Source organism: Callithrix jacchus, chromosome 14 (assembly GCF_049354715.1).
Source record: "Callithrix jacchus isolate 240 chromosome 14, calJac240_pri, whole genome shotgun sequence".
Lineage (NCBI taxonomy): Eukaryota > Metazoa > Chordata > Mammalia > Primates > Cebidae > Callithrix > Callithrix jacchus.
Genome location: NC_133515.1, coordinates 5,697,395 through 5,766,677, shown reverse-complemented (window position 1 = coordinate 5,766,677; position 69,283 = coordinate 5,697,395). Strand labels below are relative to the sequence as shown.

The 69,283-nt window shown below is 50.5% G+C and overlaps 2 protein-coding genes and 1 pseudogene across 16 annotated transcripts; 1 reads left to right on the top strand and 2 right to left on the bottom strand.

Moving 5' to 3' along the window:
* Positions 1-26,957: 26,957 nt before the first annotated feature.
* Positions 26,958-27,321, bottom strand: LOC144579212 (cystatin-B pseudogene; annotated as a pseudogene).
* Positions 27,322-40,217: 12,896 nt separating this feature from the next.
* On the top strand, positions 40,218-52,427 carry LOC144579210 (glycerol-3-phosphate acyltransferase 2, mitochondrial-like). 15 transcript variants are annotated; one of them, XR_013526276.1, is made up of 23 exons: positions 40,218-40,323; positions 42,631-42,758; positions 42,909-43,022; positions 43,715-43,788; positions 44,202-44,306; positions 44,502-44,630; positions 46,165-46,264; positions 46,719-46,852; positions 47,128-47,266; positions 47,363-47,575; positions 47,996-48,118; positions 48,287-48,369; positions 48,699-48,817; positions 49,466-49,536; positions 49,611-49,869; positions 49,952-50,100; positions 50,289-50,366; positions 50,651-50,709; positions 50,905-51,036; positions 51,119-51,239; positions 51,322-51,387; positions 51,694-51,749; positions 52,118-52,427. XR_013526276.1 is itself a non-coding variant. In XM_078348581.1 (23 exons), the coding sequence occupies exons 3-23, from the start codon at positions 42,705-42,707 to the stop codon at positions 52,232-52,234; spliced, it is 2,436 nt and encodes an 811-aa protein (XP_078204707.1). In that variant the 5' UTR covers positions 40,218-40,323; positions 42,298-42,361; positions 42,636-42,704; the 3' UTR covers positions 52,235-52,427. The 15 variants fall into 15 exon arrangements, 12 of the variants coding, with proteins under 12 accessions (XP_078204707.1, XP_078204706.1, XP_078204705.1 ...); XM_078348581.1 differs by lacking the exon at positions 50,651-50,709 and adding an exon at positions 42,298-42,361 and having other exon boundaries at positions 42,636-42,758; XM_078348580.1 differs by lacking the exon at positions 50,651-50,709 and adding an exon at positions 42,298-42,361.
* A 106-nt stretch (positions 52,428-52,533) lies between these two features.
* LOC144579211 (oxaloacetate tautomerase FAHD2B, mitochondrial-like) lies at positions 52,534-64,282 on the bottom strand. The gene is made up of 8 exons (XM_078348590.1): positions 64,117-64,282; positions 61,193-61,443; positions 58,862-59,078; positions 55,390-55,449; positions 54,949-55,111; positions 53,143-53,251; positions 52,923-53,010; positions 52,534-52,781 (listed from the first exon to the last, which is right to left on the bottom strand). Exons 2-8 carry the CDS (start codon positions 61,435-61,437, stop codon positions 52,719-52,721), a joined length of 945 nt encoding a protein of 314 aa, XP_078204716.1. The 5' UTR covers positions 61,438-61,443; positions 64,117-64,282; the 3' UTR covers positions 52,534-52,718.
* Positions 64,283-69,283: the final 5,001 nt, after the last annotated feature.

Genomic DNA, 69,283 nt, shown 5'->3' with positions numbered 1-69,283 from the left:
AATCCGTCTGGACCTGTGCTTTTTTTGAGTGGTAGGCTCTTAATTGCTGCCTCGACTTCTGACCTTGTTATTGGTCTATTCATAGTTTCAGCTTCCTCCAGGTTTAGGCTTGGGAGGACACAGGAGTCCAGGAATTTATCCATTTCTTCCAGGTTTACTAGTTTATGTGCATAGAGTTGTTTGTAATATTCTCTGATGATGGTTTGAATTTCTGTGGAGTCTGTGGTGATTTCCCCTTTATCATTTTTTATTGCATCTATTTGGTTGTTCTCTCTTTTATTTTTAATCAATCTGGCTAGTGGTCTGTCTATTTTGTTGATCTTTTCAAAAAACCAGCTCTTGGATTTATTGATTTTTTGAAGGGTTTTTTGTGTCTCAATCTCCTTCAGTTCAGCTCTGATCTTAGTAATTTCTTGTCTTCTGCTGGGTTTTGAGTTTTTTTGATCTTGCTCCTCTAGCTCTTTCAATTTTGACGATAGGGTGTCAATTTTGGATCTCTCCATTCTCCTCATATGGGCACTTATTGCTATATACTTTCCTCTAGAGACTGCTTTAAATGTGTCCCAGAGGTTCTGGCATGTTGTGTCTTCGTTCTCATTGGTTTCGAAGAACTTCTTTATTTCTGACTTCATTTCATTGTTTACCCAGTCAACATTCAAGAGCCAGTTGTTCAGTTTCCATGAAGCTGTGCGGTTCTGGGTTGGTTTCTGTATTCTGAGTTCTAACTTGATTGCACTATGGTCTGAGAGGCTGTTTGTTATGATTTCAGTTGTTTTGCATTTGTTGAGCAGTGCTTTACTTCCAATTATGTGGTCAATTTTTGAGTAGGTGTGATGTGGTGCTGAGAAGAATGTATATTCTGTGGATTTGGGGTGGAGAGTTCTGTAAATGTCTATCAGGTTTGCTTGCTCCAGGTCTGAGTTCAAGCCCTGGATATTCTTGTTGATTTTCTGTCTGGTTGATCTGTCTAATATTGACAGTGGAGTGTTAAAGTCTCCCACTATTATTGTGTGGGAGTCTAAGTCTCTTTGTAAGTCATTAAGAACTTGCCTTATGTATCTGGGTGCTCCTGCATTGGGTCCATATATGTTTAGGATCGTTAGCTCTTCTTGTTTTATTGATCCTTTTACCATTATGCAATGGCCTTCTTTGTCTCTTTTGATCTTTGTTGCTTTAAAGTCTATTTTATCAGAGATGAGAATTGCAACTCCTGCTTTTTTTTGCTCTCCATTTGCTTGGTAAATCTTCCTCCATCCCTTTATTTTGAGCCTTTGTGTATCCTTGCATGTGAGATGGGTTTTCTGGATACAGCACACTGATGGGTTTTGGCTTTTTATCCAATTTGCCAGTCTGTGTCTTTTGATTGGTGCATTTAGTCCATTTACATTTAGGGTTAATATTGTTATGTGTGAATTTGATACTGCCATTTTGATGCTAAGTGGCTGTTTTGCCTGTTAGTTGTTGTAGATTCTTCATTATGTTGATGCTCTTTAGCATTTAGCGTGATTTTGGAATGGCTGGTACTGGGTGTTCCTTTCTATGTGTAGTGCCTGTTTTAGGAGCTCTTGTAAAGCAGGCCTGGTGGTGACAAAATCTCTGAGTACTTGCTTGTTCGCAAAGGATTTTATTTTTCCTTCACTTCTGAAGCTCAGTTTGGCCGGATACGAAATTCTGGGTTGAAAGTTCTTTTCTTTAAGAATGTTGAATATTGGCCCCCACTCTCTTCTGGCTTGTAGTGTTTCTGCCGAGAGATCTGCTGTGAGTCTGATGGGCTTCTCTTTGTGGGTAACTCGACCTTTCTCTCTGGCTGCCCTTAGTATTTTCTCCTTTATTTCAACCTTGTTGAATCTGACGATTATGTGCCTTGGGGTTGCTCTTCTTGCAGAATATCTTTGTGGTGTTCTCTGAATTTCCTGCATTTGAGTGTTGGCCTGTCTTGCTAGGTGGGGGAAGTTTTCCTGGATGATGTCCTGAAGAGTATTTTCCAGCTTGGATTCATTCTCTTCGTCCCCTTCTGGTACACCTATCAAACGTAGGTTAGGTCTTTTCACATAGTCCCACATTTCTTGGAGACTTTGCTCATTCCTTTTTGCGCTTTTTTCTCTAATCTTGGTTTCTCATTTAATTTCATTGAGTTGATCTTCGACTTCAGATATTCTTTCTTCTGCTTGGTCAATTCGGCTATTGAAACTTGTGCATGCTTCGCGAAGTTCTCGTATTGTGTTTTTTCAGCTCCTTTAATTCATTCATATTCCTCTCTAAGTTATCCATTCTTGTTATCATTTCCTCATATCTTTTTTTAAGTTCCTTAGTTTCTTTGCATTGATTTAATACATGTTCTTTTAGCTCACAAAAGTTTCTCATTATCCACCTTCTGAAGTCTAATTCTGTCATTTCGTCACAGTCATTCCCCGTCCAGCTTTGTTCCCTTGCTGGTGAGGAGTTTTGGTGCTTTCTAGGAGGCGAGGTGTTCTGGTTTCGGGTGTTTTCCTCCTTTTTTCGCTGGTTTCTTCCCATCTTTGTGGGTTTATCCGCTTATCATCTGCGTAGTTGCTGACTTTTCGATTGGGTCTCTGAGTGGACACCCAGATTGTTGATGATGAAGTATTTCTGTTACTTGGTTTTCCTTCTACCAGCCTAGCCCCTTCACTGTACGACTGCTGAGGTCCACTCCAGGCCCTGCTTGTCTGGGGTGCACCTCTAGCAGCTGTGGCGCAGCGAGGGATGCTACCCGTTTCTTTTTCTGCTATCTTTGTCCCAGGATGATGCCTGCCAAATGTCAGTCTTTTGGATATAGAGGGGTCAGGGAGCTTCTTGAGGAGACAGTCTGTTCTTTTTAGGAGCTCAATTTCTGAGCTGTGAGCTCTGTTGTTCATTCAGGGCTGTTAGGCTGCTATGTTTGATTCTGCTGCAACAGAGGTCATTTAAAAAACCCTTTTTTTCTCAAATGCTCTGTGTTGGGGGGTTCAGGCTTTATTTTTCGATGTCCTTTGAGGTGTCCTGCCCAGCTAGGAGGCAGACTAGCCACTGTTTGCCTGCCGAGTCTCCGCCCTGCTGTTGTGTGATTCGCCCTGTTCCTGCAGGCTCTGCTGTGGTCTCCGCCACGCCCTGCGGCGGAGTCTCTTGGTTGTAGCGTGTTGCCTTGGCAACAGCAGGCTGCGTCAGCAGTGGGCGTGTATCTCAGTAGGGATGGGTTGCCTCGGCAACGGGAGGCTGCGTCAGCAGTGGGCGTGTATCTCAGTAGGGACCGGTTGCCTTGGCAACGGCTGTCTGCGTCAGCAGTGGGCGTGTATCTCAGTTGGGGCAGGTTGCCTCAGTAGTGGTGGACGCCCCTCCCCCACAGAGTGTCTCGGACCGTCTGCTCGGGATAGTTTGAAATTGCGGTTTTGTTCGTCCCACTGGGTATCCCGAACGCTCTGTCCCTGCAATCCCCTGGGCTGGCCTACTGTCCAAGTCTCGTTCAGTCTCAAGTCCAGCCCTCTCAAGTCTCAGGTTGCCGGTTCAACAGGGCACCTGGACAAGCGCGCCCTGTGGGGATTGCTGGGTAGGGCCGAACGCCGCCGCGCCCCGGCTGCCGGCTTCGCCAGGCAGACTTACTGCCTGGCGTCCTGTGTCTTTTTTATACTTGGGAGTTTCCCTGTTCTGTGGGCAACAAAGATCAGTCTGGAAATGCAGCTCGGACTCACCTCTTTGCGGATTCAACGAGAGCTCCAATCCTGGGTTGTTCTCACAGCGCCATCTTGAGTCCTCCTTCATAAAGAACTCTTAAAACTCAACAATAAGAAAATGAATAACCCAATTGAAAAATGGGCAAAAGACCTGACTAGACAACTCATGAATGAGGACATACAGATGGCAAAGAAGCATATGCCATTGGAGAACTGCAAGTTAAAACAACGAGGTACCACTACACACCTATTAAAATGGCACAAATCCAAACACTTACAACCCCGAATACTGCTGATGATGTGGAGCAACAGGAACTTTCATTCATTGTTGGTGGGAGTACCAGATGGCACAGACACTTCAGAAGAAAATGCAAAACTAAGCATGCTCTTACCATATAATCCAGCAACTGCAGTCCATTCTACTTATCCAAATGGGTTGAAAATGTACGTCCACAGAGAAACCTGCACGTGGATGTTTTCAGTAGCTTTATTCATAATTGCTAAAACTTGTAAGTTATCAAGATGTCTTTCAGTAAGTGAATGTGCAAACCGTGGTATAGCCAGACAACGGAATGTTATTCAACACTAAAAAGAAATGAGCTTTTAAGCCATGAAAAGACAAGAAGAAATCTTAAATGCATATTATTCAATGAAAGCAGTCAATCTGAAAAGGCTACGTACTGTATAACTCCAATCGTACAATCTTCTGGAAAAGACAAAACTGTGGAGAGAGTAAAAATTTCAGTGGTTGACAGAGATTAGGAGGGAAGGAGAGAGGAACAGATGGAGCATCGTGAATTTTTAAGGCAGTGAAGCTACTCTGGGTGACACTATAATAGTGGCTACATGTCATTATACTTCTGTCAAAATCCATAGAAAGCACAACACTGAGAGTGAACCTTAATGTTAAATATTGACTTTGGTTGATAATGATATGAACATGACTTAGTTGTAAGAAAAGTGCCACGCTGGTGGGCGATGTTGATAGTAGGGGAGGTTGTGTGTGTGTGGGACAGGAGGTGTAGGGGAACTCTCTGCACTTTCTGATCAATTTTGCTGTGAATGTAAACTGGCTCTAAAAAATAAAATCTATTAATAAAGAAACTAAAAAATGAATAATATCTATTAAAAAATAAACATGTGTAAGCTCTAGATCTGAAAAATATAATCTAAAATGAAGTCTTCACTTAATAGGCTTGACAACAGATTGGACACAACCAGAAGAAAGGGTCGGAAACACAAAGGCAGGTCAAAGTAAGTTCTCCAAGCTGAAGCACAGAAAGAAACCAACAACGACAGAGCGGAGGAAGGGTCAGCAAACTGTGGGCCCATGGACCAAATATAACCTGTTGCCTGCTATTGTAAATAAAGTTTTATGGCAACCCAGACGTACCAGACGTTGTTTATAGAATAGCCGAGTAGTTGTGACAGAGACCATATGGCCTGCAAAGCCTAAAATATTAAGTCTTCCCTTTAGAAAAAAGTTTGCCAACCCTTGTAATAGAGCATCAAAATCTATAAAACAATATATTAAGTGGTATGTTATTGTATAACTGGAGTCCCAGAAGGAGAGGAGAATGAGAATGGGGCTTGACTAAATATTTGAAGAGAGAATGACTAAACACATTTCACAAAACTCATGAAAGACATCAACACACAGACTTAAGAATAAAAATAACCCTAAGATGTATAAATACAAGAAAGGCTACACCTAGATATGTAATCATCAAGTTAGAAAACAAAGTTAAAAAGAAGATCCTAAAATCATCCAGAAAATACAGATTATATTTAGGGGAAACACAATAAGAATTGTAGCTGATATCTCACTAGAAACAAAAGCAGCTAGAAGACAACTGAAGGACCACTTTAAAGGGTCTCAAGAAAAAAATCTGTGAGCTTACAAGTCTATATCCAATAAAAAATGTTATTGAAAACTAAAGGCCAAGTCAAGGTATATTCAGACAAATGAAAGCTTAAGGTGTTCATTGCTACACTATAAATAGTACTAAAGGAATTTCTGAGGCCAAAGGGAGAGAATCTCAGATGGAAGCCCAGACTACCCAAAAGAAATAGAAAGGACAAGGAATTATAAATAAGTGGACAAATATAAGAGATTATTTTCTGTGTTTTACTTTAGAAATACATGGTTGTCCACTTAAAGCAAAACTAGAGGCATGTAGAAGTAAAATGTGTAATAACACTAGTGCAACAGGCAGAGAGGGATCAATACAATTACACCCTTGCAAGCTCCTTTTATGATCTGGAGGCGAGTGATGGTTATGGTGTATGATTTGTGGAAATTTATCAAGCCGTGGCTTAGGATTTGTGTACTTCACTACATGTTAACTATCCTGCACTTTAGTAAAGTACCATTACCGGAGAGAGAGAATGGGCGTGACAGAGCGCTGCAGCCAAGGCAGACTCGCCGATGGAGCAGATATTTACATTTGTCAGGGGAGAGTCAGGGCCCCCTCCTTGGCAGAGGCTGCTGGGAGCTGAAGATGGGGTTGGCTGGGATTCTCCTTTGTGGAGATTGCAACAGGACTTGACCCATGAAGTGGAGAGCCCAGAGGCCTGGCCTTCTTGTCCTGAACCCGTGTCGCTTCTGGGGACCCTCTTCTTTGGTGGAGAAAACCATAATGTCAGCCTGGAAGGGACTTCTGATTTAACCACTTGATGGCTGCCATTTTATAGAGAAGGGCTCCGGGGTTCAGAGTGAATATATTCTAGAAACAGGACTGGAAACCAGGTGTCCTCTTGATACTGTAGCGGCTGTCTTGGGCCCATTCAAGCTTGTCCTTTCTAGGTCCACAAGTATTCCACTCTCTTCTCTTTTCTTTAAAATCCTCATGCCACCAACGCTAAATAACTGATGATAAAACTAATTTATACGAAAATGTGAGTGACTGATGCACAGTTAAAGTCTTCCCAAGAAGGGCATGCATAGTAACCACCTCCAAGAAACCATTCTAATGGTGTGACCCCATTCCGCACGCAGGCTGAGGAGAAATGTTTTGGGATGAAGCAGGCAGAGGTGACAAAAGGGTTGTTAGTCTGGAGGTGGCATGGTGCAGGAGAGAAGCAGGGCTCCGTCTTTGGCGAAGCTCACGGGATCATCTTGGACACATTCTCTGACCTCCGCGGGTCTGTTTCTTCTGCTGTTAAGTGAAGGCTGGACACTCAGATAGCCCCGGGCCCTTAAGCTCTGGTGTCCCGGCCCTGTTCACTTACAGCTTTCTGGAGCTTTTGCTTTACAATAAGCAGTCCTCTGGATCATCAGCGTCTCTCACGATGTTCTTAGAAGCAGATTAGAGACTTGGGTGTGTGGGTCTCCTTGTCACAGGTGAGGGAATGGGGCAGAGTGGTCGGGTCAGTGGCCCAGGGCCACTGTGTGGGATGACGCTGCCTTCCTCCCCCTCCCCCAGGCTGCCTCATGGTGGGGCTAAAGGAGCCTTCCCTTCCAGACAGAACCAGCTGCTTCTCTGGTCAGCCCAGCACAGTGGAGCCCTCCCTGGGCAGGGGTGGGAGTGCAGAGCCAGCCACGCTCAAGTCCCCAGGGGCAAGTATGGGGCCCCTGCCAGAGGGGCCCTTCCCTCTCATACTTCCCCAGGGGAAGCCACCCCCAATGCCTTCACCAGCTCCCAAATGCCTCCCACCTCTGCACCTCAAAGCCTTTGCCGAGGCATCCCCTCTGCCTGGATGCCCTTCTCTTCTTTTCTGCTGAGCACACTCCCAGCAAAGCAGCTCCCCAAGGCAGCACACGGCTCCTGCTGTCAGTGGTGGACGCTGTTTCCAGCTTACTTCAGTTTCCCTTGCTGCCTGCAGACTCCTCGCGGGGAAGGAGCATGTCTTGTGTCTCCTGTCCACCCACTTCCTAATGCTCAGACGTGGCATGCAGTGGGGTCAGGACACACGTTCTGAGAACTTTAGCAGGCCGGCATGGCACAGTGTCCCTGAATGCCCTCAGAGTCTGGGTCTGGCCCAAGCACGTTCTTGAGGATGGGAAGCTGGAGAGGTGGAAATATCTGGGCTGAAAGCCCAGCTGGTCACATAGGAGCTGGTGAACTGGGCACTTCACCTAATGCATCTGAGCCTCACCTTAACACAGGAGCCCAGCTCTCCTCTGCAGCCCGTGGTAGTGAGCAGGTGAGGTTGTGTCTGTGAAGACTTAGAGCAGACGTGCCTGGGACATAGGGCATGCTCAGCTTCTTCTTCCTGTGAATCCTCCTCTTATACCCAAGGGACCCTGGCCAGGCCACCAAGCCTCCTCTGTTTTCTCATGGTGAAGGGGAATAAGGGCCCCAGCACTGCCCAGCCCCTAAGGGGTGGTGAGGGGCACAGGTGGTTCACGATGACAGTTGCTGGGAGCTGCAGGAGAAGTGAGGAGGGCTGGTGGGTCCTGCGGCAACTTCCCAAAGCTCACAGGAGTGCTGGAGCTGACCTGGCCACTCTGCTCTGCTGCAGAAACACCAGCTGCTCCCTGGGCTCTGGGCTGCGTCTGCAGGAGTTGCAGACACCAGCGCCACAACCCAGTGGAGCCCCTGCCCTGCGGTTCTGTGTTCTTCAGTGCCGACCCACAGCTGCTGTGCACCTCTCTTGCTTTAGGGATTTAAAACGGTTTTATTTCCAAAACAAAGAGAACAAAGACTCCTTATGGCAATAATTATGCAGTCATAAGAGGGGGCTTAATGGGCCTTCATTAAAAGGTACCCTCAGGGAATGACAGCTCTGACAGCTGCCAGTACTGACTGTCTAGAGTCATGGTGTGGTTCCCTGAGGGAGCATCACCCCTTCCCCTGGGCTGCAGCTTTTCCTCTAGGGAATGGCATGCATGGGAAAAAAGTCTCAAGAGCCGACCTCTGGAGCCACCAGAGCCTGGTCTGGTCTCTGGAGTAGCCTTGGATGGTGTGCGGCTGCATTCGTGGCACTTTCTGCCTTATCAGAGAAGCAATGAACATATGCCAGGCCAGGATGTCAGAGGCGTTGAGGCTGGTCTGACAAATCCTCAGCCACATCTGACAACCTCCGTGCCTGTCATGCTGCGCTTGCTCCAACTGAGCCGAGGCTGCATCGGGATTCTTCAAACGGCCCTCCAGATAGCGAGGCTAGGGTGGCCAGGGAGTGGTGACTGGCTCTAAATTCCCCATCGAGTCCATATCCCCTCATCCCTGGGCGAGGTCACCCTGGGACCCAGAAAGGGTGTGACCTGAGGAACAGCCACTGCTGGATCCCGGCGTCCTCACACCCCTGGCATGTTTGGGTGTTTCCACAGCTCACTTGTCCCCAGGGAGAAAGCAGTGACTCAGGCCTGGCTGAGGGACCTGGACAGACACTCAGCATCTTCCTCCTGAGCCCTGTTTCCCGTTGCTCAGGAGAGGTGTTTGGATTGGTCCTTCATTCCTCCAAAAGTCCATGGAATCCCATGCAAGTGCCAGCTGGAGCTCCAGGCTCAGGAAAGCCAGAGCATCAGAGGCCCCTTTACTCCAGTCCCAGCTGTGTCTCTCCTGCGTGATCTGTGTCTCGAAAGCATAAGGATTCACCCACTTTAGTCCCATGGAGGGAAGCTGTCCCCTCTGCACAGAGTTGCCCAAGGGCAGGAGTTTGGACACCTCTAGGAATATGGCACAGCTCACATGTGGGTTAAGGTGTATGTGTGTTTCTGAGTGGGTGAGTGGCTGGGAGCTGCAGGATTTGGCTGAGCCAAAGACTGGGTGGGTTTGTCCATCTTAGTGTTGTTGGCCTGGAGCTCAACTGCTCTGTGATGGAGGAAGGTGACTCTGGAGCTGTCAGAAGCACAGAGAGGGGCAGAGGGACAGAGAGACGACAGGGACATGGGAAAGACAACACACCACTCCTTCCACGAGGCTTGCTGGATCTTCAACTCCGGGAGATGCCCTCTGAGCCTGGGAAGCAGGATCGGTCAGGAGAAGCCCCTAAGGAAGGGCTTTGGAACCTACCTGTGGCCACACTGTCCTCCAAGACAAGAAGAGACAGACAGGAGGGACTCTGGGCAGACAGTGGCACCGAGCTCTCAGGGTCAAGGGCTGAGTCCACATCGGGCTACACTTTCATTCCATAATGGCAACATAACAGAGTACAGAGTGCTGGCTAAACACTGGGTAGCTTCCCTGGTTCAAGGCCAACCTCGGGGCTGCCACTTTTTTTTAGTTGAGCAGTGGCCAACCGGCACAACAGGCCCCTTACCACATGCCAACACTGGGTAAAGCCTGTGCTGTAGGGGTCTTGGGAAACTGAATCTTGAATGTACCCTAATGTTCTTTCTCTCACTGGGTACTCCTCACTGGGCTGTCTTGGTTTGTGCCTTGTTCACTGGGCCAACTCCACGCTATATCCCCAGCCCAGCCTTGGCACTGCATCTGGCGCACAGATGGGGGATGGTAGTAGCCTTCAGGAAACTGCTCAGTGACAGGACTGCACATCGTGCAGGGGATGACTCATGTTATAATCTGTTGTTTAGACAAAATGCTTCTAAAAGCTTCCAGAGAAAAGGTGCATAGAGGAAAGGACGTCTGCAAATGTCATTAATGCATCCCCATGTTTAGCCGATAGAGCGTCTGGCGAATTCAGCGAGGTGCTGAGCTGCAGATATTGTCTCCAGCGGGGCTGGCGGGTTGACCCCTTTGGCTTCCAGTTGCTAGGCAGCTCCCCTGACTTTGTGGATACTGCCCTCCCTGCACCACCTCCGCTGCAACACCTCGTCACACAGAAACTCCAGCAATCCAACCCCACCTCCTCGAAAAACAAAAAATCAGTTGGGCGTGTGGTGGATGCCTGTAATCCCAGCTACTTGGGAGGCTAAGTCAGCAGAGTTGCCTGAACCCCGGAGGTGGAGGTTGCAGTGAGGCAAGATAGTGCCACTGCACTCCAGCCTGGGCAGCACCGTCTAAAAAAAAAAAACCACAGTAACCCTCAGAAACAAACGAGACAAGGAGCCAAAGACAGGCTAACAAAGGGTGGCTTTGATGACCAGGAAAGCACATGGCGCTCTCATTCCAGCAGTGTCTTTTAAGTAGTGGTGCCTCCTTGGGAAAAAAAGCAAAAGAAAAAAAAAAAAAAAAGAAACTCCTAGTAATAAAAGAAGCCCAGCCCTGCTCCTGCCAAGCTCAGCTCTGGCAGCAGCTGCTCCTGTTTGGAAGACCTATATCCCAGGAATATTAAATTTTTTATTGTGATTTTTTTAATTTATTGATGCACAGGGTGTTTATTTTATCTTTCGAACCAGTAGCAGCGGGTAAGGGAGAAACGGGGGAGCTGAAACTACCTAAGGGTGTTCTCCCTCCTCTGCTGGGGGTGGGAGATGGCACCTGAGCCCCCTTCGCTGGGCTACCGGGCCACACAGGCTCCTGTCTCTGCCGTGGTGTGGGAACTTGTGATATTGGGAGGAAAAGAAGTAAAAAGGATGGGAGCACAGGAGCAAAGGTACGTGGCCAGCGGGTGGCACAGAGGAAACTCAGTTGCTGCTCCCACATTCAGGGTCCTGGTCATCTGCTAGGACAGGCGCAGTGGAGGAAGCAGAGGCCAAGTCCGTGCAGAGGCTGCCCAGGACCGCTGAGAGGCCACCTCAGGGGCAGACACCTTATGTGCACCCAGGACTGAGAGTCTGCACCTTCTCCTGTGCTGCCTGGAAGCAAACAGGTAAGACCACAGGTGTCCACCCCCACGAAAATGGTGAAGAAAGTGCGGGGCCCTGGCAGGGAGAAGCGGGAGCATCACGGGAACCCAGGAGGTGGGGGTGGGGGATGCAGAGGAGGGCCTATTGTTACTCTTATTAAGTATCCATTCATCTTTATGAGACAACAACAAATATCTGGTGCCTGAACATGAGCATGAATTTTAAAAGATCCGGAGGAGTACCTGAGAAATTGTAATGATTATTGGGGAAAGGGAAACATTTTATCTTAGACATTTGGTGTCGATTAAGGTGTATGTTTTGGAGGGCGATATATTATTTTATTAAGCAGTACTGGCTGAAGTGGTTACCTCTAGAAACAGAAATTTGTTTTGTGGGACGGTTAGGGGGTTAAGAGACATATTAGCACTGTCTGTAACACTTCAGTGTTTTTCTAACAAAAAGAGATGATCTCGGACAATTTTGAAAATCTTTAAACTCTAATAAATAAACAAAAACAAAACAACTCCTGTCTGCAGCCTCTGGCCTTCCTTCTCCTGCACACCCTGCCTAGGAGCTCAGGTTCTAGGAAGACAAGCCCCTGCCTGCAGCTCACCTTCCTAAAAGGCCCCACCAACTTCCAAGAGAGGCTGTGTGCTGTGGCCAGGGCAGCTCAGCACCTGCCCAGCTCCATGGGGCTCCAGGAAGGCTCAGAGGGCACAGCAGTTAATCAATCCTGCTGTGGGCTGTCAGAGGGGCAGGTTGGGAGCCCAGGAGCCTGGCCCAGCTCCCCAGGGTGAGCTCTGACTCAGTTCTCTTGCTCCTTCCCCTCACCCGTGGCCTCTGGTTCCTGAGGGTGAAAAACAAGGGCTCGAGGGGAGAGGGTGCTTGGGGAGGCATCCCAGGCCCATTCCCTGTGCCAACCTCTCCTCCCCCTCCCGGCACTCCCCCCATACTCTCTTCTCCTCAGTGGCTGGCAGGTGGCATTGTTCGGCACCTGACAGCTCCCTCCACTCCCACAGCTCCTGCCTCCTGCACCATTGTGTCAATTTGGACAGCTGTCATGCCAGCTCTGAAACACACCCAGTGTTCCCTACCCAATTCTGGAGGACCCGCTCTGCTCCAAGAAGCCTGGTGACCTTGGGTGTCCTTTTTTCTGTCTGGGCCAGGGATCCACCTGGGTCAAAGAGACCAGGGGCAGTGTGGTGCAGCAGGAGTCTATTCCCATATTGTGTGCTCGCTGAGAGCTCGCTTCCCCTGGGGCATGAGAGATATACCACCTTCCTGCCCAGCTGGGCAAAAACATTAGGAGAGCTGAGGGTTGCAGGAAGCCTGGAGAAAGCAGTGTTTTCCGTAATGCAATATGCAGCATTCACCAGCACCTGAAGCATACAGGTGCAATGCTAGGACATAACAGATCACGGAGAAAGGGCTCCAGCACTGAAGAGCCCACAGCGCAGTGGAGTGGCCAGCTGACAAGTGCATGGAGGATGATGTGAGAAATTCCACAGTGAAGACATTTCAAGGCAGGAAGATAGGGCTTTGAATTCTGCCTAGGGGAACTCAGAAGCCTTTGCAGAAATGGGGGCATTTGAGTTGGGCTTTGAAGGATGGCTAGAAGTTCACCAGTTTCAGAAGACTAGAAGGACCTTGTAGTTAGCAGCCAAAGAGAAAGCAACATATGTTTCACACAGAGAGGCATCAGAAGGGCAGTGGTGGAAAACGAGACTGGAAAGACTCCGCAGATAGTGTTGAGCCTTTGCATCTGTTAGGGTGCTTTTGGCTGTCAGTAAACAAATTGTCCAATAAAGTATATAACCACACATCATGTCTTACTATGTGATATAGTTTGGATGGTCCCTCCAAATCTCAGGTTCAGATGTAATCCCCATGACTGTCAGAGCCTTGAATGCCAAGACATTTAGGCCACAGTGGAAGGGAGAACTATTAGGGCTCAGAGCCCAGGGCATCTGGTTGAGGAGGCATTGATGTCCCTGGTTGCTCCCAGCACCTCCCCTTGGAATCCTCACTCTGCTTCTAGGAAGCAGCGGCAGAATTCTTCAGAGCTGCAGCCGCTAAGGTTCAGGCTGAGGATGGATCAGTGATGTGGGCAGCAGGGCCAGAGCAACAGCCTCATGGTTCTGGCATTTCCCGAGTCCCCAGGGAGAGGCCCTGCACTGGCAGCCCTTTGCAGCAGCCTGGAGGAGCAGAGCTGTCCTTGTGATCTGTGGGGCACCACATGCAGGCCCTGAGCAGGCCCTGCACAGACGACCTCATCAAATCCTCAAAGTGACCACCTCCTAGAGCGAACACGATCACTACACCCGCTTCACAGATGAGGCGACTGAGGCCCAGGGAGGCTCCACACACAGCTGAAAAGTGCAAGCAGAGGGAGGAAAGGTAGGACTTCTGCACATGCCTGTCCCCACTCTATGCTGCCTGGGAGGCTGAGGCTGCAGGGTGGAGCCCCCTCCACCTCTGAGACCCTTTGTAGGACATAGCCAGTAAGTGCTCTGATCTTCCCACAGACAGGAGAGAGAAATCAACTTCCATGGTATTCAGGTGCCGTTACTCATAGCAGAAATGGATCCCAACAGACCTGAGCCCCTTACCCTTTGGAGTCCTGTAGTTATGGCCAAGTCTGTCACCACACTATCTCCCACAGGACCTGCCAACACCCACGGGATTCCCTGGCATCCTCACTGAGCATGTAAGAGGACCGAGGCTGGGCAGTGTTCAGGTGGCCTGTCCAGAGCCAGATGCCATGGGGTGGCTTCAGCCACGGGCCCTCTGCCCCTCATTCAGCCTGTGTCCTTAAATGCTTGAGTTGCAGCATTTGTGAACTGCTTATTTATGAGACCTCTGCAGATATGTTGAACCAGAATCTCCAGGGACAGGCCCAATTACATGCATTTTCTGCAGTCCTGAGTGAGGCTGAAGAGCAGAGCTTGCCTGAGTCAGAGAGAAGTGAACCGCCCAAGTCCACATAGCCAGCCAGGGGCAGAGCTGATGTCAGAGCATAGATAGGCCTGGATCCCAGGTCATGTCAGCTGGGGATGAAGTGGGCATTGGCTCCTGGGGCCCCCAGAGCTGGAGGGGGAGGGGCATAAAGGCCTAGGGGCGGTGGCTGTTCATCCTTCCCTGGGGCTGGGATTGCAAGCCAGCAGAGCACTTGCTGCTCCTCTGGGCAGCTGGGACAGCTTTGCCACCCAGCACACACTCTTCCTCCTGCTGGGAATATCTAAACCCAGCTCAGGAAGGTGCCTGTTCCTCGGAGGCCCCCAGTCTCAGCTCCTGACTCTGGCCACTGGCTCCCCCTGGGCTCTAGGCTGCTGCTGCTTCCAGGGACTGCCAGCACAGGAGGCTCTGAGTAGTTAGTGGGGAAAACACTAATCTGGGAGAAGAAACCCTGGGCTGGACACCTGGCCCTGCTCTTACATTGCCAGGCGACCTTGGTCTAGTGCGCCCCTTCCCTGGACTTGGGACTCTACCTCTGGATGCGCTGGGACTCGGCCTGGATCATTCAGAGTTGAAGATGAGGGTTGATGGGCTCTACTCCCCCTCTCCAGGTGAAGATTCTATTCATTCTTTCATTCATGTGACATTCAACAAATATGTATTGAACACTGATTTTGTGCCAACTTCTAGGCTTTAAGATATAACAGAGAACAAACCCAGGAGTAATCCTTTAGAGCTTTTTCAGATTAATCCTTTAGTAATCCATTTAGAGCTGTTGTTTTAGGAGACACAAGGGCACAGGGTGACATCATTAAGCATTCTGAGATTAGATGGATGGACACGTCAATAGATGAACAGATAAATGGATAGATGAACGAATGGGTGGGTGAATGGATACATGGATGGATGGATGGATGGATGGATGGATGGTTAGATGGGTGGATGGATGGATAGACGGACAGATGAATGGGTGAATGGATGGATGCTAGATGGATAGATGGATGGACAGATGAATGGATAGGTGTGTGGATGCATAGATGGGTAGATGGACAGATGAATGGATGGGAGGTAGATGCATAGATGGATGGACAGATGAAGGAATAGATAGATAAGTGCATGGATGCATAGATGAATAGACATATGAATGGATGGATGGATGGATGGTGGATGGATGGATAAATGGATGGATAGATGGACAGACAGATCAGTGAATGAATAGAACAATGGAGGGATGGATAGATGAGATGAATGAATGGACAGATGAATAAATGAATGGAGGAATGGAAGATAGATAAGTGGACGAATGCATAGATGGATAGACACATGAATGGATGATGGATAGATAGATGGATATATGGACAGAAAGAAGAGTGAATGGATGGATGATAGATGGATAGACAGAGGGACAGATGAACAGATGAATGGATGGATGGATGGATGGATGGATGGATGGAATGATAGATGGACAGGCAGATGAACCAATGGATGGGTGAATGAGGAGGGGAAGGAACCTGAGCCCCTGCTCTCCTCCCTGTGTCTGCATTTCTATCTCAGGACAAAACTGACTGGCTGGGTCCCCCAGATGGAAGTGAAGGGGACAGTGGCCTGGCTGAGGCAGGGCTGGGGATGACAGTAGTTGGACTCTGGGAAGACTCTGGTGATGGATGGGCTGGATGTCAGGGAAGGTGGCCTGAGAGGAGTCAGTAGGGGATGGGCTGAGTGTTATGGGGACACAATGCAAACATGTGAGCCTCCCTGTCTTCTGCCTGCGTCCAGGTGGGAGACTCTCTTTGGGTGTGAAGACCCCCAGTCTGAGATGTGTTTTTTCCCATGTGTCCTGCCAGGGCACAGTGTATAGCATTCTGGGGACACCAGGTGTTGGTGAGAATGAATCAGGGAGCCATAGTCAGGGGGCCAGTGCAGGGAAGGGGTGAAAGGAGCACTGGAAGCAAGCAGGCTCAGGAGTAGGGCATGTATTTGCTATTTGTGGGGGCCATCTCACAGGGGGTGCCCAGCGGGCTGTGGTGACGTGCCACAGTGCTTTAGTCTTCTCAGCAAGTCTGCAGCAAGAAGCTGCTGGAAGCTGTGACATTCAGAGCTGCAGGATAGGCAATCAGCTCTATGAGTCAGGCTCTGCTCCCATCTACAGGCCTACATGTGAAGTCAAAGGGGCAGTCAGCCCACAGGTCTGCGCAGCTGGGCGGCACTGGGTGAGGATGGAATTCACTCCCATGCAGCCACTAGAGGCCTGGCCTCTGCTGGGAAGCAAGCTGAGGGCAAAGACTGCCCCACCAGGGCAAGAGCAGGAACCACAGCAGGAGGTCACCCCCCAGGCACCCAGGACACAGAGCTGGGTGCAGACAACCGTGACTTCGAGGAATGAGCTCCCTCCACACGCACCCCTCCCCAGCTGTCCCTGAGTCACCGGCACCCTTCCTTTCCACTGTCAGGGAGGCTCTGGAGCTGCTTCCTATCCCCCACTGTCCTGTGAGTCACTGCTCCACCCTCCTCATCCCTCCCACATGGTGCAATCAGCATCTCCCCTCTCTGCCCACAAAAGTGCTTTCAAAAGGCAGAGGCAACAGGCAGTGGGTGGTCAGGTGGGCAATGCTTATCACCTCCCAGTCCATCTCTAGTCTGTCAAGTGGGGCAGCAGCAGGGCTGGGAAGACCAAGTTCAAAAATTCCTGGAAGGCCTTGGGTTGTCAAGGTCTCCAGGCAGCATTTGAGGCTTTGAGGGGTGTCCCTGCCTTGCACCTGGGCAGGCTCCTTCCCTGCTCTGGGCTTCCCATCTTGAGCAGACTCTGGAACCCACCTTTCCACCATTAGAGTGACAGATGGGCTGGATATCAGGAAAGGTGGAGTGTGTTCCTCCAGTCCATAGCCCTGGGCATCTATGAAAACCCCTTTGAGATGAATTGACCCAGGTGGAGAGTCTGTGGGGTGGGGGGCCCATCTTCAGTGCTCTGGCATGGCTTCAATTTTCAGCCTGCTCCTGTAGCCACCTCCAGCTGAGGACCAGGCCCAGATCCACAGTGGCCTGGGAAGTGCGCCCAGCAGAGCAAGCAGAGCTGGACTCCAGTGCTGTCTGCCCCCTGTCCTGCTCCAAGGCCAATCATCTCCCATTTCTGGGCCTTGAATCCCTTTTACAGCGTGGGGTTGGATGGTCTTTGAGCTTCCTCCTGGCTCCCATCCTGGAAACCGACACCTACTTCTGTTTGCAGTTGCGTGACTTGGTCGAATCGTGTAACCTCTTGAACCTCAATTTCATTGTGTGTGAATGAAGCAGATAGTGAAAGCCCTTGAAGATTAGATTTTTGATAGAAGAATTGTAACAGCAGTGACCCCATAACCTTTACCATTTGCAAGGTACTTTCAGACACATCTCACTGGTCCCTCCCAACAATTCCGCCACCAAAGGTGGTGTTACTTTCATCCCCAGCACACAGTTTGAGGAACGATGGCCCAGCTGCAGGGGCAGGTGCAGAGGTGGGCCTGGCTCCCAGGTCTCAGCCTCTGGATGAAGGGCAAGATCTCTGCAGCTAAGGACCAGGGAGTGGTGGCACAGAATGTCAGGCCTGCTGGCCTTTCTTGCCCAGCTTGGGGCATCTCTGTGAAGGCCGATGAGTGGCGGCCCCTCCCCAGGTGCTGGGGCGAGACAGCGGGGAGCTGCTTCTGACAGCTGTGCAGATAATTGTCACTCTCCATCACTGCTAATAGCATGTTTAGCTTGCCGACTCCTGTTTGCCTGGTGCCTCCCACGGGCCCAGAGCTTGGAGTCTCTTCCTTGGCTGGGGTGGGACAGTGTGGCAGAGGGGCATCTCTGACACCCTGGCCCTGGCTGTAGCCAGTGGCTCCACCCAGGGCCCTGCACCTGGGAAGTGGCCTGCAGTGCCATGCCTTGGCTCCCACACTCCAGGGAAGTCTGTCTGGGCTCTGGGACAGCAGAAACTGTTTCCGGCAAATCTCCTACCTGACACTGGACTACGTGTGGGAAGGTTCTGGTCCAAGGGGCTTTCTCCAACTCTCTAGACCACAGGGAGCTGGCGGAGCAGAGGCCGGGGCACCTTCTGATTACACCTCTACCCCTGTCTCAGACTCCTTTGCCTCCCAGGCAGCTATACAATGTCTCCTAGTGCAGATCTGCCATGATGAGGGCAGGATGGACCCCAGCCTGTTAGCCCCTCATTTTTGACCCTTCCTGAGCCCCTACTGGTTAGGTTATTAGAAAGCTCAACTCACATTCTTGGGGACTGCTCCTCCCTGAGTCCACCCACAAATCTGTAAGCTTCATGGGCTTCCTAAAAGCAGCGTGACAAATTTCCCTCCTTGGGGAGAAGACCCTGTGGTCTGGCAGGACCCATTGCCCTTGGTTAGGCACCCTGGCTTTGATCTTGGGCCTGGCTCCTGCCTTAGCAGCCTTCGGACCTCTGTGGGGCCACTCCCTGGTGACCCACCCAGCCCTGGCAGGACGGACCCCGCCGTGGGCAACACTCGGTTCTGTTCATCTCCCTGCCTTGGGGAAGTACTTACCTGTGGTTTTGATTCACTTTTGATCCTGTATCTCACTTCTGGAATGTTCCCTCCATGAGGGCAGGGACTTGGTCCTGTTCATGGGGATCTCTCTGGCACCTGGAGCAGCTGCATAGCCCAGACGGGCGCTCAGTCAGCATCTGCTGCCTGCAGAAATATGTGCAAATTTGTCTTCTCACTGCCCTTAACAATATTTATCAGTAATTTTCCAAGTTTACCAGTTTTCTTGGATGTCTAATAAATACCCTCCCTTATTGACCCACAGTTCCCCCTCCCACAACTTGCAAAGTATTTTGGCTGACTTGACTTGTTTACTATTATAAATAATGTTGCTATAAACAGCTGTGCACATATAGCTATTTTTCGCTTTGCAATTATGTTTTTGGGAGAAATTCCAAAAAGAGGGATTAGTGGGTCAAAGAGCATGGCATATTTATGGTCCCGGATGTACTGGGTACTGGGACTGCCTAATTCTCAGCCCCCAGGCCACCCATGTTTTCCCTGAGGTCTAGCTCTGGGTGAACACCCACAAAAGTGTCTTTCCTTTGGTGCCTGAGGCTGGCCCAGCCACCCAGAAATGCTCCCTCTCTGGCTCCTGTGGGTATGGAGCGGACCTCATGGCTTGGGAGCTGGAGGCGGCTGTGGGAGTTTGCGGAGGGGCAGGAGGAGGCAGCTGTGGCAGCCATGGGGATGGCTTCACAGGCCAGGAGCCCTGTTCCAGGAGGGCGGTAGGACCCCCTCTTCTCCCAGAGCCCTTGCCTTCTCTTGCATGGCTCTCCTGTCCTGGAGCCACCCGGCCCCCTGCAGCTAAGCCTCTAGCCCCAGTCTCTGAGAAGGGGCAGTGGCCCCTGTAGTCAGGTGTGTTTGGAAGAAGGAAGGGGACCCAATGCCTCATCCTACTCCCGACTTTCTCCTGTGGCCCTAGGGCAGCACCCCGGGGAGAGTAGCCCGTGGAAGCTAGCTGCAGAGCAAAAGGTCTTCATCACCACAGAAAATGCACCTGAGATCTGCTCACCTTCTGCCGCCATCTCCTTATTTTGTCCCTCCTTACTCAGGTCCTTCAGCCTCTTTTCCCCACCATCAGCCCTAGATCTGCAGGCCTGGATGGTCAAAGGGGAGGGGTCCACATCGACCCCTTGGGGAGTCTTCCAGAACCTGGCTCCTACTGGAGGGCAGGGTATCCAGGGTGGCCCCTCCCTGGGCAAATCTTCCCATCCTGGGGAGACCAATTCTCTGTCTGGGGATGCCTGCATTTTATGTGGACCCGAGGCTTTCCCCTGCCAAGTGTTTGTGCCTGGGAGGTGGGGCCTGCTGTTCCTAAGGATTGGTGATCCCAGCCCAAGCAGGGCTAGGCAGCGCCCTGTGGGTGGTCCTGACTGGCCTGGGCGTGGCCGGTGCTGGTTGGGAGGAATGAGGCCCCTTTTGTCCCTGGGCTGTCTCTGGGAGCAGGATCTCTGTACATCCTGCCCTGTCCCTTCTGGCTTGCAAGCCCCTAGTGGCAGGAAGTTTTGGGAAGCAGTGTAGAAACAGCACAGGATTTGGGCGTTCTTATCCAGTTTCTGCCACCAGTGGGCTGTGGGATCCAGCCCCTACCTTGGTCCTTAGCCGGACACCCGCCTGTGGCCTTGTGCAGCTCCTGTGGCCTCAGCAGGGTGGCTGAGGGTGGCTGAAACCCAGGTTGTTGGGGGATCTGGAAGAGCCTGGCTCCTGCCTCCCCATGTGGATGTCAGCCGTTGGCCTGATGCTAGGAGCCCCTCAGGGTTGGGAAGGTTGCCCCCCTTCCTGCTGCCTCCCAGTCCTCCTCCCATGCCCCCACTCTGCTTTTCTGCTGACTGGTGAAGGAGGCAATGGCTGTGGGGCAGGTGGGTGCAGGTGTGGGGGCCCAAATGGGTTGTGTAATTTTTCTGGACAGCAGGTGTGAGAGGGAGAGGAAATTATTCTGTCTAAAATCTCAGAGATGAGTCCTTGAGAGCTGGCACAGTGACAGCTTCATGTCTGGGTGGGGAGGCAGGAGACAGGATGGGCCGTTTGCAGGAGCAGGAGCAAGGCAGGGCAGGGCTGGTCCTCAGGGAGAATCCCAGGAAGCCCACAGCAGCACAAAGATAAGCCCTCAGATTTCCCACGCATCACCTGGACAAAGAGCTGTGATGCCCGCATAACTGCCAGTCCTCACAAGGATCCAGAGAGCTCACTAGAAGGGCAGACATTATGATAACCCAGTTTACAGATGAGGAAACAGAGCCTCTGGAGGGGTTCACTGACCTGCCTAGGTCACGGAGCCAGCCCATTAGCGACCGAGCCAGGGCTTAAACCCAGGTCTCTGGATCCTGAATCCACATCTTCCTCCTAAATGACCACAGGGAGGTGAGGTCTCTGAAAGCAAAGCCAGGGAGGGCTGCCAAGGCAAACAGGTGCCACAGTTTTGTTCAGGCAGAAAGTGCCAAAGGTCCCACACTCCCACCTCACCCCACCCGGCCATCACCTTCAAAAGTTCATCTTTCATGCTAAGAGGGGGAAGGGTTGAACCGGGAAGACATCTTCCCTGGACCCTGAGGCCCAGAGGCTGGGCTGAGCAGCTCTCTGGGATTCACAGGGAGCCTCCTATGGGACTCCTAGATCTCTGCCATGATAATTTTTATTTATTAATAGCCACAGAAAAGGAGCCAGATAGCAATAGCTAGAAACTGAGCCCTCCATGGAATGTCTTCCTCCTTCCCTGGCAACATTCACTTGCATAGTGGGAATTCCTGCAGCGAAGGGCCAGGTGAAATGGAACAGGCAGGGGCTCTTGGTGAGGTGTCATTATGGTAGTCACTGGGGCTGTTCACAGGTGTTCAAGCCTCCTTTACACCAGGCCCATGGTAGGAGCTGACTTCTCCATCCACCTCAATTCAAGCATGGCCATGTGAGTTGTCCTGACCAGAAAAATGTGGGTGGAAGTGGATGGAACGTCACTTTCAGGCAGAAGCCTTAGGAGCCCATGTTCTCTTTCCCTGTCTCTGAGATCCAGGGCACACCTGTTGAGATGAAGCCTCTGTCACACTGGGTCACCCAGTGACTGTGATGCCCAGAGCCCTCCCGCTGAATATGTCAGAAGGAAACTTCACTGTTTTCAGCCACTGAGATCACGGGCGGCTTGTTACCAATGTAACCCAGCCTGTCAGCCTCGATATAGTCACCACGCTGGCCAGTAAGATCCCTGCCCAGGACTTCAGAAATAGGACCTCCAACTCTCCAGAGGGCTGGGCCCATAAGATGTAAACCTGGCTCTGTGTTTTGCACTGTGGGATCATTTTTCAAGGACAGTGAAGGAAGCAGGCACACGGTAAGGAGAGGTGCACAGCCCTCCTCAGGATTCTCTCTGCTGCCTAAGATCTGGATGCCTAAATCTCCCTGTGTCCTGGAAAACCCTTCCCTTTTCCTGTACAAGCTTGGGTTGGTTTAGGTTGCTTCAAGTATTGTAGGGCAGCCCACAGACAAAATCTCTTGAACAGTGAACTGGGAAGGAAGGGGTGATTTATTCAGCTGGGAGCTGGGGCAGGTGTGAATGCCCCAAATAGCTGAGATCCCCTAACAAAAAGAAAATCCCTGTCCTTTTAAAGGCTTACAACTCTAGAATTTACATGTGAAATGGTCTGGGTCCATGGAGTAGGTTTGGGGTACGTGACTTAGGTGGGGGTTTGATCGTGCTTAAGTAAAAACAATACCTTATGGAAAGATTCCTCCATAGGATGCCTGAGATCTATAGGAGGGTGATTACAGGTGGCACCCTGTCTGCCAGCCTTTACTTCTCCTGTTGAAATGCAATGTAGAAGTCAAGGGAGAGGTGCTCTTAGATGCTTAAGGGTGATTCAAGGTCTCCTTCCTCACAACCATGAGTCCTAACAGAGTCAAAGGGGACATGGGAGAAGTCTCCATCTTACAGATGAGACACTGAGGCTCAGAGTGGCCAAGCGCTTGTCCAGGATCATAGGGCCATTGAGGACTAATGCTCACCTGCTCCCTTTCTGGTGAAATAACCCAAACGGTAAAATCCATTGTGAGTCCTCCCTCTCCCTCTCCTATCCCACTCTCAGAAGTGGCCGCTGGAAGGGTAGCCAAGAGAAAGAATAGACCCAAAGCCAGGCAAGCAAGTTTTACTAACCTGTCCGGCTGCTCCATAACAATCAGAGGAGGCAATCCCAAGCTTACCAAACAGGGGTTTATAAGGGGTGAGAGGGGCATAAGGGAGTTTCAGGACTGAGGTAATCTATCTGCTGGTAACAGGCACAGGGATAGTTTGTCTACTTTTAACAGACAATACATCATCCTGTGACTTTTGTGCTGGCAGTGTTTTAAAAAAAGAGAGAAACCAGGATTTTTTTACAGATATGTGTCAAACAGGAATTTACAAGTATAGATAACCAACATATGTTTTCTTTGTCCTCCCTCAAGCTGCCTGGATGGCTGTGATCAGGTTTTGTTTAAATGTAACACGTCTGGCAGCCTTGATGTGGTGCCCAGCTAGGGGTTCAGGAATGCAGCTGCAGAGCAGTCAGTGGGGGGGAAGGGGTCAGCTTACCAGGAACAGGTTTTCTGAGGCAGCTCGTCCCTAACAGCCACTCTTAAGGGTTTGGTGGGCATTGTATTAGACCTTTTAAAGCATGTGTTTATAAAGATGTATGTATACCACACTCATATAGTTAAATTGGAAAATGGAATATTGACCTCTTCTTTCTGCAATTCACTTTTTTCACTCTTCAGATTGTCAAAATTGCCAGATTCCCTCTTTGCCTGGCAAATCTGGTGATGTGTCCAGGAAGGAAGCGGTGAAGAAGGTCAGGGCCACCTTGGGCCCTTGTGTGTCCAGACTAAAACGACTGAGGTCAGAAAATCCTCCAGGCATGGCTGAGACTTCGACTCAGGTAGAATCTTCCAGAAACTGGTGCAGCCCCTCCTGAGGCTCCCAGTAGCCCCTCCAGGCAGTCGGTCCCTTGGGCTAGCTCTGGCCTGGAAGAGTTCAGCCTTTGATTTTAGTGAAATCTGCTTCCCTGTGGAATACTCCTGCAGGCCCCATACCTCCCCCTCAATTCTTGGTGTAAATTGCCTTAGAAGCCTTCCTTCCTCCCACAGTGGGCCAGGCAGGAGAAAGGCTGTTAGCTGTGGGGTAGGGGGTGTAGCCCCGGATTTTTACCTGGCAGCCCCAGTAATGGGCACTGCAGAGGCAGCCACAGACACCCTTACTGACCAGGAAGAAGTCAGGAGCCCAAAGGCAGAGAACTAAGGGCTGGGGGGCCTGGGGAGAACTCAGGCAAACCTAGACAGCCAGAGGCAGGCAGGCAATTAAAGAAGGGGGTGGAGTTTTCAATTAACAGGTCCTCTGCTAAAAGCAGATAATTAACAGATTAGAAAGGTTGTTGGCAAGGCTGCTTGCTGCCAGTGAGGAAGGACCAGGCTCCAGATTCCACAGGATGGAACGGACTCTTTGGACTGGGGAACCTGGTTGTGAGACTCAGCAAGGACACAGTGAGCAGGCTGGAAGGGCAGGAGGCAGGCCAGAGTGGATGGGGCAGTATAATCCCAACTGTCCCCTGGCCTCACACAGCCCCTGGATTGCAGAGCCCTCTTTGCCTGGGATGGGCTAAAGAGGCCCTTTATGAGAATATCTGGGGGTCATGGTGCTGACACCCCTGAAATTTGCATATCACCACAGGTCTCACACGTTTTCACAGTGATCTGGGGGAAGCTGCATAAGGCAGGGCTGGCAGCAAGGACTTTCACGTTAAACATGCTTCAGTTAAGCCTCGCTCCACTCCCCACCCTAGGGAACTCGGGGGTCATCAAACAGCCCAGATGCTCCTCAGACTTCTCAGTTAGCCAGGATCATGCCAAATTCTAAAGGAGCCAGTATGCACCTGCATCTGTGTCTTCCCTTCCCAGGGAGTTGGCAGAGGCTGCTGTTCCAGAGAGCAGGTCCTCAATCAGCCTGAATCCCTGAGTGCCTGCATGGAACAGATTCCCTCACCAGCACCCCTGAGACATGTAGTGGGAGTGAGAGGTAAACTCCTGTGTTAAGTTATGTGATGGTTAGAGCTGTGTGTTACAGCAGCATAACCAAGCCTACCCTGACTATTAAACAGGGGCAACCTCACCTTTGTAAAATGGGTAAGAAAGACACCACCTAGAACCATTATTGTGAGGTTGAGTGAGATGATCTATGACTTGGTTGAAGGGTACACTCAGCTCCTGGACCCCACACCCTCTCCAAAAGCAAGGAATGTTGCCATGGGCCAAGAGCCAAGGTCAGGGACATTTGATTGGCCACTTCTAGCAGAAGCCACTACTATAATGCTGAGCAAAGTGTTAAAGGGTTGAACACATATGGGGAGGGGCCTGAGCCATGGGATGCTGGCGGCCTGGGCTGTGCCCTCTCAGAGGGGGCTTGGCCAGCTCCCTCTCTCTGGCTTCTTCAGCTCTCTTCTGTCTCTAGTATGGGGAGAGAGGTTGGGGGCTGCCACCCCAACTCTTGCTGGCTGGAGCGGTGAGCATTGCTCGAGGTGTTGCTGGGCTCTGGAAAGGCTTCCCTTGGTTCTTCAAGGCCTCAGGCCACAAGTGACTCTTATGACCCTATCAGCAGCATGAACTTTTCCTCTGCCCCTCTGTCCCATAGCAGCCCCAGCCTTTTCTCCTCTCCTGGCCACACCTATACCCCACTTACCTTTCCATCATAAACCTCCAGCCTGTCCCCTGAGCTGACCCTGCTTCCCTCCATTTGGGAGAAGCCGTGGAAGCCGCTGGCTGTTCTCCTCCCCTCCTTTTTCAGCCTGTTCTCCAGTGTTCATGTTTGGTCCACAACATCAAACCCACTCTTTTTTTTTGGTTGATCTCATTTCTCTGGAGTTTCTGATGCTCTGTGTCCAAAGCCCAAGCCACCGTATTCTTTTCACTTTCCAAATTCAAAGCCCTCTCACCCTGGCTCTGCAGTTGGCTCCCTGCTCCGAGCCAGCTCACCTGATTCTTTAGGGGCAGAATGTTCCAAGCACAGGCTATAAAAATGTCCTTCCTAGCTTTTGCATATTTCCCTGGGACTCTTTCCCGCTTACCCAAGAAGACGCCATTTCTCCCACAAAGCTGGCAGCTTTAATACCCTTCTCCAGCGCCCTTCCTGCCCACCGTGGCTGAGGTCACAGCTCTGGACTATGAAATTCACAAACACAGTCAGAGGTTATCTCCTGTCATTTGAGGATCCCTGATTAGAAAAGAACTTGATACCTAAGCAGGGCATGTATAGAAATAAAAAATTTGAAAAAAGGGAGAAAGAAAACTGGACACACAGATCAGCAAGGGTTAGCGGTTTCCTTGTCGCTGTCACAAGCAAACTCCTGTTCTGGGTCATGCCAGCTGCTGCCAACCTTACAACCAGAGGTACAGTCATTGGGCCTGTGCCATCCAGGACAGCAGCCACTGGCCACATGTGGCTGATGAGTACTCGAGAGGAGCTCAGAAAAGCTGAGATGTGCTGTGGGTGTAAAATACACACTGAATTCTAAAGACTGGGTATAAAAAGAATGTGAAATACCTCATCACCATTTTGTATATTGATGACACACTGAAATGATAGTATTTTGAATATACTAGGTTAAAATATATTATTGAAATTAATTTTACTTGTTCTTGTTCTTTTTTTTTTTTGACATGTTGTCTCGCTCTGTTGCCCAGGCTGGAGTGTAGTGGTGCGATCTTGGCTCACTGCAACCTCCGTTTCTGGGATTCAAGTGACTCTCCTGTCTTAGCCTCCTAAGTAGCAGGGATTACAGGTGCCCATCATCACTCTGTGTTAATATTTATATTTTTAGTAGAGATGAGGTTTCACTATGTTGACCAGACTGGTCTTGAACTCCCGACCTCGAGATCTTCCCATCTCAGCCTACAACAGTGCTGGTATTCCAGCCACCATGCCTGGCCTCTTTTTCTTTCTTTCTTTCTTTCTTTTTTTTTTTTTTTATTTTTAAAATATGTATTTTATTTTTTGAAAATATTTTGAAAGTAATTAAGATACCTGATTGGAAGGGAGGAAAAATCAACACAATGAAATTTAGGAACAGAAATGCAAGAGCAGCTGCTGCATCCGGCCCCTTCCACCTGAGGGGCGCAGCCAGGAGATGCTCATTTTATGATCCCAAGTGTACGCTGTGGTCCACACAGAAATCACTAATTACCAGCCTTCTGGTGGAAGGACCCTGCCCAAAGTCAGGGTCAGAAATAGTACAGCTCATCGTGTTTGGCTTTGTTGGTCTGGTAGTTAGACAAGGTCAAGGGCTTGTTTTCATGAGGGAGACTTTGGAATACTCGCAAGTGGACAAATTCCTCATCACCGACATGCACCCTGATGAAGTAGTTCGTCCCCGCAACCACCTGGCTCCTGAAGGACACAGCCTCGAACACAGGGAACTTCTTGTTTTCTTTTTCTTCAAGCTGGGACCTTACCTGGTAGGCGATGTTCTGGGTCTCGGCGGTGGCCGGCTGCGCGGCGGAGGGCGCCCCGCACATCATCGTGGCGGCAGCAGAAGGACTCGGCGAGGGGACAGAGCCTCTTTTTCTTTGTTAATGTGGCCACTAGAAAACTTTAGTTCCCCATTGCAGTGCACGTTGTATTTCTGTCACCCACCACTGCACAGGGCACTGCTCTGTCACTCTCACCATGGGGAACCCTGCTCTTGGAATGCCGTGGCTTTGTTTCTTACTGCTGCTGTAACAAATTGCCACCAGCTCAGTGATTCAGAACAACTCGTTTATTATTTTGCAGTTCTCAAGGTCAGACTCTGACCTGGGTGTCACTGGGCTACAGCCAAGGTGTCACCAGGGCTGCATTCCTTCTGGAGACTGTGGAGAAGAATCTGCTTCTCTGAGCTGCCCACATGCCCTGGCTCATGGCCCCCTTCCATTTCTAAAGTGAGCAATTGTTGTGAGGGTTTTTCATGCCTCACATTCTCATGCGGACTCTCCTACCTCCCTCTTGCACATTGGAAGGATGAGCGTGATTGTACAGAGCCCACCTGAATAATTCAGTATTATTTCCTTACATTGAAGTCAGCTGACTAGTAACGTTAATCCCATTGGCTACCTAAACTTCTTTTGCCCAGGGTCCAGTTTCCTGACATATGCATGGCTTCCAGAAATTAGGACTTGTTCATCTTTGGGGCCTTTCTTCAGCTGCCCACTTGCCTGTGCCCCATACATCTGTTTTCTTGTTCTGTGCAAACTGGCCAGGTCTTGGAAATGACTGGTGTGGGGACACTTGCTTCATCTTCTCCCTTTTCTTGGTTATAGTTCAGAGATCTGCTGGGGGATGGTGTGACCCCAAACAAGCCAATTTCCTCCTTGAAGGGAGTGAGAAGAAGGGAGCATGTGACATGACCAAGCCAATCAGCAAACGACCCTCCCTCTTGTTCAGGACGGGGCATGTGACAGAAGCTGGCCCATATAAGGACTTCACTGAGATGCTGACAAAAGCAGGCCATTTGTGCCACAGGGGAAAGCCAGCCTGAAATGAAACTGTCTCACAAAGAAATAGAGATGAATGACTTGTAGAGAACTGGAAACAGAAACAACATGAAACTTGCAGAGAAAAGATTGCAAGTACAGTTTGAACCTCTGGATCGAACCATGCCTGAGTCCCTCCTGGCTCTGACTTTTCAGTTAGGTGAATCCACACATCGTCTTTTTTGGCCAAGCCATTTGAATTGGATTTTCTGCTATTTGCAAGATAAAGATCTGCCATGACTCAGAGAGGGGTTAAAGCCATATTTGATCTGGATTCATGAGAGCTCATGAAGCCTGTCCTCACCCAGTTGTCACTTCTCACCAGCCTTTGAGGGACGGGTCCTAAAGGAATGCCCTGTTTCACGTTCCCCCAGATCTCCGAGAGGAGCCTCCTGCCTCTGCTTCTCTTCCTTCCCTGGAGTCAGTGTTTAGGTGTGCTGGTCAGCCTCATCCAGCCCCTCTTTTCTGGAAACTGCTCTAACTCCATGGCTGGATTGACTGGCCAAGAGAGACACCAGGGTGAGCTGGACTATCAGACAGTCTCTCCTAGGAATCTGAAATATGAATTCAGAGAGGCCAGCAGCCCATTGTCCATGGGAATGCAGGAGCTGTGGGGCTGAGAAACCCCTTTCCATCCAGGGGGAGGGAAGGTATGGTGGGTGAGGAGAGAACAGCAGAGGCAGGCAACCCTGGGGCCAGGGGAGCCAGAAGGAGCAGCTGCCTCTGTCTCCAAGCGCTCACTAGCTTGAGGTCAGGTTCTTCCTGAGGTCTGACAGCTCCTCTTGCCCACTGGGTCTGAAATAAATCAATGATCATCCGGCCATTTTCCCTTTCAATGAGATAAATGAATGTCCATCACTTGCTATCAGAAGAGCCTTGAATAAGCCACTCTTCCCAATCCCACGCTTGCCCCAGGTCCCACTGCCCCAGATGGGGAGAAGGCCAAGTGAACACCCAGCCTGCAGGGACCCTCACCGAGGCAGTTCTCTTCTCCCACCTTGTGCCAGGCATGGCAGGCTGCTGAGGTGGCAGGCATGATGTGGGCTGCCCCGGGTTACTGAAGGCAGCAGGAAGCAGTGTTGAGTTGAGTCCCAGGTCTCCTGACGCCACACCTGGTGGCCCAGGCAGCTAGCTGCCCAGCCCACAGCCATTCTCCCCTTCTTCTCCCTCAAAGCCAAAGGTGGCTACACAACTCAGGACAGCGCAGGACAGGTGTCCGTCCTCTGAGTGGGGCTTCCAGGACAGCTACTGCTTTCCTGTTGGAGCTGGTGGCTCTTCACTGTACCCTTCCCCATCCCTATATTGCTCCCTGGGGCACGAAACTCTGCCTGAAGGTGCAGCAGCAGCCATTTGTGATCCTGAGGATGAAGGAACCTGATGAGGATGGCAAAGGGAACTGGAAGAACCCTGGTCCCCTAAAGCCTCACCCAACCCCAGCAGTGGGACCAGCAGGGATCCTGACCTCTGGGCTTCTCATTACTCAAGGAAAAGAAAAACATCTAATCCTGCTTGCTTAAGACCCTGTTGTCAGGTTTCTGAGTCTTTGTTATTTGCAATTATAACTGATCCTTTCCTATGTCCTCTGAAAATTTGGGTCATGGGTGGAGCTTTCTGGTGAGAAGGAGAAGGGCTCAGGGACTTTCTAATTTCATCATTTTGCTCAGGGTCAAGTTTCCTCTCAAGTTTGCAAGGACAGATGGAAAGTCAGCAGAAATTTGGCCTTCTCAGTGACTGGTGGGTGAATTTTACAAGGATTTCTCGTCACGGAGGACGGGAGCCCAAAGGAGAATGGCCGTCATTGGAGCCTTTCCTCTCCCTCCACTGCTGCAAACACTGAGGTCTGTGTCAGGTGGGCTGCAAGCAAAGAAATCTCAAGTAATGGAGGCCTCATTGAACAGGAGTTAATTTTACTCACGTAACAAACTAGTGTGGTCCCAAGATTGTCTCACAGGCCAATGAAGTCATGAGGTTGGCAGGTCTGAGATTGTCTTGATTTTCCCCCATTGTTGCAAGATGTCTCCCAGTGTGGCAAGATGTCCCCCATAGCTCCAAACAGCACATCCTCAATGGTGAATAAAGCTAATCTCCGATTGGGAAGGGCCTCTGTCTCCTTGTGCGGTGGAGGCTGTTGAAGCATGTGCAGGAGTATCTGAACTGTGTGCTACTGGGGTAGTCCGCACCCTTCAAGCCAGTCATGGCTTTCCTGTTTGCTTTGCCAGATACTGGCTAAGGACAGGTCTGTGATGCAATTCTGACCAGTGAGACATGATGGAAGAGCTGCTGGGTGGGATTCTGGGAATAGTTCCCTTACTCTTTGAAAGATGGATCCAGGAAAAGAGAGTCTCCTCTGCTGGGTGTTGTCATATCTGGAGGTGATGCCTGGAACTGTGGCAGCTGTCTTGTGATCATGAGGGAACCTGGCCTGAAAACTGAGCTGGCCCACTGAAGAGGGCAGTACGGAAAGGTGGAAGAAACCTGGGTCCTTGCTGATGTCCCTGTGGCACTGAACTAAGCAGCCCTGAGCTGTCCTACCTCTGCACTGTTTGGCACAGGAGACGCATTTTGATTGTTTAAGCCCTGTGAGTTGGGCTTTCTGTTCCTCACAGCTGACAGCACTCTAACCAATCCACACATTTCCCTCTGCTCGATTTCCTGCTCCAGAGACACAGGTGCAGACCAGTACCAGGCAGCCTGGCTCTGGGGAAAAGCAACAGTGCTTATTCTTTGCTGACACAGTGGGAGTGCTGCCTCCTGCGGCTGGCTGCTCATTCCATAACCACACTGCCTGCCACCAGTCCTTTCTACTTTTCAAGGACTGTGTTCAAAACCCCAGGCAGTGGGAGGAGTGGTTTGGGGAGGTGTTGTGGGAATGGATAAAGGAAGGCCATTCCCTGACCCTCAGAGCCCACACTGCCTTCACCCCACACAGCCCTACCCAGCCCAGCATCTCCTCCAGTGCCCCTGGAGACAATGAAGGCAGTCATCCACTGGCTTCTCCTGTGCTGGGCAGGGCAGGAGGGCTGGTGGTTAAGTGCTGGAGAACCCCAAGGCCCTGGGGCTAGGCCGGAATGTGTTTCTATAGAGGCATCATGGACATTCTGTCCCCTGCAGCCTGCCTGGTGCCAGATGAAAAGTGGCCGGCTTGGTACTTTTCTGCCAACTGATTACATAGATGTGCATCCACATGAGCTGCCTCTTGCAATGACCCAGGCCCCCACGAGGGCCCTCCCTACAGGCATCTGTGTTGAGAACACTCTGCGCCCTTCAGCCTCCTTTCTCTCTGGGAAAGGGACATTTTGGTAGTGAGAAAGGCCCAGAGGGAGGCACTTCTGGAGGCATTTTCTTTCTAGGAGGAAATGCTCCAGGGCTCTCTTCCATCACTACTAGCTGCCAAGTTGAGGGAATGGGGCGAAGGTCACAGGTGAGCTGCACAGCCGCGGAATCGCGCTTTCTACTTTTCAAGATTCATTCTCCAAGACGTCCCTCCATGAGCTCGTGCTCCTGCCATGCCAATGCTGGATGCCCGTGCTGGCGGCAGGTGGTGATGTGACCCAGGCCTGGAGCTGGGAATTACTACAGGCATGCCATTCTTTCTAGGCCAAGGGGGCAGCCTTAGGGCGTTTGTGAAAACCTCTTAGTAATGGAGGCTCACATTTCTGGTTTCCCAGCTGGAGAGAATATGCCTGGCACTGCTGGAGACCGTCTTTCCCACACAAGGGAGTCAGCCTGGACTTTTTAGCCACTTTAGTCAATAAATTGTCTTTGTTAAAAACAAATCAATTTGAGTCAGACTCTGTGTCTTGCAATGGAAAGTCTTTAGTAATATAAAGGCAGATGTCCCTCTTAAGCCAAATTAATCTCTCCTTTATTGCTCTCTCTATACCACACGTACCCACTTCATTGGCGTTTACTGTTTCCCCACCTGCACGGGTGACCTCCCTCCTCCACAAAGGAGTGGACAGCGCTGCCTCTGCAGCCACCCCTGGAACCAGTTGCAGTTAATTCTACTCTCAAGTCCAGCTAAACTCCTCGGTGAATTATTATCATTGGTCCAATCAAAGCGGCCTGGTTTTATTTATTCTTTTCTCTCCACACTTACTCCCTTCCCTTCCCCTGCATGGGCAACACACTCCCCATAGATTCCCCCACCTCTTGCCCTGCTTTTAAAATGCTCTTGCAAAACAGATACTTTATGTGCTTTTAATTTCTGCAAATGGTAATGTTTGGGTTCCCATGTTGCTTCCTCCTTTTTAAACTCAGCCCTGTGTTCAGGCCCAACCATGTGGCCGTGTGTGCATTTCATCTCTCCTTGCTGCTGCAGAATTCTCCATGGTGTGGACCATTCCCACTTTGCCTTTCCATTCTCCAGCGTAGACCCCTAGGGTGCCTCCCACAGCCCCCATCCCACACTGCCTCACAGAACTCTGCAGTGAACACCTCGGTGTGCATGTTTGATGAATCTGTGTCAGTTTCTTCTACATCTATGGTTGTAGAGGATGCATATTATTGACCAAAATCCCTCCACAATGGTGGCTCTGGTCTATACTCCACAAGCAGTGCCCTCACCAACGTCCCACGTCCACACCCAACACAAACGCTTGTGTTTTTGTTTTTTTAAGAGACCGAATCTCGGTTGCTGCCCTGGCTATTGACAGTTGTCGTAATAGCTCACTGCAGCCCCAAACTCCCGAGCTCAAGCGATCGTCTCATCTCAGCCTTCCGAGTAGATGGGATGACAGGCATGTGCCACTGTGCCCAGCTCCAATACTTGTCTTTACCCAGGTAAATTTTTCCCAATAGATTGCATTAGTCTTCTACTGCTACTGAACAAGTTAACACAAATTGTGTGGCTTAAAACACCATATAGTTTTCATCTTCCATTTTCTGTGGGCCAAAATTCTGGGCTCAGCTTAGCTGGGTTCTCTCCTCAGACTGCAATCAGGTGTTGGCCAGGCTGCATTCTCATCAGAGGCTCCACTGGAGGAAGATCTGATTCCAGGCTCCCTCAGTTCCCTGGCGGAAGTCATCTCTGAGTGGTTGTAGAATTCAAGGAGACTAGTCAGGCGCGGTGGCTGACACCTGTAATCCCAGCACTTTGGGGGGCCGAGACGGGTAGATCATGAGGTCAAGGGATCGAGATCATCCTGGTCAACATAGTGAAACCCTGTCTCTACTAAAAATACAAAAAATTAGCTGGACATGGTGGCACGTGCCTGTAGTCCCAGCTACTTGGTAGGCTGAGGCAGGAGAATTGCCTGAACTCAGGAGGCGGAGGTTGCGGTGAGCCGAGATCACGCCTGCCATTGCACTCCAGCCTGGGTAGCAAGAGCAAAACTCTCTTTCAAAAAAAGAAAAAAGAAAAAAAAGAACTCAAGGAGACTTGCTTCTTCAAGGTCAGCAGGATTGAGAGAGTCTCATACCTTTATATCCTTTCTTAAAGGGCTCACCTGATAAGGTGCACCCAGGATGATTAACTCAAAGTCAACTGATTAGGGACTTTAATTACATTGACAAGTTCCTATCCCTTTTTCCATATGGCACACCATCACCTTTGTTATAAGCTATTGATTAGAAGCAAGTTACAAGTTCTTCCCACACTTACCAGGAGAGGATTACAGAAGGGCTTGCCTATTGGGGTTCAGCTGAGAATTTCATTTCCCATGTACGTATTAGGTGTTATCTTGTTATTCAAATTATAGTAAAACAAATATAACATGAAATCTCCCATCTTAACCACTGTTAATTGTACACTTCAGGGGTATCAAATATATTCACACTATTGTGCAACCATTACCACCATCCATCTCAAGAACTCTTTAATTTTGCAAAACTGAAACACTGTGTCCCATTAGACACTATCTTCCCATTCCCTCTTGGCTCAAGCTTTTGGCAATCATTCCAGTTTATGTTTCTATGAATTTGATTATTCTAGGTATCAGAGGTAAATGCAATACTGTCTTTTTGTCACTGGCTTATTACACTTAGCACAATGCCCTCGAGGTTCATCCATGGTGTAGCCTGTCACAGGATTCTCTCCCTCTTTAAGGCCGAATCATATTTCATTGCACGTGTAGACCACATTTTGTTTATGTATTCATCCAACAATGGACACTTGCTTCACCTTTCAGTTCCCGTGAATGCTGCTGCTATGAACTTGGATATACAGTATCTCTCTGACATCCTGCTTTCAATCCTTTTGGGAATATGTCCAGAAGTGGAAATTCTTGGTCATATGGTGATTCTATTGAATTGTTTTTTTAGGAATGGCCATGTTGTTTTCCACAGTGGCTGCACCTTGTGCATACCCACCAGCAGTGCACAAGGGTATAATGTCTCACTCCTCACCAACACTCGGTATTTTCAGTTTTCTTGACAGTAGCTCTTCTAGAAGGTATGAGGTGATATCTCACTGTGCTTTCCGTCCACATTTCCCTTATCCTGGGTGATGCTGAGCATCTTTTTGTGTGCTCATTGGCCATCTGTATATCTTTTTTGGAGAAATATCTGCTCATATATCTTATTGTTATAATGTATGTTTCTGTACTAATGATCTTGGCCACCTCCTCATGTGCTTCCTGGATTTTGGGGTTTCCTCTCCCAAAAATTACCTGCTCGTGTCCTTTGTCCATTTATTTTCCTTGTTAATTTTCAGGAGTTCCTTGTATATTGAGGCTACTAATCTCCTGTCAATTTTAGACTGCACGTAACTTCTCTCATTTTGCCATGTGTCATTTGGAACAGATCTATTTGATTTTAACACCATGAAGTCCCCTCTGCTTTTTCTGCCTTATGGTTTCTGCTTTGAATTTTTGTCTAAGAAATCTCTTACTGCCTTTGAGTCTAAAAGATGTTTCCCTTTGTGTGAGTGTATGTTTGTTTTTTTTTTCTAGCATGTTATAATCTGGTCATGCATGGTGGTCAGCATGAAAAATAATCCCATATAATGTGGACGCTCAGATAACGGATTAAAGAATTATTCATGAACAATGTGAAAAGAATGTGAAACAAACTGAAAAGAATCATTCACTGATTCTTTAATCCATCATCTGAGCATCCACATTCTATGGGATCACATTGTTTTTCTCCACATACTAAGTAAGAGGTTTTTCAATAAGAATAGCAACTCTTGGCCGGGCGCGGTGGCTCAAGCCTGTAATCCCAGCACTTTGGGAGGCCGAGGCGGGTGGATCACGAGGTCAACAGATCGAGACCATCCTGGTCAACATGGTGAAACCCCGTCTCTACTAAAAATTACAAAACATTAGCTGGGCACGGTGGCGCGTGCCTGTAATCCCAGCTACTCAGGAGGCTGAGGCAGGAGAATCGCCTGAAGTGAAGTGATAGCTGAATAAGGGAAAACTGACACCTTGATATATCAGGCCACCCCTCCCAGGAGCAGGACATGAATTTACGTGGGGAGTGTCTACACCCCGTTCTACTCCCACCCACCAATGAATCAGCAATGGATGGAGTTTGCTAAATCGATGCTAGGGAGGAGATCTCCAGGGAGGAAAACAGAATGGGCCTGGAATATTCTTCTGTACCACTGCTTCCATTCTCAGCCATGCCTGGCAAGAGGGAGGAAACATCTTGTCATAGATCTATATTTCCTGGGTGGATGAAACCCAGGTATCCTAGAGGAAGCAGTTACGGCGGGAAGTTGGGGCAAAGGACGAGGGGACACAGAGCAACAGAACTCCTGGCTTTCCCTAGCATGAGCCAGTCCTCCCAGTCAGCATCTTGAGGTGGCACCAGCTAGCTCCCCCTCGTCCTGGGCATTGGGAGGATTGATGTGCTTCACTCAGCTTGTCTTCCTCATGACTTGACTGAGCCACACCTCAACCTTGTGAAGTAAGGAGCCAGATTATCACCCCTATTCAGGAGAAGAGGAGAAGCCATCTCCTGCTAAGGTCCGCAGAGAAGGAAGTTCACTCATCACTTGACAAACATTTATCAAGAGCCCATAGCGCAGCAGCTTCTCGGCCCTGGGAGCTGGCAGAGACCAGACAAATGGTCAAATGGTTCCAGTCAGCATTAGACACCATGGTGGACATGTTGTTCTTGTCAGGCAGCACCATTTCCTGAGAGAACAAACCCCCTGCACTCCATTCCTGCTAGGCCGGTCAATCGTGGTGCCCCCTCGCCAAAGACAGGAAAGAGGGCAATTGTCTAGGTCCAGCCACTATGGCAGGACATGCCACACCCCCTAGCCACACTGATTGACTGACAGGGCAAGATGAAGAGCCCTGCAGGACCAGAGTCTTCCCTGGGGTTTCACATGTATGTTGGGGAAAGACGTTTCTTTCTACTAAGGTTGCTGGAGGAGGGTGGAAACAAATCTTGGGCTGTTGCCAGTCATCTTTTTAAAGGAAAGAGGCTTCAGGAAGAAGAAAACCAAGCAGAGACAAGCAGTATGGACACAGGAGAGAGAACTAGAGGCCTGCCAATGTTGCTTTAGTACTTGGGTCCAGCCATGCCCGAAGTTAACACATTCATACTTTCTATGTGAGCCAACCCATGATCTTTTGGCTTATGCTAATTTGAGTTGGAATAAGTGGAAACAAGGAGTCCCACTGGACAGAGCCCCTACCAACAAATCCACCTCTCTGCTCCCGCTAATGAACTTTCACCCCTCAGATTCCACCAGACTCTTTTCGGTTGGGGCTTATTTTGATCATAATTCCCCTTTCTCAAAATGTCTTTGAATCCAGATTCTGCCAGTAAGTATCCTTTATTCCTTATTGATTTCTAACATCTGCTAGAAGGCCAAGCCTGCCTTCTGTGTCATCCTACAAGTTGGTGATGAAGATACTGATGTGGAGGACAGAACAGCGTAGCATGCTGCACCCTCCTCCGTCAGGGTGTCAGCCCTTGAAGCTTTCACACTGTCCCTTCACAGAATCCCGGAGTCCCAATATTAGAAATGACCTCAGGTTCCCCACTCACTCTCTCACAGTCTCTTGGCTCAAGTTTTCATCTATAGAGGTGGTGCCAGCCTTGGCCAGAGGAAAGTGGCCTGTGTGGTGAGTGTCTGTTGGCAGCTTCTAGCATCAATGTTCCCATTCTCCAGCCACTAGTGCCCAACCTGGACTTCTCCATTCTAGGCTGTGGTTTGCTGCAACGCTTAGCAAGGCTTTATGGAATGTTCTGGAATAACGGAAGGGAACTACAACATAGAGCACCACCAGTGGCTACCTCTTGAGGTGGCTGTGCTCAGAGGACCTGGGCCTGGGAAGGAAAGGGGTGTCTCAGAAAGAGGCATGTCTCCTCCATTAATCAGGTTACTCGGAGTTTGGCATTAGAATCACTGGACTGAGTAAGGAATGTTCACCTTCACCCCACAGGGCAGACACCATCCAATCGGGGGAGGGCCTTGATAGAAACAAAAGGCAAAAGAAAAGCGAATTTCCACATAACCATGACTAATGGAGGAGACATGCCTCCTTCTGAGACACCCCTTTCCCTCCCAGGCCTATGTGCTCTGAGCACAGCCACCTTCAGAGGTAACCATTGGTGGTGTCTATGTTGTAGATCCCTTCCATTATTCCAGAACCTTCCATAAAGTCTTGTTCGACATTGTAGCAAACCACAATCTCCATTCTCGCCAAGAATGGAGAAACAGAACCAAGAGCATAGGTACAGAGAGGGACAGATGAGCTCTATTATGGGAATTGGCTCCCATCATTATGGAAGCTGAAAAGCCCCACCATATGCTTTCTGCAAGCTAGAGAACCAGGGAAGCTGGTGGCGTAGTTCAGTCCAAGTTTGAAAGCCTGAGAACCTGGGTGTGGGGGTGCTGCTGGTACAAGTTATAGAATCCAAAGGCTGGATCTGATGTCCAAGGGCAGGAGAAGAAGGGTGTCCCAGCTGCAGAAGAGAGGAAGGGGGAAGCGGTGGGTGGTGAGAGGGAAAGAGAGAGAAGAAAAGAGAGAGCCTGAATGGCAAATTCACTTTTCCTCTGCCTTTTGTTCTATCAAGGCCCTTAACCAATTGGATGGTGTCTGCCCCCATTGAGTGAAAGTGAATATCCTTACTCAGTCCAGTGAATCAAATGCCAGTCTCTTCTGGAAATACCCTCATAGATATACCCAGATATAATGCCCTATCAGCTATCTGGGTATCTGGGTATCCCAGTCAAGCTGACAGCTAAAATTACACATCACATCTCCTTTTCTAAGCCCCAGACAGATAGGCAGGAGACCCTCTGCCCATTCTAATGCCAGCCCAAGTCCTTTTCTCCAGATGATGTACAGGAGAAAGGCCTGTCAGCACCTTCAGGGAAAACCTGTCCCCAGCCACAAGGAGGGCCTTTGTCCCTCTGGGAGCAGGCAGTTATGGTTGCATTAGGACATTCTGGGTAATGCATTATGGCGTAAGTCCAGGATGGGGCTCGCCAAGCCCAGACCAGATTGGGCAGAGCACACCCCAAATTGGTTTCTGTTTCTCTCCGGGTCGGGTCGGTCACCATCAGTGGGCATGGTGGCTGGCCTGCAGGTCTTGCTGCATTGCAGCTCTGCTTGTCCTGCAAACTGCTTGAAGGAGAAAGAGTACACTGAGTCCTTGGTGTCCCAGTCCAGGTCTGAGAGGAATGCTTCTTTTTAAATGTCCAAATTGCAGCAAACAACCTCCAGCACCACCACCACGACAAAGTATGTTTCTTCCGAAGAAGCTGCACACCTGCGAACTCAACTATGTGAGCTGCTGGGCCTCCTCTCTATAGCCAACCCATGCAAACTTCTAGTCTAAGGCCTCTGCCTTGGGGTACTTCTCAGCATGAGAACGTAAGAGGTGAGGACCTGTTCACAATGGCAAAACTCAGCTGCCTGTACAGACGGTGTTCCTAGAACTAACGGGCATCAGCCCTCGGTAAGTTCAAGTCTGCCCTGTTAGGGGGCAACTTACAACTTCTAAATGGTCTATATTTTTCGTTTTTCAGCTTCAGAGTCTCAGGATCTCAATGCAGACAGGGCACCGTGATAAAAAAGAAAGGTAAGATGGGGTACAAAATAGAGTCTGCAGGTACCGGGAGGACATTGCAAATCGGGTGAAGGTGAATGGAGCCACACCCAGCCTGGATAGACAGGAAATGGCACAAAGGGAGAGAAAGGCTACATGCTGCAGGGACAGGGTGTGGAGTCACATCAGGGTTGGTGAGTCAGAGAGGAGGGAGGGATGTGAACACGTTCTGTGCTCTCTTGGGTCCCGCCAGGCTCACGTGTGGCTTTGCTCCGACACGTTTGTGTTACATGCTGTGACACTGGACTCCTCTGGCATGTCAGGTGGGCTCCTTCCATGGGGGCAGGAACAGAGAGACAGTCATTGCGGGTTCTTTTGTTCTATACTGCTTGCCTCCCTCCCACTGGCTGGTCTCCTGCTGTGTGCTGGGAGCACAGTCAAAACACGAAGGAACCCAGGTCTCTGTTCACGTGGACCTTAGGGCCGAGACAGGAGTCGGGTGTTAATGGAATAACCACACGGACGAACACACTGGCCACAGGCCCAGCTGAAACCTCGGCACCTCGAGGCTGCGGAAGGTCCCCAAGTGAGGTCTAGGGTTTTCGCGAACAAAGGAAATGACCCTGGGGGGGGGGAGCTGACTTGTTTTTCATGACTGCAACTGGCTCTTGACGATCTTTTCTGCTAAACGTCTCCAACTGGGAATTTTGCGAAACCCCTGCTTCGAGGAGAGTGAGCCCTGGGAACCTCCTTATCAGAAGATGGCCTGAGTTCTTGCTTGAGGCTCGGTCATCCGGGGCCTCGCGGCTGCTTGCATCATCACCCTCGCACCGCCAGCCCGGGCTGACTGAGAAGAGGAACAGGCCCCGCCCAGAACACGGGTCAGGTGACCACGTCCAGCTACGAGGGCACGCTGCGTGGGGCGGGGCTTCCGACCCAGCCGCGCTTCCCAATTGGCTTCGGGGCTTTCTTTGAGCTGGTCGCAGGGAGGTGGGTCCGCGCCTTCCAGAGGCTTCGCGGGGCCGCTTCTTTGGCGGGAGTTGGCGGCTGGTGTGAGGTGAGACTCGCAATGGCCCCTCTCTGGCGAGGCCCTGTCAGAGCCCGATCGGGACCATCCAGGGGCTTTCGTGCTCCAGGAGCCTGGTCTGAGCGGCCTGTTGAGGACCCCGCAGGAGTTGAAGGGGACGGAGCGCTGGCAGTGCGGGGCCTGTGGTGGGAATGAGTCTCTCTGGGGCGTGGTGTTGGGGGCGGTGGTGGAGAGCGCCGCTTTGCCTCGTCCTTGGCATCCTGTTCCCCTACATCCAGAGGGGGCATCCGGGACCCGACGTGGGGCAGGTGCTCTGCGAATATCTTGACGTAGTTCTGGGAGCGCCCGCCATGGCTCTGGTGAGGGAGCAGAGTTTTGAGCGGCCCTGGGCGGGGACTGTGGGGCGCCGAGGCCATGTTCCAGGCTCTCTGTAGGGCACAGGCATTCCAAACATGGGGGCAGGTTTAGAGTTTTACCCTTGATCAAGGGCTGAACGCCCAGATGTGTACAAGGCCAGGCATCAGTGATAATCAAGATGGAGGCAAAGGGGAGGGGTCCTGTTGCTGGGCTAAAGGGACAGTGGCGGGCAGCTGGGCCCTGCGGGGTGTGTGCTCCGAGATGCCAGAGCTCAGCCTTTTCTATGACAACCACGACCGGAAACCTTGTTTTAAAAAAAGGAAGTGTGTGTGTGTGTGTGTGTGTGTGTGTATCTCAAGCCCTCTGGTGTTAATGTAGGTTTTAATTTATAATGTTTTAGCATATTGTATAGCCAAATATCTATATCTATCTGTCTCTCTCTATATATCTATGAGTTGAATTTCCCTGGGGTGCCAGTTTGCAGCCTCTGCCATAGGAATCCTGAGCTTAGTCGTTGAGTTAATTGGAAGATGGGGGTTACCCCTCACCCTGGCTTTGACTCTGCTTCGGTAAAGCTAGCAGAGACCTACCGGGGTTAGATATGGGCACTGGGGGTGATCTGAAGCTAGGGGACAGACACCTCCTTGCAAAGTAGGCAGGACTCGCCACAGGCCTGTGTTTGTAGCCTTCCTGTACCATGTGTCTGTGAACGGGGCTATGCAAATATTTTCAAAATAGCTAGTGCCTTTGGGATGAGCCTCCCACGGCTCCCCAGACCCTGGGCACTGCAGGAATCCTGATCCCATTACTGTTTGGATTCATGGCTTGAAAGTGAGCTGACTCGGGAAAGGAGGAGTATGCCTGGGGAATTCTTGGGAGGAAGTTACCGTGGGTCAGCTGGCTCTTCTGGGCCCCTCTTGCACTGAGGGCACACAGCCAGACATACAGAGATGAGCCTCTGCCCTCAGGACACTCTGATCACATGGGGAGGTAAACTGTAGCCCTGGAAGAGGGCTTTGTATGGCTCCTTGCCTGGGAGGCTTGGGCTGGGGAATTCAAGGATGAGAGGGAGGGCCTAGAGGGTGTACCAGAAGCAACGTGGACTTAGAGCCCTGTGCAGAATTGGGTGGGTGGCTGGGAAGGGAGAAGAGGCTCCCAGGTGGGCCTGATCACCGTGCGGTGGGGATGGAGAAATATGATTAGACCAGCCTACTCATCAGGGTCATGCTAGGAAGTAGGGAATTGGGGCTTTTAGGCCCCAAGTTTTGAGTCAGAAGGGGTTCAGTGCTGTTTTAAGGAACACAGATATTTGTTAGTTCAGGGAAATATTGTGGTGGGAAGGAGTGGTTGAGGAGGTACAAGTGGCTTCTTCTGAGGAGAAAGTTCATGTGAGAGGGGATTGATTGTCTCCGACTAGATGCTCATTCCCTGTGAGTAGGTCTCTGTGTTCTGACCCCCAGTTGTCCCTCTTCTGTTAGTCAGCCCACCTTCCCATAATGTTTGGATGGTTACAGGGGTATCTCCTGGTGCAGAGGGAAAGGGCAGCTGAGTAGGACCTGGTGGCCTCATGGTGATGGTCTTTGTCCTCCTTGGCAGTTTTATGCCTCCTTCCTGCCAATCCAGCCCTTACTCGTTCTCTCTGCACAGAAAGAATCAGCATCTCCAGTACAGCCCCTATCTGTGCTAGCAGATGGCAGGATGGGTGTGGATGGTAAGACAACCAGTCCCACTCACGTTGGCCTTAGGCAGCCCCTGACCTGGACATTGTGAGACCTTTTGAGGACAGCTGGCTCCTTGGTGGGACCAGTTGGGTGTGGGGCGGGGCCTTGATCTGAGCCAGCCCCTAGTTTCACCGTAAGTTCTCCTCACTGCTGATGGCCTAAGTGATGTCTGTCCTGGGAGTGGGGTATTGCAGTTACCCCAGGAATCCCTGGATTATGGCTCAGATTCCATATGGCTCCATCCTTGCACCTTTCCTAGCTCAGGTTTCTGTGGAGAGAAGGAGAGTGGCAGAGGTGACTGGTTCCCGAATCATATAGGCTCTCATTGCCACCATGTTGGAAAGCAGACTCCAGACCAAACCAAGGAGCAGCCCCAATGACCGAGAGGTAGTGTGCCTCCTCCCATTCCTCAAATCCCCTCTGTTCTGCTACCCCTTCTGCTGTGCCCCTGACTCCTAGAGCCTCCTTCACTCCATCTTTCCCCTTCTCCTGCCAAGGACTTTGAGTCCTGTCATCTCTCCTCATTGCTCTTTCCAGACTAGCCTGTGGTCCTCAGGCCTTGGGATGAAGCTGGAGGCTGTCACCCCATTCCTGGGCAAGTATCGTCCCTTTGTGGGTCGCTGCTGCCAGACCTGCACCCCCAAGAGCTGGGTGAGTGATAGTAGGGCCGGGCCCCAACCAGGAAGCATGGTTCTGGGAGCCAAAGCTCTGGGAAGCTGCTTCCTTTGTGTCCCTCCGAGCTTGGCTCTTCCCTGTCCCATGCCTCTGCTTCTGTCTTTCAGGGGAATGGATGCACTGGTATTGGCTGTGTGGTTGGGCTAGCTCCCAGGCCTGGGAGAGTTGGGTGGGGGAAGTGCAGAGGGGCCTAGGTGGTGATAGGGTGTGTCGTGAGGGCTGGGGTCTCATCATGCCTGTGTGAGTTTTGTTGTTCAGTTGTGGGGACATCACGCACTCAGACTTCCCCAGCCCTTGGTGCATACTTGGAGAACTCTTTTGGTTCATGCCATGTGATGGTGGTGAGGGGTCCCAGATTTCTGATGAAGACCCGGGCTTCATGCTGTCTGCTGTTAAGAAGATAACTTCTTGGAGACTTTCCTATGCCACTCTGAAAGAGGGTGATTCTGTACAGGATATGGCATTTCAGTTTTGAGCATGGGCCCCTTTTTCCTGGGCCAGCACAGGATCTAGGATCAAACACCTTTTGGGAAATATTGTGCTGTAATCTTTTCTCCTGGAAGACTTAGCAGGCCACCAGGCAGAGACCAGAGGGGCAGCACAGCGGCTCTTTTTTGCCAGTTTGCGGTGGCCCTCCAGGACATGCTATCTCCTTCCCTCTCTGGCAGGATTCCCTCTTCCACAGAAGCATAAGGGACCTAGGCTTTTGCAATGTGATTCTGGTGAAGGAGGAGAACACCAGGTAGTCAGAGCTGCAGAGTGGAGCAGGGTTGGGGACAGGGCCCCTTTGGTGCAGGGCTTCTGGGGCCCTGAGTTTAGGGGCCATTTTCTTCCTGTGATAGAAAAAGAGGGGCCCCGTCCTCTGTTCCATACAGAAGTCTGCAGGGAGGCGCACTTGGAGCTCTCTTGCAGTTCCTTCTGTGAGCATGTATGGATTGCCCACCATGTGTCAGGCTGTGAACCTGTACCCGACTCAGCAGGGTGAGGGGTGGGGATGGGGCACAGGTGAGTAGGCTGTTCCTCTTCCTGCTCAGGTGTTCCTGGGACATGAGACTAGGGTATGGTTCCTTTCTGATTGAATAGCCCTCTGTGAGCCCTGCTGGAGGTGGGCCCTCTCTGAATGATCTTCCCTCCTGCTTTGGGAGTTGTTCCCAGGTTTCGGGGCTGGCTGGTTCGGAGGCTCTGCTATTTCCTGTGGTCCCTGGAGCAGCACATCCCCTCCTGCCAGGATACCCCACAGAAGATCCTGGAAAGCACTGGGTGAGGAGGCAAGCACTGGGGTCTGGCTGGCACTTCTGGCATCCTGAATGGGATGAAAATGACACTAGGTAGGGGTGGTTGAGAGGGCAGGCTGGGGCACAGGTTCTAGAGCATGAGCTTTGCCTGGGACTCTTCCTTAAAGAGGAGGGTGAAGCCCCGCCCTAGCTGATACCACTTCTCCCAATCCCCTCACAGGGTACAGAACCTTCTCTCAGGGAAGGTTCCAGGAGGTGCTGGGGAAGGCCAGGTGCCTGACGTTGTGAAGAAAGAGGTACAGCGCATCCTGGGTCACATCCAGGCCCCACCCTGGCCCTTCCTGGTCAGGTAACTGTGCTGAGGGGCACTCACCCCTCGGTTGGGGTCCTTCTGGAGAGTGGGTGTTGACCAGGCTTGGGGAAGTGCTGGACTTCCCTCCTGGGGAGCTGGAGAATGTTTACCAGAGGGAACTGTGGCTGCCTTCACCACCGCCTCACATTGCCCCAGCACAGGTCTGAGTTTCTGTTAGATGCAGGGCACTGTTCCAGGGAAATGAAGGGGTAAACAGATACACGTGGCTAGGAGAAGGAAGGAGCAGGGCTGAGACAGAATACCAGGAAGGGGACAAAGAGACTGTAAGCCAGGGCCAAGAGGAGGAAAAGGAGCCAGGCTTGGGGGCTCACATTTCATTTCTACTCCCTTGATCTGCCTACCTTGACATCAGCCATTAGCCTCCCTTTCTGTGTTTCCTTCCTTCCAAGCCTAGCTGAGTTTCCAGGCTCAGGGTGCTAATAATGCTCTTGTGAGAGAGTCATGGGCACAACTCCCTGCTGTCTGCCTTCTCTTTGCACCTGAGCAGGTCAGCATTGCCAGAGAAACACAACAGTGGACTGGTTTCCTTGCTAAGTGCAAATGTCAAAGGGACACAGGGCACTCTCCAGGGCTCCCACCCAGCCGGCTCCTTTTTGGACTTACCCATTGTCAACTGATGCCCCATGTAATGCTTCACAGAAAGATAAAAGCCATCACATGGGACCTGCTGCTTATCCACCACACCTCCCTGCTACATACAGCTATGTGTCTGTCTTCAATTAAAGGTTCCAGGTCGGTGTGGTGGCTCAGGCCTGTAATCCCAGCACTTTGGGAGGCCAAGGTAGGTGGATTGCTTGAGCCCAGGAGCTCGAGACCAGCCTAGGCAAAATAGACCAGCCTGGCAACGTCATCTCTCCAAAAAATTAGCCGGATACAGTGGTGTGCACCTGTGGTCCCAACTACTTGAGAGGCTGAGGTGGGAGGATTGCTTGAGCCTAGAAGGCAGAGGATGTAGTGAGCCAAGTTGGTGCCATTGCACTCTAGCCAGAGCAAAATAGCAAGACCCTGTCTCCAAAAATAAATAGAGCTGTTCCTCCTGTTGAGTTGGGGGGACAACCCCACCTGCCTGCCCACCAGGGACTTCCCCCCTGCAGTTATCCCCTTTCCTTTTTCTATCACTAATTCTTCCCTGTTCTTCCACCTTTCCTGGCAGTTTGCAAAGACCAGGGTGGGTTTGGCCTGGGGAGAGGCTTGGTCTTCTTGTGTCCTTTAGACTAAATGGAGGCAGATGCTCTGATTCTGATGTGAGGCAGCTGCACCATGAGGTCTTGGGAGAGTAGCAGCATCTGGTGGGCATGCACTCTGGGTCAGAACTTACAGTCCCAGCACTGCTTCTTCTTAGTATTCTCTACCATGAAGCAGTTCTGTAGCTTCCCTGAGCCTTACTTTCCTCTTTTGTAAAATGATGATGGTGATGGGGCCTGCCTTAGAGGAACACTGGGCAGCCCTCCAAGGTGACATGGGGCTGAGATTCGCCCTTGTTGCACCTCAACCCCGGTGTCACTCCCAGGCTGTTCAGCTGGGCGCTGCTGCGGTTTCTGAACTGCGTCTTCCTGAATGTGCAGCTCCACAAGGGTCAGATGAAGATGGTCCACAAGGCCGCCCAGACGGTAAGGCCTGCCCTCTTTTGGGATGGGGATGGCAGGAGCAGAGAAGCAGAGGAGCAGAGGCTGGGCCAAGCCCTTAAGTCAGGAGTAGCCCCCATCTGGTCCTGCTTCCTGGCCTCTCTGCTCCCAGCTGTACAGCAGCGCATTCCCCATAAGCTGGTGGGAAAAATCCACTGCTCTTTGCCGACCTTCCCTTTATGTCTCACGGTCCTGCTCCCATGGGGCTTCCTCTAATGTCTTTTCATCATGGTCTTAACAACCATTACGTCAGTGCATCAGTGCGTCAGTGCAGTTACCTTAGAAGTTTTGGAAAGGCTCCTTTGCTTTTGGGAAATGTGCTCAGAGGAAGAACTCTTCAGCTGAACCCTCCCTCCTCCAGGGGTGCCCTGGGTTTTTGGCTGCTTGTGTCCTCAGAGTGGGGCAGGCTGGCACTTTCCTCTGGCTCTCCCTGGAGCAGGGTTCACCGCTTGTCCTCCTCTCTACTCACAAAACCCTCCTGGATGGGATCCTGCTGCCCTTTGTGCTGCTCTCCCAGGGCCTGGGTGTGCTCCGTGTGGCCTGGGACTCCCGTGCCTGCTCCCCTTCCCTCAGGTAAAAACCCTGTGTCTCTAGACACGCATGGGAGAAGTTGCAGGTTGGGATGGGGGGTGTGTATTGGGGTGTGTTGGCGGCAGCTCCCTGCCAAAGGCCCTCTTCCTGGCCTCTCTGTTCCTAGCCACACAGCAGTCTAACCTGTGGGGCTTAGATGGAGGGGTCAGCCACAGGCCCTAGGGCCATGGCTTTGCCACAGGGTATTCAAGTAGGACACAGTCTATTCCTGGGGGAGCTGGGACTCTCACTAGCCCTTTATTCATTCTCATCTTCAGAGCCCCTTGCCTTATCAGGCTCTGCCCTATGTCGCACAGAGCTCTGCTGAGGAAGCTTGGGGGGCTTTTCCTGCCCTCAGAGGCCAACCTCTCCCTGGACAGCTCTGAGGGGCTCCTTGCAAGGGCCGTGGTCCAGGAGGTGAGTGCCCCAGTGGTTATATATGGGCCAGGCTAAGGGGACAGGGGTCTGCTTCTGCACTGGCCTTAACACCCCTTCTGTCCCCTCCTATTCTAGGTCATAGATCAGCTGCTGGTCAGTGGGCAGCCCCTGCTCATCTTCTTGGAGGAACCTCCTGGGGCCCTAGGGCCACGGCTGTCAGCCCTGGGCCAGGCTTGGCTGGGATTTGTGGTAAGGGCAGTCCAGGTGGGCATCATCCCAGATGCTCTGCTGGTACCAGTGGCTGTCACCTATGATGTGGTTCCGGATGCACCATGTGACATATACCATGTGAGAATGTGAGACCCTCCAGCCCTTTGGGCAGAGGCTGATAAGGCAAGGGGCCCCTAGGTGGACAGCAGCTCCAGAGAGAAGGCACAATATTGTGTCCTGTGGCTGAGTCCCTCTTAGAGCTGCGGGGGCTTCAAAGGAATCATCCCTATAGTCATCTTGCAGCACCTGCCAGGGCTATTGCCATCATCTCATTTCATCCTCTGAAGACCTTGATAGGGAGGGATTTTCCCTGTTTGTTGGATAAGAAAAGAGGAACTTGGGGAGGGCAAGGTAATGCACCAGTGTGGCCTGAGATAAAACTGAGCAGGCTGGGACCCGAGGATACCCCTGGAGAGCAGGATGGGGTGGGCAGCCCTGATGTCCACTGAGAGCAGTGCCCCCGGTGAGGCTGTACAGTTATCCTCTCCCTTCTTGCAGGCCTCAGCCCCCCTTGGGCTGTGGACAGGAGCTCTGGCTGTCCTGCAGAGCCTCTGCAGCCTCTTGGGCTGCAGCCGTCAGATCTGCTCCCGGGTGCACCTAGCTCAGCCCTTCTCCCTGCAGGTATGGAGCCAGCTGGGGAAGGCTGGGAGTACCTGGGGGTCTGTCCTGGGCCTCCTGGCAGCCTGGCCTTCAAAGCCACTGCAGGGATAGCCTTGCCTACTTCTAGTGGCTGTGGGCAAGTTTCCTGGTGGGCCAGAGCAGGTCACTTAATAGCCTTGTCCTGGGCAGGAATACACCATCAGTGCCAGAAGCTGCTGGGGCAGCAGGCAGACCCTGGAGCAGCTACTGCAGCCCATCTTGCTGGGCCAATGGTAGGGGCAAGGGAGCGTGTGGTCTCAGGGGAGAGGCAAGCAACCCGTCAACATCAGCTTATGTATCCTCCATAGACACAAACATACTAGCAGCCCTCCCTCACCAGATATCCTGGGGTGATCTAGAATAGTTCCAGGCACTCGCCTTGCTAACAGTCTGAGTGTGGGATATGGCACAGAGGCCTGGAAGGGGCTGGGGATTATAAATGCTATCCTCTGTCCTGGGGCTGGGATGGGGGGGACACCCTCACCTTTCAGAAAGCCCAGGGCTTCCCCACAACTGTTTTTAGGTTGGTGCCTTCATTCTGTGATCTATGTCTCTGTCCCAGTACTGCTGTTCCAGACACTGAGAAGGAGCAGGAGTGGACCCCCATAACTGGGCCCCTCCTGGCCCTTAAGGAAGAGGACCAGCTCCTGGTCAGGAGACTGAGCCATCATGTCCTGAGTGGTGAGGATGAACCAGATCTGGGCCTTTGGGGGTGGGTCCCTGAACTGTCCCCTCTCTCTGGGTCAGCCAGTTTCCAGGGTCCTTCATTCCAAGTGAGTGTCTGCACCTGAGCTGCCCTCCTTCTGTGGGACCTTGGGGACATCTGAAGAAGAATGGAACCTTTCTCCTGCAGGAGGAGCAGGGCAGTCAGGGCCAGTATGAGGGAGCACTTACTTGCATGGACACAGATGATGGCCTGAGCACAGGAGGCTGCAGCTGCTTCCCGAGGCCACACTCAGCCCTGCCTTCTGAGCAGAGTCTCCCTAGCTGTGGATGGGGATGGTGTTAACTGAATGGAATGATATGTGTAAGGGGCTTAGCACAGTGCCTGTGCAGAGGGCCCTTATAGGGAGATCCATCAGTATCTTCTCTAGTGCCCCTGTGTGGTGGAGGCTGTGGGTTGGTGTGTGGGCCCCATGATGAGACCCAGGGTAGGGCCCCTAGGTCCTGGCCTGGCTCTCTGCCTCTGTGTGATAAATTCACTGCTCTGGGCATATGTTCCCCCTCCCTGGGGTGGAGTGGGGATGTCTGATAATGGAGGGATCAAGCTGCTGGACCTCAATGCCTGACCAGCATCTCCACCCGCTGTCCTGCCTCGCCCCACCCCAGCCAGTGTGGCGAGCTCTGCCGTGATGAGCACGGCCATCATGGCGACACTGCTGCTCTTCAAGCACCAGAAGGTAGGGGGTACAATATGGTGGGGAACTCTGGGTGGGGTATGGCCCTCCTGATCATCCCTGCTCTGCCCACCCAGGGCGTGTTCCTGTCGCAGCTCCTGGGAGAGTTCTCCTGGCTGACGGAGGAGATACTGTTGCGTGGCTTTGATGTAGGCTTCTCTGGTCAGCTGCGGAGCCTACTGCAGCACACTCTGAGTCTGCTGCGGGCGCATGTGGCTCTGCTACGCATCCGCCAGGGGGATTTGCTAGTGGTGCCACGGCCCGGCCCAGGCCTTGCGCACCTGGCACGGCTGAGTGCTGAGCTGCTGCCCGTCTTCCTGAGTGAGGCTGTGGGCGGTGAGTCTTGAGGGGTAGGTGGGATGTGTGTGCAGGTGTTAAGGGAACAGATCCTTCCTCATAATGGTCCCTCCTCCCCCAGCCTGTGCGGTGCGGGGGCTGCTGGTAGGCAGAGTGCCGCCCCAGGGGCCCTGGGAGCTGCAGGGCATAGAGCTGCTGAGCCAGAACGAGCTGTACCGCCAGATCCTGCTGCTGATGCATCTGCTGCCGCAAGAGCTGCTGCTCCTGCAGGTCAGGCCTCCCCTGCGGCCCACTTGGTCCTAGGCCTTCCCCTCTTGGTGGTAGGAATGGCCATCCCTGCCCAAGCACCACCTCTGAAATCTCCTGGGTGGTAGGTTTGGCCTTGCCCTGCCTTTGGCTAGGCCCCCACCCATGTGCCTGGCTTGCCTGAGGCCACATGGGTCCCTTTTTCTCCCTAGCCCTGCCAGTCTTCCTACTGTTACTGTCAGGAGGTGCTCGACCGGCTCATCCAATGTGGGCTCCTGGTTGCTGAGGAGGTAGGCAGGGCCAGGGGAGGTAAGACCCCTGCCTGGGGCCTGGCCTCCTCCAGCCTCCCACCCTGAGTGCCAGCTGCCCCAGGCTCCTCCTCTGGCCTGTGTGTGCTGTGGGTGTGGGAAGCCCCTGGCCTTGCAGTGGGGAAGCCTAGCTCACACCTCTGCGCCCTGTGCCTTGGGATATGGCCACCTATGCCCTGGGCCCATGTACGTCTCTCTGGACAGCACTGGCTTGTGTGCCTCTGAGCTTCTCTGCACACCTCCTGTTTCACGTTTCTTGGCCACAGGGCTGCTGCCACTGAGGGTGGGTGTTCACTTCCTCTGACTCTGCAAGTTGGCCCAGCAGGTGCTGTGGTGTGGCATGGCTCTGGGCATCCTCTTGGGCTCTCTAGGTCTGGTTTTACTGGATTCACCTGCATGTGCCTGGTCTGGGGGTATAGGGTTGATCTCTGGCCAGCTTGTCAGAGCATGTGCCTGGTCTGGGGGTATAGGGTTGATCTCTGGCCAGCTTGTCAGAGAACAATGCTTCCATGGCCCCTAGACCCCAGGCTCCCGAGCAGCCTGTGACACAGGGCGACAGCGAATGAGCAGAAGGCTGCTGTGGAAACCGAGTGGGGACTTTACTGATAGTGACAGTGATGACTTCGAAGAGGCCGAGGGCCGGTACTTCAGGGTGTGTTGGAAGCAGCTGCCCCTGGAGGGATGTGGTAGGGAGGCTGTGGTGAGCTGCACTCACCCCCACCTGTCCCCTCCAGCTGAGCCAACAGTTGCGCTGCCCAGACTTCTTTCTTTTCCTCTGCCGCCTGCTCAGCCCACTGCTCAAGGCTTTTGCACAGGCTGCAGCCTTCCTCCACCAGGGCCAGCTGCCCGATACTGGTGAGGCCCTTCTTCCCTTGCAGTCCTCCAGGCAGGCTGTGTCTGTGCGGGGCCCCAGGTCTAGGTCTTTTCTCTTCCGCAGAGTCTGGCTACACAAAGCAGCTTTTTCAGTTCCTCCAGGCCACCGCCCATGAAGAAGGGATCTTTGGTGAGTCCCAAGCAGTCAGCCCCGGCATGGCTGAATGCTGAGCTGCTACCCCTCTTCCTGAGGGAGGCTCTGGGTGGGAAGTCCGAAGCTTTCTGGAGGCAGGGGTGTGTTTGCTGGTGGCTGCTGCCCCCTGCCGGACAGTGACAGCCCACTCTAGGAATGATGGCTGCAGAGTACAGAGGGTCTTCTGTCCAATCAGAGCTCTATCCCTCCCTGAGCTGCTGCTTTAAACGAGAGGAGAGAAGCCTGTGCCCAGTGGCTCCCTGTGCTCCCTACCTAGAGCCTTCACTTCTGTCTTCTTTCCAGAGTGTGTGGACCCAAAGCTCGCCATCAGTGCTATCTGGACCTTCAGAGACCTAGGGGTAAGAACCAATGTCACCATCTTCCTGTCCTCCTGCTCCCACCCCGATAGAGCTGCTCAGGAAAACCCAGCTATGTCCCATCACCCCACAGGGATGGCCTGATGGTGCCTCATTAATACCCTGGGGTTTACCTGGTGTCTTCCAGCAATAGATGTGCTGATGGGTTTGAGAAGGTGGGATGGTTTTCCTACCTCTTGGTTTTCCAAATCACTGACTCATCGTGGGGTATTGGGGCTGCTTTGAGGCAGCATTTGTACTTAAACACTGAGGCCTAAGGGGCCAGAGGTCTCAAGACAGGTTTCTGGGGGACAGGCCTGGCCCCTGGGCCCTGTGGACAGGGCACTCACGGCCCATTTTCCGGGGCCCAGGTTCTGCAGCAGATGCCGAGCCCTGCAGGCCCCAGGCTCCACCTGTCTTCTACTTTTGCCAGCCGGGACAATCAGGAAAAACTGGAACAGTTCATCCGGCAGTTCATTTGTAGCTAGAACTGTGAGGTGGAGCCCGTATTGAGACTTCTCAGCTCCAGAACATAGCTGTGTCCTAGAGCCAGAAGACAGACAGGAGGCTGCAGACCCTTAGCTGCTCTATAAAATCAGAGCTTGGTTGTCCCTTGCCATTCCCTCCTTTGACATAATAAACAAGGGGACTGGTCGTGTGGTCTTTTCCCAAGCCCAGCAGTATCTTTTCGGCATATGTGTATGTGTGTTATTTGCTCTCCTCTTTCCCAGTCCCACAAAATTACCCCATCTTTTCCCATGAAAGAAAGCTCAAAAGAAGACAAACCGTAGAAGCCAAGCTGCTGCTTTGGCCAGACGAGTTTATTGAAGAGAGTTGTCTTTCTCCCTTCTACCTAGAAGAAGAGGCTTGCAGGGCTGGCCCCTGCCCACACCTGGCATTGGGCCTTTCCCTGGGCTAGGCTGAGTGGGAGCAAATGCCCCCCTCCTATGTCGAGGGCCTGTGCAGGAGTCATCACACCACCTTGTTGATGATGACACCTAGTTCTTCAATCTCACACTGGACTTCATCCCCCTTCTGCAACAGAGCAGGAGGCCATGAAGGTGTCAGCCCTTCTGTCAGACACACATACATACACGCAAGCCTGTACTTCTCAAGTCTGAGCCAAGCCTGCCAGGTCTTCGGGGCCTTTGCTCTCTTTCCTTTTCGCTAACCTACCTTGAGAAAGACAGGAGGTTTCCTGAATACACCAACACCTGGGGGCGTCCCAGTCAGGATGACATCCCCTGGGTAAAAGGTGACAAACCTGGAGCAAAGCAAGAGGACCCAGTGAAACCAGGGGCTGACTGAGGTGGCCACAGCCAAGGGTGGAGGGCTCGCATCAGCCTCCCCATGTGTGGCAGGTGAAGCGGGGCTGGCAGGACAGGCCGTCACTCACTGGGAGACCCAGGCTATCAGCTCCTCTGTCTTGAACACCATCTGCTTGGTGTTGCTGCTCTGGACCACTTCCCCGTTCACTCGGCAGCAGATCTTTAAGTTGTGTGGATCTGAAATGCAAAAATGGTACCTTGGAGTTATCCCTTTTCCCCCCTCGACCCCCCATATTTCATAAACACAACTGTAGGGGGCCTTCGTGACTTGCCAGGTGAAAAGGCTTTGTGCCTACACTGACTCAGTGCTCTACGTTAGAACTTTCTGTATAGACGTTGGCCTTCTCAGGCCTCCCTGTATCCCCACCAAGAGCACCAGGCAGTGGTCACTTGGATGAGCTGAGAAGATGTTCCAGACTCTGAAGGGGGAGAGAAAACTGGCTAGGGTTTTTGTCTTGAAAAAAAAAAAAAGGGGGGGGGGCATCTGTCTACAGTATAGGACGACACTTGTAGATACAAAAATGACTTGGCAGGGCCAAGCGTGGTGGCTCACGCCTGTCATCACAGCACTTTAGGAGGCCAGGGCAGGTGAGGACTAAGCTAAGGAATTCAAAACCAGCCTGAAGAATGTAGTGAAATAATAAAAACTTTAGCCAGGTGCGGTAGTGCATGCCTGTAGTCCCTACTACTCAGGAGGGTGAGGCGGGAAGATCGCTTGAGCCCAGCAGGTTGAGGCTTCAGTGAGCCGAGATAGCACCGCTGCACTCCAGCCTGGGTGACACAGTGAGACTGTGCCTCAAATAAAAAGATTAAAAAAAAGACTCAGCATCTATAAAGAAGTGAGGTAAAGCTGGGCGCGGTGGCTCACACCTGTAATCCCAGCCCTTTGGGAGGCCGAGGCAGGCAGATCACAGGGTCAAGAGATCGAGACCATCCTGGTTAACATGGTGAAACCCTGTCTCTACTAAAAGTACAAAAAATTAGCTTGGCATGGTGGTGCGTGCCTGTAGTCCCAGCTACTCGGGAGGCTGAGGCAGGAGAATTACTTGAAACTGGAAAACGGAAGTTGCAGTGAGCTGGGATCACGCCACTGCACTCCAGCCTGGTAATAGAGCGAGACTGTCTCAAAAAAGAAAAAAGAAGTGAGGTGATGGCATGAGCAGTGACAGGGAAGCTGTCAGGGGATGCATTACTGTGAGAGCATCCTGGCTAACCAGCACTTTTAACTGTTTTGCTGGTGGTCTTTGTGTTCTACCCCCTTAAGAAGAGCAGCTGAAACACAATTTAACTTTGCCAAGGACTCTGCACGGGGTGCTCTGAGGCACTGGGGTTTTCAGCATCCTGGCAAGGCTGGCCCACATGGAAACCCCCCACCTCCACCACCGTTGTGGGTGTCTGTGCCTTAGAGGCTACTCTGCCCTCTGGGCCACTGCCTCTGTCCTGGTGCGCTCTCCTATGTGTGGTCAGTGCTGCTGTTTCCACAGTGGCTGGGTGAGTCGCACTGGCTCTCGTCTCCTGTACTGTGGAAAATGCCTGGGCCTTGCGAGAGCTGTGCTCCATGATGCTCAACTTAAAGGCTGTTCCAGATGGTGGCAGCCACAGGAAGCCCAATCCACCCGTCAGCTCAGTGTTCTTTGTAATTTACTTCATGCATGCAGTTTTATCCTCTGCAGTTGAGTTTCCTCTAGGGGGCTTGGGAAGGAAGCCCATGGAAGAACTCATGGCTGAGGATAAGAAACTTGCCCTGTATGGAGTCAGCAGTGAAAGGGCAGCCAGGGAGGGCAGGTGCACACGTACCTGAACCCACACTCCTCCCTGCAGTGCTGTTCATCTGTACAGTAGTAGGCACAAGGGGGCAAGAACCAGGGACCTACCTGCTACACTGTCCTTGGTCACCAAGGCAGGGCCCAGAGGGCAGAAGGTGTCAAAGGTTTTTCCCAGCAGCCACTGTTTCCCATTGCGTCTTGTTAGCCAGTCACGAGCACTCACGTCATGAGCCACAGTGAAGCCGGCCACATGGGCCATGGCATCTGTGGCCTATGGGGGCAGGGGATTTGGCCATACAGGAGGTGAGATCATGGGTGACACCAACCCCTATAGCAAAGGATCTCAAAGCCGTTATCCCATGTTAGTAGCCAGAGCCAGCTGAAGGTGGGTGAAGGGCAGGGCAGCGTCAGGGAGCAAGGAGGCTGACCGCTTTCTAGTGTCAGGGACAGCTGGCACTCGTGTGTTGGTGAGTGAGGTCAGCACTAGGAGAGGCAGGAGCTGGGGCTTCTGCTGCACTCTGGCCTGGGAGCCCACCCTTTCCACCTCACCTTGATGTGCTTGCCTTTCTTTCCAATGACCACGGCCAGCTCCACTTCCCAGTCTACCTCCTGTAGGGTGGGAGAGGAGCAATGAGCCGCAGTGGTTTCTGGGCCCATTGTTTATGCTGAGAGGCTGCACACTGTGGATCTCTGTCAGTATGGCCTGGCTGCCAGCCCATGTTTGCTATCACCACGAACCAGAGCCACATGAATGACAAGGGAGGTGTGACTTACAGACCTATACATTCATTTTGGGCAGTGGCAGGCAGCATCATGGGATTGCAGGCACAGGTCCCCACCCCACTGTGACTGCAGAAGAGTAACATGTGTGTCCAGGGGTCTGAGTTTAAGTCACTCTGGATACTTGTGACAAAGGATAAATAAGTAATACCACCTAGCATTATGTCACCGTACTGTGTCAGGCACTACTCTAAGTGCTTTAATGTATTAACTTGCTCTAGTAAGAAAATGATTGACATTCCATAAAGGACTTGAATAAACAATTAACAAAAAGTTAAGGCACATGGCCATAAAACATGAAAAATGCTCAGCCTCTCCCATAGTTCATGAAATACAGCTACAAAGTTCACATATTTAGCTTTAAAATTGGCAGCTCTCTCTAATGATAATAACCAGAGTTGGTATAGCTAAGTACACCTGACATCCAGATGTTGGTCTCTAATACCCCTCCCCACTAAGAAGCACCAGGTTCCTTGGGAGAAATGGCTAATTCCAGGTCCAAGACAGACAGTACATGATGAGCTTGGAATGTCTTGGCCAGAAAGCAAATATATGCTGAAAGCGATGGGGATGGAAAAACTTGAAGGTCCCTTACTGGCCAAATTGAGGTCACCTGAAGAATGTAAATGGTGGGTTACAACCAACTGAATAAAACCAAGGAATTCACAGTGATATTGAAAACAAAGGAGTAATGAGGGAGGCAGCTTTTTTTCATAGAATACCAGTTAATAAAAACAGAAAGCATGATTTAGAAGTCATTGTCCTTGGTGGGTGTGTGGTGGCTCCCACCTGTAATCCCAGCACCTTAAGAGGTTGAGGTGGGTAGATCACCTAGGTCAGGAGTTCAAGACCAGCCTGGCCAACATGGTGAAACCCTATCTCTACTAAAAATACAAAAAAATTAACTGGGTGTGATGGTGCACGCCTGTAATCCCAGCTATTAGGGAGACTGAGGCAGGAGAATTGCTTGAACGTAGGAGGTAGTGGTTGCAGTGAGCTGAGATGGTACCACTGCATTCCAGTTCAGGTGACAGAGCAAGACTCCATCACAAAAAAAGAAAAGTCAAGTCATTGTTCTCCATCCCCCAGTGCAATAATGGATTCGGGAAGGATGGTAAGGATGACCGCAGGATCCCTGGATGAGAAGCCATGGGACAATAAGATACTTATGTGATCTCAAACTACCACCCATAGATTATTAATTACAAAAGTGGACATGCATCTTCATAATGGAGGGACCGAGTGAACATCAGGTAAACCAAGTGGTCAAATTCTGGGACCACTGACATGAGCCTTCCAGTGGAATGCAACGGGAAATGTATAATGTCTTCTTTGTAAACCTCTTGATAAAAATGCTTACCCTGACACTAATCATGAAGAAACCACCAGACAAACCCAGCATGTGAAATGTGCTGAGACAAATGAATGCTTCAGGGAAAGGGCAGGGGGGGATTGTTTGAAGTCAGGAGTTGGCAAACTATGGCCAGTTCACCGTCTGCCATAATAAAGTTTGACTGAAACCCCACCATTCATTTCTGTATCATCCCTGGTGGTTTTCACACTGCAACAGCAGAACTGAATTGTTGCAAAAGAGACCATATGACATTCAAAGACTCACATTTACTAATTGGCCCTTAATATGGTTTAGCTCTGTTTCCCTACCCAAATCTCATCTTGTAGCTCCAATAATTGCAACATGCTGTGGGAGGGACCCGGTGGGAGATGAATGAATTCTGGGAGCAGGTTTTTCCTGTGCTGTTCTCGTGATAGTGAATGTGAATCTCAAGGGATCTGATGGTTTTAAAAAACGGGAGTTTCTCTGCACAAACTCTTTTTTTGCCTGCTGTCATCCACCTAAGGTGATTTGCTCCTCCTTTTCTTCTGCCATGATTGTGAGGCTTCCCCAGTCACACAGAACTGTAAGTCCAATTAAACCTCTTTTATAAATCATCCAGTCTCAGGTATGTCTTTATAAGCAGTGTGAAAACAGACTAATCCAGCCCTTTAAAAAAATAGTCTACGGAATCCTGTTCTAGATTGAAACCACTAAAAATATACAACTGAACACAGTGTGTAGCTTGGCTGATCAGCAAGCAATAAACTAACCAAATAAAAAGTTACTTTTGGGGCAGTCAGCAGTAGTTCCGATTGGGAATTGGGACAATATGATTTCATATTAAATATTATTCAAGTTAATCTTGGTTACGATAATGGTGGTAATGGTCATGAAAGCTATTGTCCTTATTCTTAGAAGATGCCTATTTAAGTTTCTATAACTAAATTGTCTTAATATTTGCAATGTGTTTTAAAAGGTCCCCTCCACCCTACCCCCTGCAAAAAAGAAAAAAAAGTATGTGTTTGCATCTGGAGGACAGGGAAAAGGCAAGGGAGAGAAAGCAAATATGGCAAAACGTTTTCAGTGAAACCAGGTGAAAAGTATATGAGCATTCACTGTATTATCTTTTCAGCTTTTCTATAATTTCCAAGACACTTCTAAAATAAAAATTTGAGAGAAAAAGTAACCAGTGTTAGTAAGTGCATGTACACTACTGATGGATATGTAAGTTGCTTTTACAATTTCTTTAAAGGCCAATTAGCAGATTTCCTCAAAAGTTTTGAAACATTGCCTATAGTTTGTCATATTCAAATTCTAAGTGTTTATTCAAATGAAATAATAATGTTTTAATGGACATGCAAAGTATTTTCTACACAAGGATGTTAACTGTAACATTTATTTATAGAAGACAAAAACTGGAAACAACTACCCAGCTGTAAGATACTTGGGAATATAAACTATCCTGTACAACAGAAAACTGCACAGTAATCTAAAACACGTCAGGGAGAGTATTTAATGACATGAAAAGTTGCTTCTGATGCAGTCTTAAGTTAAAGGTAAGTATATGCACAGTATAAACATATATGGGAGTGGAGAAACACTGGGAAGACAGAAAAAAATTAATATTGTGAGTCCTGGGCAGTGGGAATATGGGTGATGTAATTTTTTAATATTTATCTTTATTTTATTAATTTTCTACAGTGAAGGTGTATTGCTTTTGTAATTGGGAAAACATGTACATTAACTTTATTTCCAAGGCCAGTGTTATTACTATGTATATAATTGCCTAGAGTTTCTGTTGAATGCACTATTGAGAGAGAGGTGGCTCCAGTAGGCTGAATACTGAGCTCAGAACACCCTTGTGGTGGGCCCAGTGACTAGGGAGAGCAGTGGGGAGGCACTGACCTGGCTCTCTGGTGGGAGGACCACCTCATCATAGGGCCCCACGATGGAGCTGGCAAACTTGCTGAAGATGATGGGCTCCTTGGGCACGGGCACGTTCTGTTCTTTGCAGTGGTCCACATAATTCATGCCCACACACACCACCTTATCTGGCCGTGTGACTGGAGCCAGGAAGGTTACCTCCGACCGTGGTAGGACTGGCAACTGGGCAGCCAAGGCTCTGTAGAGACCAGAGCAAGTGAGACGGCCTGGCTGGGAACAGGTTGCAAACCCCCGGCAGGCTGGGCAGATCCTGCAGCAGCTACAGGTTTGGTTTTTGAAATGATTTCCTAGCTCTATCAACCATCAGAGTCAGCATGAAAATCAAGCCCAGCTATTGTCCTTTGATATCAGAGCAGGGCTGTTATTTATCCAGTGTTGATTTCCTCTTCCCCTTAGGTAACTCATGTCCATGTAAGAGAATTCAAAAGATGCAAACTGGAATACATGGAAAGGTTTCCCTTTCCCCTTCTATTTACCCCATTCCCCTGGCTCTTCACTGCTACTCTATGGATATTCTTCTAGAACCCTTTTGTACGCAAATGATAGCACATTATTTACAGTTTTTTAAAAAAACAACTGATTTTGGGGATCTCTCCTTAACATTATGTAACAATACATAGAGAGCATCCTCTTGTTTTTCTTTTTTTTTTTTTGAGACGGAGTTTCGCTCTTGCTACCCAGGCTGGAGTGCAATGGCGCGATCTCGGCTCACCGCAATCTCCGCCTCCTGGGTTCAGGCAATTCTCCTGCCTCAGCCTCCCGAGCAGCTGGGATTACAGGCACGCACCACCGTGCCCAGCTAATTTTTTGTAATTTTAGTAGAGACGGGGTTTCACCATGTTGACCAAGATGGTCTCGATCTGTTGACCTCGTGATCCACCCGCCTCGGCCTCCCAAAGTGCTGGGATTACAGGCTTGAGCCACCGCGCCCGGCCCCTCTTGTTTTTCTTATGGCTGCATATTACTGCTCTATAGAGATATACCTAAGTCCCTAATGAGGGGCATGGAGGTTGTTTCCAATCTTTGCAGAATATGGCAATATGAGAAATAGGAACACTTTTACACTGCTAGTGGGAGTGTAAATTAGTTCAACCATTGTGGAAGACAGTGTGGCGTTTCCTCAAGGACCTAGAAATAGAAATTCCATTTGACCCAGCAATCCCATTACTGGGTATATATCCAAAGGACTATAAATTGTTCTACTATAAGGACACATGCACATGAATGTTCACTGCAGCACTGTTTACAATAGCAAAGACCTGGAACCAACCCAAATGCCCATCGAAGATAGACTGAACTGGGAAAATGTGGCACAGTCAAAAACGATGAGTTCGTGTCCTTTGTAAGGACATGGATGAATCCGGAGAACATCATTCTCAGCAAACTGACACAAGAACAGAAAATGAAATACCGCATGTTCTCACTCATAGGCGGGTGATGAACAATGAGAACACATGGACACAGGGAGGGGAGCACTACACACTGGGGTCTACTGGGGGGAATAGGGGAGGGACAGAGTGGGGGGGGGCGCTGGGGAGAGAGAGCATGGGGAGAAATGCCAAATATGGGTGAAGGGGAGGAAGGCAGCACATCACACTGCCACATGTGTACCTATGCAACTATCTTGCATGTTCTGTACATGTACCCCAAAACCTAAAATGTAATTAAAAAAATAAAGAATATGGCAATATGGGAACATACAGTTAATGATACTGGGGCTGGGAAATATTTGTATTTTTTCCCATTTTAATAGATGAAAATGACATCTTTAAAGTGTTTTTAATTTATTGTTCATCAACTCTTTAGACCAGATTCTACAGGGCTCCAGGCTTCAGGGACACTCTCACCTAATCTAGTCCAAACCCAGGAACAATTGGATTGTAGAAATCGTCTTTGCAGTCCTCTCTCCTTGCAGGATCCAGGAGTCTAAATCACATCCCCAGCTGCATAAGATGTCTTTTAGGACCCCTAGTCCCAGACCTGTCAGTCACGGACTCCACTCCCAGAGGAGGCAGTATGATGAAGTATAGAGTCCTGGTTCCAGCACCAAATGCATGGCCTTGCGTGGTTAATCACCTGCCCTAGGCCTCAGTTTTCCCCTCTGAAAATTGAAGATATTGTTAAATAAGATTTCTAAGCATCTTTAAAGAGAACAGGTGGGAAAGGAAAGGTGGGGTTACTCTGATCACTTGCAAAAGAGCTACTTGTTGGTGCTGTTTCCCAGAGCAGGGATGGGGCGGGAGAGTGCGGGGGGACCAGGGCCGCTGCTTCAGGGCGGTGCTGCCCACTTACCTTCTTGCCACTGACAGGGTGACTTCTCCCTGCTCGAGGAACTGTATCATTGTTTTGGGGAGTGTGGGGTCAAAGGCATTGAGGTTGATAACTCCTCCACCATTCCCTGTTTCCAGGCCCAAGTGAGGCCCCACTAGGTGGGGTGCCTGGAACTGCACTAGTCTCATGTCTCTGGATGGTTGAATGGGCCATTTCTGAGCATGCATCAGAGCTGTGAGCACCCTTCTTCTACCAGAGACCAGCATCAGAGCCTGCAAAGAACAAAGCAGGATCCATGAGACGGAGGATCCCAGAGCCATCATCAGGATCCCTGAAATTCCAAGGGCTACAGCCCCAGGCCCTTTGCCCCAACAACTGTTCCCTGCATACCACATGGGAAGTGGTCCAGGCTTGTATTTTACCTTGCTGTACTTCATAAGGTGAAACTTTTCTAGAGGAGCAACTACTATGTGCTAGGCACTAAGTCCCAGGGATTCCAGGATTCCTTCAACCGGTGCTCTCTGAAAGTTCCCATTGTGCTTGGCTCTGCTGCAGGCATTGGGGAAACAATGTAGCTCAAACTCAGCCCTGCCATTCTCCCTGCAGAGGTCACAGATGTTAACAACCGACCTAAGATTCAGCTATCAGGACTAGTGCTGTGAAGATGATCAGGGGCCCCTACTCTTATCTAGTTTCTTCAGGAAGTGATATAAGCTGAATTGGGCTGAATGAGCGGAACCAGGAATTGGCTGAGTGGCAGCACAGCGTGGGCAAGAGACTGCTGGTGAAATAGGCTTCACAGCGGCCATATGCAGATGATTTTAAATGTTAATCTGTTCCTGTTAACCTCCTACTTAAAATGGTTTCCAATGGTCACATGATCAAGCTAGACCCTCTACCAGGCTGTCCCAGTCTTCTAGGAGCAGTGCCTCACCTGCCTCTCCAGATAATAATTATTTCTTTTCTCCTGACAGAGAACAAGTTGCCTAAGGGAAGAGGTTGCAGACAAACAGCAGGGTCTGGGCCTGACAGGCATCACTTGGTCATCTCCTCCCTGTGTCCAGGGGACATGTTTGTCTCTTTCACTGCCTAGCACTGTGCTTGCTGCACAGAAGGCTCTCAGTGACATTCTGCCGAATGAACGAATGACAGAAGCAGGGCCTTGACTTTTCACTACTTGGGAAAGTTTAGTGCTTGTTAACTTCAGGAAACATGGCTGTGCCTTTCCTCCTCAAATCACTTAGAAAGTATCCACAAGGGCTGGACACCGTGGCTCCCACCTATAATCCCCAGAACTTTGGGAGACTAAGGCAGGTGGATCACTTGAGGTTAGGAGGTCAAGACCAGTCTGGCCAACATGGTGAAACCTCATCTCCACTAAAAATGTAAAAAATTAGGTGGGAGTGGTGACTGGCACCTGCAATCCCAGCGACTAGGGAGGCTGAGACACAAGAATTGCTTGAACCCAGGTGGCGGAGGTTGCAGTGAGCTGAGATCATGCCATGGCACTCCAGCCGGGGTGACAGAGCACCTACACCTCAAGAAAAAAAAAATTATCCACAGGGCTCAGGTCCTGTTTTGAGTCCAAGGCTCCACTTAAAGACAAACACTGCCCTTTTGTTTTGTTCTTAATCCAAGTCTGGCCTCTATTCCTTACCACATAGTGCCTTCCCTGAATTGCTCCTTGCTCTTACGGTAAAGGTTGTATAGCCTTTTATGCCCAAAAGTGTGGAGGCACCTGAGCCCCAGCCTCTTGGTCCTCACCTGGATGATTCAATCTGCCTTGTTCAGTTAAAGACTCCTTAGACTTAGGTCACCACTGTTGTGGCCCGCCAATCTGACCAGAAAACCGAGGCTTTGAGTTCCCTGCCCTGCTGTCTTACACAAGCACCAACTGTGCTACTGTGAAAAGGTGGTTCGAGCCAAACTGCACACGCTCAGACACTCCACACCCCACACCCAGAAATAACGGTAACGGCTGATGCTGAATGCCAACTATTAAGTGCTCTACCTACAATGCCAGATTTAACTCTTGACAATTGTGGAAGGTAGGTACTGTTAGCCCCAAGTTAGAGATGAAAAAAATTAAGGCTTAGAGAGGCTAAGGGATTTGGCCAAGGTTACGCAGTCCTAGAGACAGGAGGGGAAGGAGCTGAGATATGAATCCAAGTCCAGATGACATTGAAGTCCTTGGTTCAGAGCTTATAATGCAAATAAGAAAATCTAGCTTCAGCCCCCATCCCCCAACGATATTTTAACCCAGAGTGTTGTGAGAAGTGGCGATCTTCCATAGGAAATCCTTCAAAGGCCCTAAAGATTGTGGTGAGAAGCAGGGACCTCCACAGGAGATCCTTCAGAGGCCCTAAATGCTAACAGCCATGAGTGGGGAAACTACAGGCACCCTCTGGCTGTTGCCTCAGGGACAAGGCTGGTTACCTGCTTTCCAAGAGGACCCCGGGCCACACTGACTGCGCCCTTCCCACATGACACACATGCGGGTTCATTCCAACCTTACAGCAATCCCCTCAGGTAGAGCGCCCTCATTTTACAGAATGGGGCACTGACTCTCAAAGGGGCGAAGTCACGTGCCCAAGGTACCAGTCAGAAAGTGGCCCTGGGGCTTCTGCAGCAACCACTATGTCACGCAGCCCGAGCTCAATCCAACTCTGCAAGAGTCCGTAAGCAAAGGGGCGGTGACCTGAGGTGGAAACAGCAGCCCCCATCTTCCAAAGCCCGAGACTGGGTTGTGCACGTGGGATCCCAAACCACAGTCCACTCGCCTGGAAACCCCCAGTTTCTCTATATGCCCAGCTCCGTCCGCTGCAGTGAGTGAGCGCTCACACGGTTCCACACTAAGCTGCTGGGGACCGGTTCCAGTTCTGCCCTCGGCTGGAGACGCGCTCCATGGACACCCTTCTGGCCTGATCCAGCCAGGCCCAGTTTACCTGGCGGCGGCAGCCGGTCCTCTCGCGCCCAGTTAGGGCTCCCGGGGCTGAAGGTTAAGGGCGGCGGGCGCCTGAGCACTGGCACCAGTGACTGCGACCCGCCGGGAAACTGAAGCGGCCCCAGCGAACCCAGAGCCTCCCGGCCGGATCCTTCCAGCGAAAAGCCGACGCGTCCGGTGACGTCACAGGCAATGGCCACAAGCCGGGCGCCAATCCTGAGGGGCCTGAGGGGCGGGCCCAACGCTAGGCAGGCGTTTACTGGTGGTTCTTAGGCTCCTGACGTAGCCCGGCGACCGGCATATTCTCCGAAGTCGCTCGCTACCCTGCTCTGGCTCGAGCCCGAGAGTGGGCGCTGCCCGAAAGTTTTTCCCTAAACGCCTTGCTGGCCTCACCCAGTGTCGGCCCCGTTCTGGGCCTGGCGCCGTTCTCATTGCTGGGGAAAGTGGTGGAGGAGACCAAGGCAGCGTGCTGGCTGGTAGAGATTTGTGGCTTCCGATTGTGACATAGGTCGTTGAGGAGGGGACAGATCACTGCCCCTGTTTTTCTTACGGGGAACTTGGGGCCAGAGCTGTTTTCCCAGGGCGACACAGGCAGTGAGTAGTGGCGCTGGCATTCCTGACCCCAAAGCCCAGCGTTTCCCAGCCTCTCTCAGCAGCCCGGCCTTCACCTGCACTGCTGGGCGCAGGTGGGGAAGAGAGGAAACGAGGCTCCATCCCCGGCAGAGGGCAGGCACGCAGGGAGCAGCGGCTGAACTCCACAGACAGCTACAGCTAGCTCTTGAGCTGTGGGCTTGAAGAGTGTGAGGGGCTCTGGGCAAGAGGCCCCCACATTACTCAAGGACCAGATCATCAAGGGGTTTACTTGGCCCACGATGGAGTCTGGATCTTGTTTAAGTGCACAGGAGACCGCTGGAAGGTCCTTGCCGCATGTATTTGAGTGCCCGACTTGTATTTGAGAAGTTTTTCCCTGGCCACCCCTGTAAGGAAGGAAGGGTGTCTGGGTGAGTGGTGCAGGTGAGAATAATGGCGGTGTGTGGGGGAGAAGGTGAGTGTCCAGAGATGTTCAGGAGGAAAAACTGACAGCTCTGGATGACAGGAGGTGGAAGTGGGAAGGACGTCCAAGGCCGACTCCTGGGGTTCTCTAGCCGGGTAGGTGCACGGCCATTCATGGAGACAGGGCTTCTGGAAGAGCAGCAGGTCTGGGGAGAGGATGGTGAGCTCTGTTTTGCATGGGGCATGGTGGGCACTTGGAGACATGGGTCAGGAGCTTGGGACTTCAGCCTGACTTGCAGAAGGAGGTCACCACAGATACAGAAATGGAACCTGTGGGGGTGGCTGTGACCAGGGGGATGCGCTGAGGAGAACCTGGCAAAAGCGTGTCACTAAGCCATAGCTCCCAAAGACTTTCTGAAGAGATAAGTTACAGCCTGGAAGAAAATATCTGCAAAGCATATATTTGATAAAAGACTTGTATTCAGAATACAGAAAGAACACTTAAAAGTCCATTGATAAAATCAAACAATTCAGTTTTTTAAATGGACAAAATATTTGAACAGACATGTCACCAAAGAAGATATACAGATAGAAAATTAAGACATGAAAAGATGCTCAACATCATTAATCATTACGGATATGCAAATTACAAGCACAATGTGACACCATCTCACACCTACCAGAATGGGCAAAGAAGACTGATTATACCAAGTCTTGGCAAGAGTGTGGAGGACCTGGGACTTCTTGTATACTGCTGATGGGATCATAAAATAGTTACCACCACGATTGAAAACCATTTGGCAGTGTGTGAAGAGAGTTAAACATACACCTAGCATAGGATCTAGCCATTTCACTTGTGACGATCGACAGTATTGAATTTTACCTTTGCCTTTTGCTCCTAGAAATAGTGAAGGTTAAGGAATCCCGCCACTCTTTGGTTCCAGAAAACACCCTACTGGAAAGAACCAGTGACTTTCCATATAACTTGGATAAGACTCCCAGATGCTCCCTTGTTCATCCATGACCCGGCCAGACGCAGACCCTCTAAATTCCTATTCTTGGCGTCATAAATGATTAGCTGGACTGCTTGTCCCCATGCATCAATAAGAACACACTGCCTGTAACCAAACTTTGGTTCAGATTCTGTCCTCCAGGCCCCTGAGCTTTGGCCCACCAGCAGCTTGTGGCAACCCACAGCCCTCCTGGGAGTCCCTCGTGACAACAGGCTGTCCTCAGGGTAAGACCTGCTGGATTGTGACACTCCTGCTCAGCCCACTTTTCCATAATAGTTATTTCTAGCCAAGTTTATTCCTCCCTATACAAGATTAGCCACTTGCCTAACTTCTGAGACACTTGCTGATCATATGGGGAGCCCGAGAGTAGGCATGCTGCAACGTTTCCCTATTGCAATAGTCCCCTCCACACCCCACAACAATCCTTTAGAATAAATTCTCTCCTTATGAAATCCAGATTTATGTTTTTTACCTGAGAATTGAAAAAATATGCTCATGCAAACATTTATACATAAATATTCACAACAGACTTTTTGTAAAATCTCCAAACTGGAAACCATCCTGTTTTCCGTTAACAGGTGAATGTGTGAACAATCTGTGTTTATCCACACTAGAGAATATTACTTCAGCAATAAAAAGGGACAAATTGTTGATGCAACATGGATATATATCACGATAGTTATTTGGAGTGGAAAAAGGTAGATTAAAAATGAGTATATATGGGAATATTTCATTTGTATAGAGTATCCTTGGGGGACACCTTCAAAGACCCTTAGCGGATGCCTGAGACTGCAGACATTACCGAACTCTGCATATGTCATGTCTTTTCCTATACATACCAGTGATCAAATTTAATTTAATTAAGATGAAGTTAATCTGGTGCTATATTGTTGCAGATAATCAGAATATATTTCTGTTCATCTGTTCCACCCACAAATCTAATGCCTTTTCCACCCTAACCAAGCTCTTCTCACGCACTGTAGCCATAACTTTTGCAGTTGAGATGCAACAGCAAAACCGGCACAAATTTCTTTTTCCTTCTTCACAGTTTCATGGATAGAAGATTCGTTCTTTCCCTAGATCTTAGCAACCTCTTTCTGTGATTTCTTTTTCCTGCTAGCTTGAGAGGGGCACATGTTGGCAAGAAGGAACTCAGGATCCCTGCCAGGTGCTCTGCCCTATGTGTATCCTGGACTAGCCACATCCTCCTCTGGCTTGCTCTGGTCTGGCCTCCTCCTGCGATAAAGGGGCTCCATCCACAGCCCTCTGTCCACGAGCACCCAGGCTTTGCTCACATTTTTTCAGGGACAGGGAGCTCACTCCTGTGTCAGTGGCTGGGCCCAGTACTTTATGAGGAGGGGGAGAATGGAAGGCAACACAGTCTTCAAGTGTTGGTACTGTGCGGGGTGAATGGAACGGCCCAGGTACCAATGTGCCCTTGGTGCTCCCTTTTGCTGGGTAGTCCTTCCTGTCAGAATGTGCTTCCTGTGACTCCTAGCTGGTAGAAATGTCCTCAGCTTTGCCCTGGATTTGTGCAGAGCACATTTTGTCCTGCATTTTCTAAAATGTTTGAATAAAACCAGCATGTCATTCCTCTGCCTCCTCTCCCCTAGTTCCCTCACCTTTCTCAGACTTCACATTATTCTCATGATGTCCTTGGGGTAGATCCAATCACTGTTGGTCATCATCAGGTGAGCCTCTTCCTGCTGGAGGATGGGGTGTCCGCACCTAGCTGAACCAAGGCCTGGCCATGAGACTTGTTTTTGGCCGATGCTATGTGGGTAGGAGCACCATATGCCCCTTATAAGTCTCCTGTTAGAGCCAGCCTGTGTTTGCCACATGTCTTTTCCCTCTGCTACTAGATGGAATGCTCTAAACAAAAAACCACTCTGTCAGCTTGGGTCCCAGAGTAAAAATGACATGGATTGAGCCACAGCCGACTCACATTAGATGTGAAACATGAGAGAGATGACCCTGAGGTCTGGGAGTCTTTTGTTGTTGCAGCAAAACTCAGCCCATCCTGTCTGATATGACTCATTTGCCAACATCTCTTAGAAAGTGGGATATCTCATCTTAAGAGGATGTGAATGGTCTGGAGTAAGATAGCATGCTCAATTCCTTGTCCAGAGATTATAGATACATCTGTGAATTCAACATCCCTTACAGAAGCACATCGTAATTACCTTGAGTGCAACGCATTCCTTGTGTACACGAATAGCTGGTAGAAAAATGACTTTCTCATTTCTTGCCTAAGCAAAAGATCATCTACACTTGAAGAGACCACTTGCCCTTCAGTGGCATTATATTTCATCCTGATGACTCTGACCTATCTCCCCAGCTGTTGGGCTAATTTTTTGAACATTGTATTAGGAAACTTTCGAACATACAAAAAAGTTGAAAAAAATACAGTGAAAACCTGTTTACCCACCACCTAGACCCCACAGTTTACATTTTACTATAGTTGCTTTATCAGAAGTCTATCTCTCTATCCTACCTATCTGTCCTTGTCTTTTGATGACTTTCCAAGTAAGTTATAGACATCAGTATACTTTCCCTGCCCCCCTCAAATATTTCAACATGCATACATTGGCTAAAGTTCTATATTTGTTTATGTTTTTTAGGCGTATACAGGGTTCTAGCTGTCCTGTTTCATCCAAGGGGACACAACCAAAAAGCATTCGTGAAGTTAACATTTCAGAGACATAGAATCATCAAAAGACTGAGACCTAATCATGGGACTGTGAACACTCTCCTGCTGTCTGTCACCTTACTACATATGACATTACTAAAGGGCCTACTAACTGCAGTTCGTCTTACCCAGGACATCATGTCTGATATCAAGAAAAAAGTTACAAGTCATACTAAAAAGCAAAACACAAAGTTTGAAGAAAAGAGCAAGCATTAGACCCAGACTCAGATATGACAGGAATGTCAGACTTATCAGACTGGAAATTTAAAATAACTACAATTAAAATGCTAAAGGTGCTAACGAATAAGGTAGACAGCATGCAAGAACCTGTTACACAGAGAGATGGAAATCCTAAGAAAAAAATAAGAAGAAAGGCTAGAGATCTTAAACACTGTTACAGTGATGAAAAATGCCTTTGAAAGGCCCATGAGTATACAGGACATGGTTGAAGAAGGAATCGCTAAGCTTGAGGA

Bases quoted from the DNA above. Each gene is read 5' to 3' on its own strand.
- LOC144579210 (XM_078348579.1), top strand. From the start codon at position 42,705: ATGTTGGAAAGCAGACTCCAGACCAAACCAAGGAGCAGCCCCAATGAC. The intron at 47,267-47,362 runs GTGAGTGCCCCA...CTCCTATTCTAG, and splicing joins CAAGGGCCGTGGTCCAGGAG to GTCATAGATCAGCTGCTGGT. The intron at 51,240-51,321 runs GTGAGGCCCTTC...TCTCTTCCGCAG, and splicing joins GGGCCAGCTGCCCGATACTG to AGTCTGGCTACACAAAGCAG.
- LOC144579211 (XM_078348590.1), bottom strand. From the start codon at position 61,437: ATGCTGGTCTCTGGTAGAAGAAGGGTGCTCACAGCTCTGATGCATGCT. The intron at 55,112-55,389 runs GTGAGGTGGAAA...CTGCCCCCATAG, and splicing joins AGAAAGGCAAGCACATCAAG to GCCACAGATGCCATGGCCCA. The intron at 53,252-54,948 runs GTAGGTCCCTGG...TTTGCATTTCAG, and splicing joins GACCAAGGACAGTGTAGCAG to ATCCACACAACTTAAAGATC.